The following is a 72,089-nucleotide window of genomic DNA, read 5'->3' as shown; positions in this document are numbered from 1 at the left end:
TTCTGGGTAAAGTGCAATTCATAAGACGGTTTATTTCTAAATTAACCTTGACTTGTGAACCACTTTTTGGTCTCCTGAAGAAAGGAAAGAAGTTCCAATGGGACGGCCGATGTCAAGCAGCTTTTGAGCAGATCAAAGAATATCTACAGAACCCACCCGTGTTGTCACCACCAGAGCCGGGGAGACCGTTGATATTGTACCTTTCGGTAACTGAGACTACCATGGGCTGCATGCTTGCGCAGGAGTCAGAAGACAAAGTGGAAAGAGCCATCTACTATCTGAGCAAAAAGATGCTGGATTACGAGACCCGCTATACACCGCTGGAGAAGGCTTGTTTGGCCTTGGTATGGGCAACCAGGAAGCTGCGGCACTACCTGTTAGCTCACTCTGTAATATTGGTTTCGCGTTTAGATCCCATCAAATATCTTTTCGAGAAACCAGCACTTACGGGTAGGCTAGCTCGTTGGCTGCTGTTGCTCTCCGAATTTGATTTGAAGTATGTAACGCGCAAGTCAGTAAAAGGGAGAGCGGTAGCGGAGTTCCTTGCCGACCACCCGGTTGAGGGGGATGAAGCGGTTGAGTATCTATTCCCAGATGAAGCCATTCTGCACGTCGAAGATGAAACTTGGACGATGTACTTTGACGGAGCGTCAAACCAGTATGGGTATGGGATAGGGGTGTTGCTGATAGCGCCTGACGATTCCCGTATCCCTCTAGCATTCAAGCTCCGGTTCAAAGTTTCCAACAATGAAGCAGAGTATGAGGCATGTATTGCTAGCCTGGAAGCAGCCCTGGAACTAGGGGCAAGACGGTTGGACGTCATTGGGGACTCGAACCTTGTTGTGTCTCAAGCAAAAGGAGATTGGAAGGTCAAGGAGGAAAGGATGATAATCTACCACCAAACCTTGGATTTGTTAATTCCTTGGTTTGAGAAGCTAAATTTCACCCACCTCGTAAGAGAGAACAACAGGTTTGCAGATTCATTAGCAACTCTATCTTCTATGATAGACATCCCGTCCGGGGTCCGGATGCGTCCAGTCATTATTGATCAGAAGTTCGTGCCAGCATACGAGTCAATTTCCGCCATAGATGAGGTTCAAGACGGCAACCCCTGGTACTACGACATCTGGAACTTCTTGGAAAAGGAGACATATCCACTAGGGGCAAATGCCAAGGATAAGAGGGCCGTCAGAAGAATGGCTGCTCAGTTCATTATCTGCAGGGGAAAGTTGTACAAAAGGGGTCATCTGGGAATGCATAAGCTCTGTGTAGAAGTTGAAGAGTCAAAACGCCTGATGGAGGCCATCCATGGGGGGGAGTGCGGTGCACACATGAATGGAGTAATGCTGGCCAGAAAGATCCTCAGACAGGACTACTACTGGTCAACCATGGAGGAGGATTGTATTAGTTTTGTTCGGCGATGCCACAAGTGTCAAATTCATGCAAACCGCATGAACATCCCGCCGTCAAAACTGTACAACATGACTTCGCCATGGCCTTTTTCAGTCTGGGGAATTGATGTAATCGGAGCTGTTACCCCGAAGGGGTCAAACGGGCATGAGTTTATCCTAGTAGCGATAGATTATTTCACAAAGTGGGTCGAGGCCCAATCATACGCGGTGTTGAAGGCGTCGCATGTCGCAAAGTTCATCAGAAACAACATCATCTGTCGCTACGGGGTGCCAAACGAGATAATTTCAGATAATGGTTCCCACTTCAAGAAAGAAGTGATAGACTTGTTGGAAAAATACAATGTGGCTTTCCATAAGTCATCTACATACCGGCCGCAGACCAACGGAGCGGTTGAGGCCGCCAACAAGAATATCAAGCATATAATACAGAAGATGGTGGGAACCTATCGGGATTGGCCAGACAAGCTGCCATTTGCTCTGTGGGGCTACAGGACTTTAATCAGAACTTCTACTGGAGCAACTCCATATTCATTGGTCTATGGAATGGAGGCTGTTCTACCCATTGAGATTGAGGTTCCGTCGTTACGAGTATTGGCTGAATGCCAGATAGCCGAAGCAGATTGGCAGCAAAGCAGATTCGAAGAACTCATGCTATTTGATGAAAGAAGACTGAAAGCACTGTACCACATCCAAGGCTATCAACGCAGAATTGCCCGGGCTTTCAACAAGAAGGTTAAGTCTAGGAATCTGAAAGAAGGAGATTTGGTGCTCAAAGACAACCGAGCTCCCATCCACGACCCAAGGGGCAAGTTCAAACCTAATTGGACTGGTCCTTACATCATCAAAGCTATCTGGTCAGGTGGGGCTGTGGTTCTGATGGATCTAGATGGCTTGGAGTTCTCACAACCGATCAATATGGACAAGTTGAAGAAATACTATCCTTGAGAGGCTCGCTAGGCCGAAAACCCGAAAGGGCGACCTAGGCAAAAGTCAGAGCACAAAAAATTAGAAAATATAAAAACTGAGCTCGCAAGGTTGAAAACCCGCAAAGGGTGGCCTTGGCAAAAGTTAGAGCGCAAAAGGAGAGTGAAAATACTCGAGTGAACCTCAGCCTGAACTACGTAAGGCTTGATTCCCATCTTTGGGATACGTAGGCAACTTCACCTTGAAGTTCAGCCATAACTTTTCCCTGATCAACTCTGTCCATCTTGATCATCTCAGTCATCTTTATCCATCAGCATTTATCGTGATCTCCGGTACAGTGCTGTTCAAACTAGGGGCAACTTTCCATTGCCGCGACGGTGCAACGTTACTCAGACAAGGGGCAACTTTCCGTTGCTTTGCAGTGCCGCATTGTTCTTCAGACTAGGGGCAACTTTCCAGTTGCAGGGATCTGGGGTTGTGCATCTCAGTGACAGATCTCCGGCGTGTCCAGTTCTGATCCACATCGAAAATAGTTTTGAAAAGTTTTAATAAAAGTTGACTTTGTTCAAATCAATCTTTTTACGACTAAGACCATTTTTGGACCCTAAGCGGAAAATTTTCAGTACCATAACCTTCAATTTCATTGATTTCAAAACTGAGTTCTCCTGCTCTTGCATTATAATCGAGTTTGCTTCTTTAGTACATTCTTAAAGAAAACTTGAAAATGCTAATAAAGCAATAAATTTGGGGCATAGTTGAATCAAGTATCTCTGCGTCCCCTCCCAGAGCTGGACGGAGCATCTGATGCCAAGCTAGGCCCAACCTGTGCCTCCTCATTGAGCCAATCCAAGGACTCATCAGACAAAGTGCAACTGAAAGTGGAAGCAGGGGCCAGGAGCTCTCTAGTCCTCTATGCTGTGGCATATCGGGCAAGCTGTGCACCCCGGACCGGGAAAGCGGCTGGGTACTCAATCCCCTCCGGTGGGCAGGTCTGATCATGACCAAACTGACGCAGGAACCGGAACAGAAAATAAAATACGCAGTGGGTTAGACCAATCAATTGGATCCCAATCAGCCGGGACATACTATAGCTCATTGCCGGGAGGTTGAGCCAAGGGCAACGCCAAGCAATGCCGTCTGCGGACAAATTGCACATCCAATCGAACCACCACCTTTCGTCAAGAGCATTGACTAGGCGCTGCCGAAAGAAGTAGCCTCGAGCTGAATAGGCCGGGCAAGAGTCCACAACCTGCAACTTGTCCATTAACCATACCTAGGGGAGGGATGGAAAATGAGAGAATAAAGAACAGAGAGGTGTAAGTTGAGAGAAAAGTGAGGAAAAGGGTTTTGTAAGAAAAATCGAGCCTGAGGGTCGAGTGATGTGAGCAAATATATATGTAAGGTTGGGTGGGGAACATTACCTGCAGCAGCAGTGGACTCCCAGCAAACCTAGTCGCCTCCCGGCAATAGACAGAATCTAAGCCCATCAGTGTCTCGGCCAAGGTCATGGCAATACAACTCTTCCCTTCTCTCAAGCCTTGGGCGACTTCAATCAGGCGAATGCTAGCCCCGCCGAAGCCCGAGGAAAGCAGAAAGTGAGACAACAAACATAAGCAGAGGGCGTGTTGCCGGAAACCCTGCCAATAATGGTTGCTACTGTCACCGGCGTCGGAAAAACGATGGATCAAGCCGAGGATGTCCAGTTCCCCACTGCAGATCAGAGATCGAGCGTCATGCGCCGTGAGCCCATGCATCCGCCCTAAAGCCTGGGCGTGGCCAAAACGGAGCTGAGGCAAGATCACTTCAGAGCATTCAGACTCCATCAAAACCTGAAAATCTTCGAAAGTGGGGCACATCTCTTGGCCGCCAAAGCTAAAAACATGCGTCACTGGATTCCAGAACCTTGCCGCGGCATGGAGAAAAGGAAGCTGTAGCGGAGTACGGCTCAGCGTGAATAGTGCATTCAAGCCGAAACCCCGAAAATTCAGCTTTTCCGAGCCATCTAGAGAAGAGATCCAAGATGTGACATTTTCTGCGAGAAACGCCTCCATCTTTGTCTAAACCTAAGATGAAATGAATGTTCCCGAAGTTGAGGCTTTTATAGAAGGAAAAACACTATTCACGGGGACACGTGTCAAAAACCAGGAGGCTGCAGGAATAGCTGGCCGGCCGGCCACCTTTTCTGGCTGGCCAGCCATTTACTTTTTCAGAAATGGCCGGCCAGCTGTCTCTCTCCACAAAAATGGCCGGCCGGCCCCCAAAGGTGGCCGGCAATGCTGCAGTGTATCCCTTTGGCCCTGATTTACCCTTCGAGGGAAAGTTCCAAGCATTTCCATGCAACGGGAGAGTCAAAGGCCTTCATCTCCCTCCGTTTCGGATGCGTTCCGGTGCCCAGATCGTCCGAAGTACACTCTGTTGTCGTTTTGTTTATCGAGTTGTTGTTTTGCTTATCAAGTTGTTTGTCGAGCGGACGTGTTTCATGTTTTTGAGTCATTGCGCTCTGTTTAAGCAATCTTTGTTAAAGTCTTGTTTATTTGCGTTGTCAACGTTGTTGCATTATGCTTATCGAGTTGTAAACTTCCTAAGGTCCTGTTATATCTTAGTAAGTTGAGTTGTTTAGTTTGTTGCGTCGGTTCACTACCTGACTTGGTGATTACACAATGCACATTTCCATTCAATTTCATTTTTGTGCAAAATAAAATGACGCGATACGATGCTAAAGTTTAAAATACAAACACCTTTTCAAAAGCTATTTCATTCCATCATGCTTTACAACAAACAAAGGTACAAGTTTTACAAAAAACAAAACTGCCTAACAATGTGCAAAGTGCTACAAACTACTAGCAAAAAGAAAAATAAAGCAGGAAATAGCAACATCAATGTCCTCAGGAGCGGGAACGAGAAGCACTCCTCATCCTCTTCTGCGGGACAATCTCCGCACCATCATCATCATCTGAGTCGGAGCTGTCATCCTCAGGATCCCCCTCAGCCTCGCCTCTATTCCCCGAGCCAAAACCGGAGCCCCCCTCCTCAGCAGATGTCTCTGACTGACGATCGGTAGCCTCCTCCTCCTCCTCAGCATCCTCCTCCTCCTCATCAGGCTCCACCTCCAGAACGTGAGCCCTGCGTCTGCGGACAGGCCCTCCTCGAGCTCCTCGAAAAGGTCTAGATGGCCCGGCTCCTCGAGAAGGCCGAGATGGCCCCGCCCCCTGAAAAGGCCCGGGTGACCCAACTCCCTGAAAAGGCCCAGATGGCCCAGCTCCCCAAGGAGGCCCAGGTGGCCTGGCCTGCGGCTGACCGGACCATGAAGGCATCTGAAAACAAAGAGTTCAATTCAAATACATCAGTCCAAATATATACATCAGATGCAGATACAAGTAAAGGCTACGTGAAGTGGGTGCATGTAAATACAGTGTACAAGTGGGGTGTGTGTCAGATGTGCTCTACACAAATAGTCTATCGATGCAGTAGAAATCAGCATGTCATCAGAAGTATGATAAACGCCAGAAAACTGAAGGGTACCTGAATGCCTGCGACAGACAACTGTGCCTCCCTACGTAGGACCATGCCCTCGAGTGTGGCCACCAGTCCGACCACCTCCTCCATGTACCCTCGCGGTGGCTGCAAATATGAGCTCATAATCATCAGTAAACGAAAGAATGTCTAAACATCTGAATGACGAATGAAAAACAGTGGAGCATACCAGCGGTGAGTCAGGATCAATGGCATATCGATCACTGGGCATTGGAGGCTCTAGCGGGATCGGGGTCGGAAAGATAGCCCCATACTGCCACGCCATCAACTCAGTCGGCATATCTGGCCATCCAGGATGAGGATAAGTCGACGGAACCGGAGGAACCGGTCTACTCCCACCTCTAGATGTACCAGCCCTGCTAGTAGAAGGGGCGCCTGCAGCCCGAGCCCGAGCCTGGCCCGAGGATGACATACCGGCAGGCCTCATCATCGGGATACGAGCTCCCGTCAATGGAGGCATCAAATATATGTGACGGTAAGTGGCGTAGTCCCCCTCCTCAATATGTAGTAAAGCATCACTACCCAGCATGGCGCCGACTACCTCCGAGTAAGAGAGTCTGTCAGCAGTCCGCATACTGGCTGGGGGTACTGCGGGAGGATCCTGAGAAAGATACCCCCATACCTGGCGCAGAAAGCGCTCCCCCAGGAACCATACCCTGCCAACCGGCCCTTCGAGCAGGACCCTATACTGGGAGATGTCCGACCCTCCGGTATACTGAAGTCGGAGACCATCACCCAGGGGCGCCCAAGGCTGCCATGTGATCTGCGGATGATAAATGCATAAACCAATCAGAAATCGAGAATATACAGAGCAAATCAAAGATGAAAATGAAAGGAACTGAAAGCTTAGAGGTACCTCTGAATGTCGCACAGTGTCAAAGTACTGTCGCAGGTAAAGGAGGGTCTCTCGAGGTCTCGGCCGGTGCGGGCCCTCGAACACCAGTGAGTATGGGGTCATGGGAATCCCTGCCACCTCCAGCTCTGGGGCTAATGATGGGAAGTATACATAGACCCATAGCTGAGAAAAGCAGTGCAGAATGTAAGTACGAAATGCTGAGAGCAAAATACAGACTGTAAAAGTGCGCTGTGAGTGCAATGTACAAGTAATGAAGAGCAGAAATGTAAATAAAGAGGACAGAAAAGTACTTCCCAGGCTCTCCAGTAGCCGCCAAGTAAATCGCCCCGCCCGCGGGAGGTCGCGCTCATATAAAAGTAAAGGGTAGCCAGGCCGGCGCCACCCCAGTCATATCGATGGACCTGTGATAGGTCAACCAGAGCGCTCAGCAGGTATAGCCCGATTGTGTTCCCTCTGTCGGCGAACAGGGTAGTCCCGAAGAGGAACATAAGGAAACCACGGGCGTACTGCTCCGTCTCCTCGGGAGTCTCAGGCACCATCTCCGCCCGCCGGAAGTGGGAAGAGAACCAAGTGTATCGGACTCTCCCAGAAACCCTGTCAACAGGCGGGCGAGCCCCCAATAGATACATCCAAGCGGCCTCCCACTCGCCCATATCCTCATCCTGGGGATGGACCAACCTCCGATGTCCAGGCCGGTCAGCACAGCAAAGTCTAGAGGCGTCATGGTCATATCCCCAGTGGCAGAGAAATGAAAGGAGTTGGTGGTGTCCCACCATCTCTCTACCAAGGCTGCCATCAATGTCCTCCTGGCAGGACAACGTGACAACCCGACGCAGAAGGGCCCGAACCCTTCCAAGTCTACTAAGTCTCGGACACCCTCCAGGAGCTCAGCGTACCAGTCCCGCGCGATGGTAGAACCATACCCCCGCACACTGCGGGAACCAACCTGCATTCAGAATGAATACATGTGTCAATAATGAAATGAATGGGCTGTGTGCCAATGAAAGGAATGGGCTGTGTGCCAATAAAATGACTGGGTTGTGTGCCAATGAAATGAAATGGGCTGTGTGCTAATGAGATGAAATGGGCTGTGTGCCAATGAAATGAAATGGGCTGTGTGCCAATGAGATGAATGGGCTGTGTGCCAATGGAATGAAATGGGCTGTGTGCCAATGAGACGAATGGGCTGTGTGCCAATGAGATGAAATGGACTGTATGCCGATGAAGTGAAATAAGCTACATGCAAATTCTAATCTGGGCTGCGTGTTCAGAAAATTTGAAGTTTGGGCTGCGTGTTCAACTTTCTATCAGTGTGGGCTGCGTGTTCACTATTTAACTGGGCTGCGTGTTCAGGAAATTTAAAGTTTGGGCTGTGTGTTCAACTTTTTATCAGTGTGGCTGCGTGTTCACTATTTAACTGGGCTGCGTGTTCAGAAAATTTAAAGTTTGGGCTGCGTGTTCAACTTTCTATCAGTGTGGGCTGCGTGTTCACTATCTAATCTGGGCTGCGTGTTCAGAAAATTTGAAGTTTGGGCTGCGTGTTCAACTTTCTATCAGTGTGGGCTGCGTGTTCACTATTTAACTGGGCTGCGTGTTCAGGAAATTTAAAGTTTAGGCTGCGTGTTCAACTTTCAATCAGTGTGGGCTACGTGTTCACTATTTAACTGGGCTGTGTGTTCAGAAAATTTGAAGTTTGGGCTGCGTGTTCAACTTTCTATCAGTGTGGGCTGCGTGTTCACTATTTAACTGGGCTGCGTGTTCAGAAAATTTGAAGTTTGGGCTGCGTGTTCAACTTTCTATCAGTGTGGGCTGCGTGTTCACTATTTAACTGGGCTGCGTGTTCAGAAAATTTAAAGTTTGGGCTGCGTGTTCAACTTTCTATCAGTGTGGGCTGCGTGTTCACTATTTAATCTGGGCTGCGTGTTCAGAAAATTTAAAGTTTGGGCTGCGTGTTCAACTTTCTATCAGTGTGGGCTGCGTGTTCACTATTTAATCTGGGCTGCGTGTTCAGAAAATTTGAAGTTTGGGCTGCGTGTTCAAATTTCAACTAGTGTGGGCTGCGTGTTCACTATTTAATCTGGGCTGCGTGTTCAGAAAATTTAAAGTTTGGGCTGCGTGTTCAACTTTCTATCAGTGTGGGCTGCGTGTTCACTATTTAATCTGGGCTGCGTGTTCAGAAAATTTGAAGTTTGGGCTGCGTGTTCAAATTTCAACTAGCGTGGGCTGCGTGTTCACTACTCTAATCTGGGCTGCGTGTTCAGAAAATTTAAAGTTTGGGCTGCGTGTTCAACTTTCTATCAGTGTGGGCTGCGTGTTCACTATTTAACTGGGCTGCGTGTTCAGAAAATTTAAAGTGTGGGCTGTGTGTTCACTTTCGAATTCGGGCTGTGTGTTCGACAAATCAGTGTTTGAGCCGTGTGTTCGCCTCTTAACTAATGTGTACTGTGCGTTCGCAATTAATTAATGAGCCGAGTGTTCAGAAATTCGAGTGTTGAAACTACATGCTCAGGATGCAAGCAAAGTACTATGTCATAAGCTAAACTGCGTGTTCAAGCATGGCAAAGGTGCGAAATCTACAAAAAATACAGAAAATGAGGTAAATACCTCTCGGGCCTCATGAGAGAGGTGATGCTCCGGCTCTCGGAGAAGCAGATCCCCGGGTGCTCGCTCGTCAAAGCTAGTAAAGTGACGGAAGACAGCACGAGGGAGGACATGTGCTGGCGGACGGTACCTCCCGGGAATAAAAGGTCGAGTCCTCGGGGGTAGAGTCATGGGATCGAAATCATCTCCGGCACCTGGAAAACCTCCGCCGTGGGGAGAATTACCCGCCATTTTCAGAAGATCTGCAAAGGGAGCAAAAATGAGCGAAAATGAGCCGAAATTGGAAAAAGTCAACAAAAGTCAACTCTCGGGAAATAAAAAAGTCAACAAAAGTCAACTCCCGAGAAAATCTTTCAAATATTGAGACAAACTTACCTCAAGTGGCGAAAATGCGAAAAGAAGCTCCGAAACCGAAATTTACTCGCTTCAAAGTGCTTGAAACTGAATATTTTTGCGAAAACAATTTGCGCGGGGCGTTGGAAAACGCGTATGAAACTCAGATCTGGAGAAGAAAGTGTTGTAGGAGGCAAGAAAGGAAGGGATCTCGGCTGCCTTATATAGGCTCAAGGTCTTGGTTGAAGAAGCATAAAGAAAAGGAGGTGAAAAGACCAAAAAGCCCCCGGATTTGGACATGTGGCCGGCCGGCCCTCTTTTCTAGCCGGCCAGTTATCTGCTTTTTGGAAAACTGGCCGGCCAGCTATCTACTTTATGGAAAACCGGTTGGCCACCTCCCCTCTCCCATATAACCGGCCGGCCATGTCCCCCACATGCTCACCTAGCTCCCTGCAAATTTTGAGGAAGATCGGAGTTCCCGGGACCTGAAAAAGTTCAAGAAAAGTACACTTCCGGTCGCGAAATAGCTCCGCCGGACTTCAGCTTCAAGTTCTGACATATGTCTCATCATCATTCATCGAAATCGAAGTATATCCCTTTTGAATGAGTTGTAGCCTTTCCGGGAAGCGGATCGGAGGCCGTGATCGAGTTACCATCGCCGAAACACGCGTTTCCGTACTCGTTATTTCATGACAAACGGGCACCCTGATTCATGCTCATTTTGTACTATCGTGCACATAACTTGCATTCTCATGAGCATACTCACATTTTTATGCACATTTCTTGATATTGGCATGCCTCTATGTTTGAGCATACGTTGTCACGCATGTTCCACCCTTGCATTGCGATGCATTCGCTCACCGGCACTGCGTGTGTCAAACTTTCGGAATCACATTAAATATATATTGGTAGCATATTGTACTTGTTGCAATTTCTCTCTTTTGCAGGCACGATATTGTATGTACGGTTCAATTGAGGCTGGTGTGACCAGACGAATCGCGCAGGTATCGTATCTTCTCCGTGTGAGACGTGGCGGGGATTGAATAATCCTCCGCATTCTTAACTGCATGAAATGTAGTAGTTGCTTTGCATTCTTGCTTAAAACTGTTGCATCTATTTGCGAATACTTGCTTCATTACATCTTGCTGCGTTCACATGATCATGAGTGATAACCGGCTTCGCTTAGCGTATAAGTCCAATCTTCAAACCGGCTTCGCGTAGCGTATAAGTCCAACTTTCAAAACCGGCTTCGCGTAGCGTATAAGTCCAATCTTCAAAATCTTCTTGCATTATCATTTGCATTTTGCCCCCTGCCTGCGGGCACATTTCTGTTTATCTTGTACGTTTGTCTAAGTCTTCGGCCTTGTCAAAAATGGGTCGTCTCTGGGCTTTGACATTCACTCCCGTCACTTGTGACTTCCGAGTTCTGTCAAAGAGGGGCAACTGTAGACACCCCATTTTTGACCGACCTTAAGACTCAGACGTCACTGATTGAGCGCTTGGTGATGTTGCATAATGTGCTTGTTCAGAAGTTTCAGAGTTGTGGCCGCGAGCCCTGCCTCCGGACTTCCGAACCCTCTTTTGTACTTTGCCTCGGTTTGCGAACCAGGCTCGGTTTTCTTTGTTTCTTTTCCTGAGGGAAGGGAGAGGTCCCGTAGACCATCTCTCAATGTCCGTAAGCTACATTTGGTGGCCGTAGGCCATTTTGCCCATTTCGGAGTCCGTTTCTCGGTTTTCGGGATCGTTGGCCATGTGCCTCGGTTCGGGACCGCTTAACCGTCTCCTATTGCTCCGGTTTTTGGCATACTTCCTATTTTCTCCCTTTTGAGGGACACTGGGGTCTGAGAAACCCACTTCGTGGTCGAACACCACTTTCGGTGCTTAACAACCCATTTTCGGGACCCCGAACGGCGTGTTTTGGTCCCCGAGCATTCGTTTTGCAACGGTTTTCGTTCATTTTTGGCAGGTACCTCTGTTTTATCACCGGGGAGGTCACTGAAGGGTGGGAGGCCAGCAATTGTTGCAGCAACCAGTTATACATCCTCCGATGCCCTCCGGCGCCCGTTTTTCGCACTTTCGGGCTAATGTTGAACACCTTGGGCCCATTTTCTTAAACTTTGAACCACAGGGTTGTGTTGTACACACATAGGAGGACACCATCAATTGGTGGCCAGCCAGAAAGTCTGATTGACCCTTTTGACCCCTAGCCGGCCGGCTAGGGGGTGTGGCCGGCCGGCCACCTGGAGCAAAAGTAACAGGCCGGCCGAGCTCTTTGCACTGTGCACTTTACAGCTGTGGAGCTTTATCCCCCAGAAAATATCAATATCCGGGGGATATTTTGTGGGGGAAAGTTTGTCTCCTTTTCCCCCACCTTTACACCCCCTTTTTGGTCCTTATAACAAGCAAGATATATCATTTGTTGGGGTTAGAAAAATTGGTCTTCAAGCATCCATACACAACTCCATCTCTATCCCTCTCATTTCCTTGAAAATTTCTAAGTCCCTAAGAACCATTTCTTCTACACCACCAAGCTCTACCATCACCACTTCATTTCCAGCAATAAGGAAGGCTTCTCAAAGGCCAAAGAAGCTGCAAATTGGTCCAAGAAGCAACAAAAGCCTTAGTCTTCAAGGGTGAATAACATTTCTCCTCTTTGACCCTTTTTCTTGATCCATTTGTAAGCCCCACTTGATTTTTGTTTCAAGCTCCGGCCCTAACTGAAAAGGGCCCTCTTTTGAGCTCATTTTCACTTTTCATTAAGGGCTCAACCCTGTTTGAGCCCTCCATGATGCACTTGCTTCATTGATCCTCTTATATGTCATAATCTTGCATGCTATTTTTGGCCCATGATTAATCTGTTTTTGAGCATGTTGTAAACTGATATTAGGCTTATTTTGAGCCCCTCTTCAACATTGAAGAAGGGCTCAACACCATTTGGGACTTCCATGTTGTACTTACCTTTATACTCCTCTTTTATTCCCCATTCTTGCACGCAATGGCAGCCTACCATGCTTTTGTTTTTGGCCATTTTACAGTTTTGGAAATAGTCCTATTTTGGCCCATTCTACATGTTTTGTTAAGGGTCTCTGGCTTTTTGGTGATTATTTTGTATACCTCATGTTATAGCCACTTTTGAGCCTTATTTTGCATCACATTTTTATCATGTTTGTATACTGATTTTGAGGCTTCCATAAACTGTAAATATTCATATTTTTGGTCCCTCTTCAATGTTGTAGAAGGGAATTTTTCAGTTTGGATTTTGCTTATATCACTTGCTTCATTACCCCTCTTTTGGCCCCTATTCTTGCATGCCATTTTTGCCATACCTATGCTTGCTGTTTGGCCATGTTTATAACTGTGAAAATGCCTTTTTTGGGACTTTCTAGCTTCGGTCTTTGCATTGCATGTCCATATTGTGCATGTTTGGCATAGCTATAGGCCATTTCGGGTGCCTAAATTCGCATTTCGGGACAATTCCTTGCATTTGGTGTCATTTCGCCTCATTTCGGGACTGTTTTCCCCCATATTTTAGTGCTGAAATTCCATTAGAATGATTGCATTCCATTTTTATGTCATTACATCGCATTTTGCCATCGCCTCAGTTTGCGTGCCCGTGTGCACGCATTTCGAGGCATTTCATTTTTCATTCACCGGCATCCTATGTGAGTGTGGCTGAGGCTCACTCATGTTGGTATAAGCCCATATCACATTTCCATGTCATTACATCGCATTCTGCCATCGCCTCGGTTTGCGTGCCCGTGTGCACGCATTTCGAGGCACTTCATTTTTCATTCACCGGCATCCTATGTGAGTGTGGCTGAGGCTCACTCATGTTGGTATAAGCCCATATCACATTTCCATGTCATTACATCGCATTCCGCCATCGCCTCGGTTTGCGTGCCCGTGTGCACGCATTTCGAGGCACTTCATTTTTCATTCACCGGCATCCTATGTGAGTATGGCTGAGGCTCACTCATGTTGGTATAAGCCCATACCACATTTTCATGTCATTACATCGCATTCCGCCATCGCCTCGGTTTGCGTGCCCGTGTGCACGCATTTCGAGTCACTTCATTTTTATCCGCCGGCATCCTATGTGAGTGTGGCTGAGGCTCTCTCATGTTGGTATAAGCCCATATCACATTTCCATGTCATTACATCGCATTCCGCCATCACCTCGGTTTGCGTGCCCGTGTGCACGCATTTCGAGTCACTTCATTTTTATCCGCCGGCATCCTATGTGAGTGTGGCTGAGGCTCTCTCATGTTGGTATAAGCCCATATCACATTTCCATGTCATTTACATTGCGTATACCATTGCCTCGATTTGCGTGCCCGTGTGCACGCACTTCGAGGCATCTCATTTCCATAGCATTGTGTATGTTAGGATTGTATCTTAGTTGCATTTCATACATATCATGCATATTGCATCGTGTCCGGAATAGGAGTTAGCCCGGGCACGGGAAACGAGGTACATTTCGTACTCCGAGTGACGGAATGTGTCTCAATTCCCCAGTCACCGACACTCCGGATTATCCATGATGGAGTTAGGTTTTAGCTGTAGTTTCATGTGCATTCATCCTATATTGAGTTGTGCATTTCGGCTCCTCGGCCATCATGCCTCGGTATGCGTGATTGGTGGCACGAGGTTCGAGACATGCATATATCTGTGCAAATACATTGCTATGCCCCTTTCCTGCTCTCTGTTGCAGCAAAACGAAGAATCAGCAACTTTTTGGGGCTTGGCACGCATTTCAAGAACAGGTGTAAACAGAGGCTAATTGGGGCATTCCGGTGGATTTCCGCGCAAGACAACTCGAACATGCATCATCCATCAGAAGCAAGGCAGTCCCTGGCTTGCACGCTAGTTTTATTTGCTTTCTTAGTTAATTCATTAATTAATTAGGATTTTGTAATATTTTGGATTGTAATATTCTTTTATTCGGGACTGTAATATTTGGACTGTATTATTTATTTGGACCCTCTGCGCGAGGGCACAACTGTAATAAGTGTGCATGAGTGTGATGTATGTCTTCCAACCCCACGTCTTTCTCCATTTTATTTATCCGCTTATGATGGTTAGATTAGGGCATGTTTCAATTAGCATAGAGTACGACAGCATGTTTGCATTCATTCATCTGTATTGCATGCACCGGGCTCGGCGCATCATACTAACTGCATTGTACTTTCAATTCCAAATTGAATACATGATAGTTGTAGCATTTCATATGCCATCTTAGAATAGCCGAGCCTGCTATAATTGCACTTTTGCATGTGTTGCATTAGGCATTTCTGTATAGTTAGGATCATGCATGATTTCTAATGAAGTTTCTAGTTTGGCTTGGAGTACCCGGTAAGCTTTATGCTTTAGCATCCTTGCATGCGTGTGAGTGACTGCCATGAATAGCATGCTTACCATGAGGCTATGTGCTTATGTGATATATCTGCCTGAATGCCTGTGGGTGGAGGCTGGGTTATCTGAATTGGAGTAAATCATCAAATGTTTCAAGCCTACCTGCGGGTAGCAAACCATTTTCAAAAAGCGAACATGAAATGTTTTGTTCCAATTCAGGCGATCCAGTCTATACTTGTATGCTGTGCGCATCACATAGTAACCTAGGCTAATAACCGAAATAAGAACTCACAATGTTTTCAAAAATTGATATCATGGTTAGTAGAGGCCGATCTATGACCGGGCGAGCGGGGGTGCTCACGAAGTGACCTTCTCCAATCGTACCCAAGTTCCCGAGCCGAGGCAACTTTGGTGATGACGGACACGTGGCCTTTTGGCACCGAGTCAGGGTTTCCTAAATTTCCCAAAATAAAATATTTAGGTGGCGACTCTGTATCTGGCAAAGCAGTCCATGTTTGGCACTTCTTTCAAAAAATCTGTTTTTTTCTCAAAACGATTTGCCGGATTTGGACTCTTTGGTTCAGATTTAGAACCGTGACTGCGAAAGTCGAGTCCGAGCTGTGGCGAGGTCCCCCGCGGGCTTGCTACATGCCCCTTCATCGTATTAAACATGGTCGATGGACGGTTGCGCTTCTCGGTGCAGCCCCTTATGTGTGAATTCTTGAGATGTATCGGGCTAGCTCCCACTCAAGTATCCACCAACACCTTCAGAATCATAAACAATGTGGCCAAGTTGAATCACCGGCTCAGTTTAAATCTGGGCCTAGCCGAGATCTTGCGTCAATACACACTCGATCGAACAAAAGATGGCTTCAACTATTACCTAAAAATAAGGCCGGGCAGGGAACGATTAGTGACCGTCACGCCGAACAAGGACGTGAACAATGATGACTTTTTTTGGGTGTCCGGTAACTATGAAACAGCTGATGTGTCCAGTTGGTACATCAACAAGAACTTTGGTTCATCTTGTAAGCCCATCTTCCCAACTGATTTCTTTTACTAATATTGTTCGTACCGAGCTAATTACTTCTTTTTTGTGTTTTGTAGCTATCAAAGAATTGCAAGCCAACTACTAGTATCCCAAAGAGAAGGCAATCAGGGCCGCGCTGAGATACTGGCACTGAAATTGCCACAATCTCCTTGGTTATGTCCCCAACTATCGTTACTCGGCTCCCCGTAGGAGCAAGGTGATAGACTTCCTCCAGGCTCCTTCTCCTCCACCTGACCCAACCTTACCAGACGTCCCCCTAATACGGTTGACTAAAGAATAAGAGATGGCAAAGAGGAGGCGAATCAAGAACTTGATCACCGCTACATCGACCGAGCTGCCGAGCATTCCTCCAGCACCATCCGTTGGTCAAAGTTCGAGGACCGTGATTATACTTGCTTTCACAATTGTGCTTCATGTTGAGTCTCGGCGAGCTAACAAACGAGCTCGGTCAACAGATCCATCTGCTAAGCTTGTGTCCGAGTTAAGCACCGAGCAAATGGTGTAGGAAGCCGAGCCGAATCCACCATGGACACCGAAGTTCAAACACCTGGGCAAGGAGATCCCGACAACTGCGTCTGTCAAGGGGGACAAAGAGCACCTATTGGCCTTCGACTTGTCAAAGGCTTTGCTGCTGCCGAGCGATGTGTCCAGGAGCGATCATGTTCCTGACACCCGGCTCATGAAATCAGCCGTCAAATCCATAACGAGGGTACGTTTCGAAATGTTACCAAGTCCCTACTTAGTTAATCTTCTTGTTTCGGCTAACACCCTTCTTACTTCTTGCAGCCCATCCAAAAACAACACATGGTCATGGACCGCATTGTCAATCTGCACCACAAGGTTACCGAGCTAAACAACACCGGTAAAAACATCTTGGCGGAGCTTGGCCCGGCTAAGGCCTCTTTTGAAATTGCTAACGTTGGCAATGTCAGACTACTTGGCTAGGTCGATAGGACCGAGCAAGAGAGGAACGCTCTGAAGGCCCAGCTAGAAGTTGAAAAACAAGCAAGGCAGAACGCCGTGTATGAGGCCAACAATCTCAGTTTCAAGGAGGCTGAAGACAACTATATCAAACAAGTTGAAGCTACTAAGGACATCTACTTCAAGTCTGGTTGGAAGGCTGTTTGTGAAAAACTGGGCCAAGGATCTGAGACCGAGGTGTTCACCTCTCCTCCTCCCGCCTTCCTGCTGGCCTATCTGATACCTTATGCCAATGAAGTCTTCAACTATTTGCAAAAGGAGGCGGAAGAAGAGGCCGAGGATGAGGCCGTCCAGAAGGAGCCCGGCGACAAAAAAAATGCTGTGGTGGTCGACCTAGAAGCCGCAACGGAGGGGCCCAGGGACGAGTTTGTCGACCTCTCCCCATTAGCGTAGCCGCTAGCGCCCCACCTTTTTGATATGAACTTTTGTAATCTGGCTCAAAGCCCTACTTTATGTACTTAAATTTTCAATTAATGAAAGTTTTTTTTAGCAACTTATCTCGTATATCTTTGCAATGTATGTTGTCTTCCTCGAAACCATGCAATGCGTGCCGGACAAAGTACCCACTGATGAACCAGGGAAATCATATCGGTTAAAAGAACATAGTTGAGCACTTCATCAACTCTGTTGCTGAGCTAAATCATCTCGGCTTCAATTCTAGAGTTGAACAGATCACCAACTCAGTTGACCGAGCAGGATCACCTCGGTTAAAAGAACAGAGTTGAGCACTTCATCAACTCTGTTGCCGAGCTAAATACTCTCGGCTTCAATTCTAGAGTTGAACAGATCACTAACTCAGTTGACCGGGTAGGATCACCTCGGTTAAAAGAACAGAGTTGAGCACTTCATCAACTCAATTGCTGAGCTAAATCATCTCGGCTTCAATTCTAGAGCTGAACAGATCACCAACTCAGTTGACCGGGCAGGATCACCTCGGTTAAAAGAACAGAGTTGAGCACTTCTTCAACTCTGTTGCCGAGCTAAATCATCTCGGTTTCAATTCTAGAGTTGAACAGATCACCAACTCAGTTGACCGGGCAGGATCACCTTGGTTAAAAGAACAGAGTTGAGCACTTCATCAACTTTGTTGTCGAGCTAAATCATCTCGGTTGGGGAACGTTGCTCCTTGTTCATTGCACCATCCATTAATCAAACAAATTTATCACGTGCAATAACTCTTCACTATTACGTTCATGAATTTTATAAGGTGACAAGAAAAATTACATGGTAAATCAAGGGGAATGCTTGCCTTTCACAAAAAATTACACTAAAAGATGGAAACTAAAAATAAAACAACTTTAAATTGGCTGCGTTCCACGGCCGTGGTATAGCTTTGCCATCCAAGTCTTCTAGATGGTACGCCCCTTTGCCTGCCAGACCGGTAATCTTGTAAGGCCCTTCCCAGTTTGCCCTCAGCTTTCCTTCGCCCGACACCAAGGTGTTGCCCATTACTTTCCTCAAGACCCTGTCTCTAATTTTGAATGGTCTGGGGTGAACCGTCTTGTTATACTTCCGAGATAGTTCTTGTTGATATGCTGCGACATAGATCAAAGCCTTTTCCCTACTCTCTTCTGTGAGGTCCAATTCTAAGGCGATGGCTTCGACGTTCAAGTCGGGCTCGAAATTTTCGCTATAGACGATGGGCATACCGATCTCTAACGGGATGACTGCCTCCATACCATATACCAAAGCGAATGGTGTCTCCCCGGTCGAGCGTCTTGGTGTTGTTCGGTAAACCCAGAGAACATTTGGCAGTTCTTCGACCTACTTTCCTTTGACTTTCTCCAATCTCTTCTTCAGCCCATCCAAAATGGTCTTGTTTGATGCTTCAGCTTGGCCATTGGACTGAGAGTAGGCCGTGGTGGAATTATAGAATTCTATCTTTAGCTCTTCACAAAATCCTCTGAACAACCATCCATCAAATTGAGTGCCGTTGTCGGAGATCAAAGCATTGGGGACGCCGAACCGTGTTACCACATTCTGCCAAACAAATTTCTTCACATCCTTTTCCTTAATTGTTGCCAAGGGCTTGACTTCAACCCACTTGGTGAAGTAGTCCGTCACCGCTATAAAGAACTTGCGATTGCTCGGCGCGGTAGGGAGTGGTCCCACTGTGTCAAACCCCCACATTGCGAAAGACCAAGGACTTGTGAGGGGAAGGAGTTCTCTAGCCGACTGATGAATTTGGTAGGTGAACTGTTGTAACTTCTCACATTTTCTGACATGTTTCTGCGCATCTGTCTGCATGCACAGCCACCAATACCCCTACAAAATAGCGCGGTAAGCTAAAGATCTCCCCCTGATGTGACTTCCGCACATGCCTTCGTGGATATCGTAAAGGAAAGCATCAATGCTGTTTGGATGAACACACTTAAGGAATGGACCGATGAATGACTTCTTATACAAAACGCTAGATGGAGAGAGCCAAAATCACTCAGACTTCACCCGGACTTTGTGTGCTTCCTTTTTGTCGGTTGGCAGGATCCGTTCTTTAAGGAAAATGATGATGGGGTCCATCCAAGAAGGATCATGCTCGGTGTAGAATACTTCCGTCTGCTCCGAGTCTTCAATGCTGGCTCTTGGGAGAAACTCAATCAAGAGAGTGCTGGGAGTTGATTTGTTGACCATAGAGGCTAGGCCGGCTAACTCATCTGCTTGGCAGTTATCTTCACAGCCAATTTGTTGGACTCTTATTGCTTGAAATTTCTTGATATGTTCTCTCACTAAAGCTTGGTATTTGGTCATTCTGTTATTTTTGGCTTCATACTCTCCAGACATTTGGCTTACAACGAGTTAGGAGTCGCTATAGACCATCAACTCGGATGCGTGCAATTGGAGCGCGCTTTTCAGTCCGGCTAGCAGTGCTTCATACTTAGCCTCATTATTTGATGCTGGAAACCTGAGCACGATGGAATGTTCAATTGTTAATCCATCCGGAGAGATCAATACTATTCCCAGCCCGGCTCCATGCCTGTTTGAGGCGCCAGCTATAAATATTTTCCACATTTCACCAATGAAAAGCTTCCAACATTCTGTGGGGTTTTGTGACGTTTCGAGATTCAAGTGGTTAGAATTGCTCGGCTGCTCGGCTACTTCCGCGACAAGCATGCCTTCATCCCCCCTTGGCAATGGAGAGTTGGATTCCATAGGTTGCCTGGTTATTCCCAAATTCAATGGCGCATTGCTAGGCTGGAGTGGGTCTTCAAGTGATAGGTCTGTAGACGGGCGCGCTACTTCCGTGTGGCCTTCGATGTTTAGTTGGATAAGAGGATGTGCGATTTTCGCTGTGCCTACCTCCTTTAGCCCGGTAAAATCGGTAAGATCCACCAGGCAGACTGGGTGAATTCCATGAGAGAATTCCGGTACGAAGTCGACCAATGCTTGGGCTTTGATGGCGGTTCGGGGTTGAAACTTGACGTCAAATTGCCCCAACTCGACTGCCCATTTTAGAATTCGGCCGGAGAAGTCTGCCTACTCAAATAAGGCTTTCAAAGGGAACTTAGTCAGCACCACGATTATATGAGCATGGAAGTAATGTGCTAATTTCTGAGAGGCCATCATTAATGCCAAGGCGAGTTTTTCCAAAGGCAAGTATCTCGTTTCCACCAAGATCAAGGTTTTGCATACGTAGAAGATCGGTAAATGTTGGGTGCCTTCTGCCTGGACAAGCGCCGCGCTAACAACATGTTGAGAAACAGCCAAGTAAAGGTAGAGTTCTTCGCCATGCTTCGGTGTGACCAAGAGTGAGGCGGAAAACGGATATGTCTTCAGCTTGGCCAAGGCTTTGTCACATTCTTCGTCCCATGAAAACTTGGACTTTAAAGCATGGAAGAAAGGATGACAATAATCTGATGACCGGCTTATGAATCGATTAAGCGCAGCTGCTATACCGGCAAGATGTTGTACGTCCTTTGCCAAGTTGGGCTGCTTTAATTCTTGTATGGCTCTGATTTTTGAGGGGCCTGCCTCGATGCCTCGGTTGGTGACTAGGAAACCCAGGAATTTCCCTAACCCCACGCCGAAGACACACTTCGACGCATTCAGGCGTAGCTTGTGTTATTTAAAAATGGCAAACGTCTCTGCTAGGTCGGTTAAGTGGTCGGCCTGATGTTTGCTTTTGACCACCATGTCATTGATGTAAGCCTCCATCGTGCAGCCGAGTAGAGGGACGAACATTTTGGTCACCATTCTCTGGAAGGTTGCCCTGGCATTTTTCAAGCCAAAAGACATGACTCTATAGCAGAACAATCCCTTCAGTGTTGTGAAAGAGGTAATCTCCCGATCAGGCTCATACATGGTGATCTGGTGATAACCACCATATACATCTAAGAAACTGAGTCGGTTGCATCCGGCTGTAAGGTCCACCAGCTAATCGATTCTAGGCAAAGGAAAACTGTTTTTAGGGCAAGCTCGGTTGACCGTCTTGTAGTCAACGCATACTCGCCATTTCCCATTCTTCTTGGGTACCACAACCGTGTTAGAAACCCACTGAGGGTAGTGCACTTTCTGGATTGTCCTAGCTTTGAGCAAGTTTTTGACCTCTACCTCGACGTGATGAAGGACTAATCCCCTCGTTCTATGAATGACAGGCCGAGCATTCGGGAAGACATTGAGTTGGTGGCAAATAAAGCTTGGATCGATGCCAGGCATGTCGTAAGGCGTCCATGCAAACACTTCAATATTTGCCACCAAGAACTCCACCATCTCCAGTCGTTCTTGTGCGGTCAAGTTGGATCCCAACATGATGGACTTGTCTGGATTGTCTTCGCTGATCCGTACCTCCACCAAATCTTCAATGGCTTTTTCTTTAGCCCTAGTGCCCATATCATCCAGGACACTTTGACCTTCCGGGCCTTTAATCATTTGCACGAAGCCTTTGGCTGCTCGACTCCCATTCACGGCCACGAAACGCTGCTTTTCCATGACCTGATTGCCCCAAATCTCTTCAATCACCCTCACAGCAGAGGAGAACCTCATAACTTGGTGGTAGGTTGACGCCACCGCCTGCATGGCGTGAAGCTATCCTCTACCTAGGATCAGATTGTATGTAGAGGGCATTTTCAATACCCAGAACTCCACCTGCTTGACCATAGATCCGGCTTTGATCGGTAGGATTATCTTTCCCAAGGGCCACTCCAGTTGTGAGTTGAAACCAACCAGTGGCGAAGTTGTCGGAGCCAAATCTGTATCTCTAAGTTTGAGCTGCTTGAAGGCGTCGTAGTATATGATCTCGACCGAGCTACCTTGGTCGATCAAAATGCGCTTAACATCAAAGTCCCTGACACGAAGGGTGACCACAAGAGCATCATTGTGTAGCGTTTGAATGCGCTCAAGATCCCTGCTTGAGAAGCTGAGCACATTTTTCTCCTCGGTCTTGCCTCTTTTGACCGCGGGCTGGATGACAAGATTTCTCTCATATGTTCCGCTTTTTTTATCATCCCTCAAAGCTCGCAAACTCGCACTGGCTTAACGATACCATGGATCACATTGACCACTCCTTGGAGGGGTGCTTCTAGGGCGGCCAAACCACTTGGCTCAGCCGGAGCATGGTGCGCAGCCTTGACGTCCCCGTCGATGTAACGATCCAAGTGACCAGCAGCAACCAACTCCGCAAAGTGTTGTTTCAGGGGCAAACAGTCCTTCCTTCGGTGCCCTCGCTCACTATGAAAAGTGTAGCGATACTGCGGATTGAAGCCCTTCTGCGCATTGCCCAACTTGGCTGGAAACTGGACGTACACCTCGTTACGGATTTCGCTAAGTATGCAGTAAATTGGGATCTTAAAAATCGTGGTGATGCCTGTTCAGGTGTTCAACTTTCTATTCGCAACAGTAGCGGCATTGCAGGGATAATCAGCTCGGTCGTTGCGGCGACCTTTACCCCGGTTTCTATGATCTGGACCACGGTCTGACTCTCTTACGTAGTCACTTGGACGGTTTGCCTCCTATCCGACCATGTGGACTTTTCCAGCCACCCTTTGATCCATTGCCACCGGATTCGTCTTCGCGGTGGCCACGGTCGCATCATCTTCTACTCGGATGTGCTCGTTGATGTGCTGCATCAACAGCCCCATGGAAGTTGGTTGGTTCATCGTAAGCGAGTCCCTCAGTCTATGTCTGACCGGGAGACCGTGCATGTATTGGGTGATTGCCAGGTTGGTCGGGCAATCAAAGATCTCGTTTAAAGTTTCCCAGTATTTGGCATTGTATGCTTTGAGGGAGTCGCCCGACTCCATCTTGACACTCAGAAGGTAGTCAACCTCCTTTGGCGTTTTGGTGTTGGTTTTGAATCGGGTCACGAATGCTTCCGCCAACTGCTGCCACCTTTTGATGCTTTCCTCCGGAAGCCTCTCAAACCACTTCAAGCCCAACTCACCCAAACTTGATGGGAAAATAAGGCACATGAGAGTGTCATTACGCTTGTATCCAGCCATAACCTGCCAGAAGTGGCTTACGTGCATGTACGGATCAGTTTTTTCGTCATAAAGCGTAAACTTGGACTGGTGAAAGCCCGCAGGGAATGGCGTGGTCTATATCTCAAGGGAGAAGGGGGTGGCGCTCAGCCTTGCCAAATCTTTGTCCAAAGGGATAGGTACAACTGGACGGGGTGGCGACATTATGACTTCTTCACTGGCGCGACCTCCGTAGGATAACCGCTGCAGCGCCGGCACCCTTTGCGCCTCTCGTTGAAGCGCTCACTTTTCCAAGGCCTCCCTCAAGTCCTCTGAACGAGCGGAATAGGAATACATCGACGTCGTCGGCGGACGTGAGGGACGATAACTGCTGTCTTGCGCGCAAGACTTCTCTATTGGCGGGTTAGAGTCTCCAACCCCATAACTTCTGGTGATGGGGAGAAAGGGTGTGTGCCGCTGATTCTGGCTACCTAAGCGTCGGGTTGGGTGCGCTCACTGTGGTTACCCACTCCATCAACACCCTTCCCTTTGACCTGCCACTTTAGTGTCTCTATCTCTGCCATCATCCTTTGAACGATGGCGTCTTGATCCCTTAGCTTACGCTCCAAGCGCTGAGCGTGTGACTCTCTTTGCTGCCGGTGCCCATTAGGGTTTCGCGAGTGGTCAGTGCTCCTTGCGCTCTTGTCTCGCGCATCTCTGGGGTGCTCTCCAGGAGAGGTCTCCAGACCAGCCATGGTAGGGATGGTGGGAAGACCATCTCTTCTCCGAACAGATTCCGGGGTGATGCTGTCGATGACGGATAGCGAAATGTCATCGTTGTTCGCCATGAAGGATGATCAGACAAGCTTAGAGGACAAGGTTGTCTGTCAAAGTCTTCCCACAAACGGCGCCAATTGTACGGGGTGCAAATATCCGTCGATGTCCGTACTCCTTGTATCCAAACTGCGCTTCGCTTCGATCGACCTGAGAACACAATGACGATGAGCTATCCAGAGGTGTATTGCCGGAAAACCCTCCGACGGTCAAGTTAGCACTCAAGGAGAGAGAGAGAGAAAAGAGAGAAGATCAAATGATAAGTGAGTTGTGATCATAAGATCTTCCAGACTTGAGTATGGGGGTGCGGCACCGTTTATATACCTTGTGTGCACGCCTCTGCACCCATTCACCTTTGGACGTGTGGACCTACTCTCCTCCTATTCTCCCACATGTCAGCGCAAATACAACTAAACACCACCTAACAAAACCGCCTAACGGTTCTGGCACAAACGGATAGCACGGTTCCTTGCCATGACACCGAGACCACGTCACGGCCGTGATATTCTCTCGATTTAACTGGAGGATCCCGCTGCGGCTTAGCCGACCTTCTTAGTTCTGACCTAGATACTGCTCGGTCGGACTAACTTGTGGAAGACTACTCCAGTCTAACTCGGTGGAGCAAATATGATTATCCGGGATAACAACCTAAGGCTGTTTCGACTGGACCGGATCGAAGCCCTGACCAAGCGCGCCCAGTAGCCGTATGAACCTAGCTCGGTCCAACTGCGGTTAGCCCAGCTTTGCTCGATCCAGACTAGCTCGGCCTAGTGTCAATTCATGAAATCTCCCTCTTATCACATCTAAACTATAATCATTTCATTTTTCTTTCACAAAAGTCAAAAATGCCAAAAAGTTCATCCCAAACGAGACTTTTTAACCCAAGCTAAATTAACCAAAAACTCAAAAAACCAACCCACAAAGCCCATCCCTTGTGTGATGGTAGGTCCTAAACTTTACATGCAAATGGTTACACTTTTTGGGATGGCTATGCTTGCTTGCTCCTAAATATGACATTAATGGCCATTATTTAACTATGAAGACCTTTTAACTAAAGCCATAACTTTCCTTTCTCAATCAAAATGTGGGTTGTGTTTGATAGAGTTTTCTAACTATGATTTGAGAATATAAGTTGTATTTTGTGTTAATGAGTTTTGGAATTATGGTTTGAGTGTAGAAAATTTGTTTGGTTATGGTTTTTGAATAGAGTGTTGAATTAAGTTTTGAATTGGATGTGGAATTGAGTTTTGAAAGTTTGATGTGACATGTGAAATAAGAAACTTTGTTTGGTGATGAGTTTTCAAAATAGTTTTCAAAACTTAATTCGGCCTATAATTGATAATCAAAGACACAACTTGTGACGACCGGGTCATGTTTTCTTTCATTTTCTTTCGCTTTCACCCCATTCTCTTCTCGCTCTCATTGAGTTTGAAACATCCGGAAATAATTCTTAAAATTAAGTTCTTATTCTTGTCTTGTTCGGTGTGGAATTTCACCTGTTCCGGAGGGTGCACAGTTGGGGTCGGAGTGCTCGGGAGTTGAATCAGGAATTTTTGGGCTGCTAGGTGAGGGCCACACGTACGGGATGGGGGCCGTACTTGCGGAAGGCCAAGCCGCATGTGCGAATTTCAGGGAAGAGTTGGGGCTGCACACTGCAATATATGCAGGTGCAGAGTAGGTGCATGAGGGGAGGGCCGCACGTACGGAAGTGAGGCTCCGCACGTGCGGGGCATGTGCGTGTGCGAGACGGCTGGTAATCCGAAAACCCTATTTTTATTTCTCATCTTGGCCGAATTGTATCATTTTTCTAACCCTTTTCTCTTACTATAAAAGTCATTTTTGCTCCTCCTTCTGTCTGGAAACTTCTTGGGCTCAGGGTTATCATCATCCTCTACCCTTGAAGATCAAAGCTAGGGTTTACCTTGGTGTAAGAGAGGTTAAAGACTCCTTCATCTTGAAGCTAGGGTTTCTTTTTCTTTTTCATCAACCTTGAGGTAGGGAAATTTCCTTGAGTTATATATATATTTATGTTAGATTTGGTTGATTTAAAGGTCTCATTAATGATATTGAAAGTTTAGTCTTGTCTCATAAATGCTAGGGTTTCAAAAATGGGTTTTGATTATCTCTCTCTCCTCCTAAAACTATCTTCTTGAGGATTTTTAATTCACATCATAGGAGGTGTGATATTTTGTGAGAAAACCCCTTTCAAAAGAGGGGAAGATGTTTGTTTTGGTTTTGACATAAAACCCTAGAAAAGTTTTTGGGGATTTTGATAAATGTGAACATGTTTATGGGTATCTTGTGTTTTGTGTTAAGAGAGTGAACTTTCATCATATGTTTAGCAAGAATGACAAATTACTTGATACATAAGAAATGAGATGTTATTTTAACATTGTTGCTAAACCTTTGAAAGTGTTTTGTTGAGAAATAACAAATGGTTGTGCATCTTGGATGGTGAAAATTGCAAACATGGTAGTTAATGTGTGAAAAACATCGCATGTAGTCTTGAAGAGGCCAACTTGTTAGAAATTGTGCATAATGAGAAAGTGTTGTCACTATGAGTTGATGACATATAAGCTATCTTGTGAAAGAACATTGAAGAGAAGAAATGAGAAATGTGGATGTTGACATTGTTGTAGAAATATTTGACAAGTAGAGAGATGTTGTGAGGCATGGAGAAATCATAATATTGCATACTCATTTAATTTAATTTAATATTATGCATTGTAAACTTGGGTTGAAGATATTTATTCCATGAATGAAAAAAGTTTGTAATAAGAAACAACAGTAATGTGTATGGAGTAAATACGTGATAAGTCCGGATAGGGGGTGTAGTTGAACTTGATAAGTTGGCCTGAGAGTCCATGGTGAAAGACCAGAAAACCGCGCGAACAGGTGTCGAGCCTTCTGGTTAATACCCGTGAAAATGGCAACTTGGTAGTACTCGTAGAGTTTACTTGCAGAGACCAGCCTAGGGATTACCGGTGTCGTATTTACCACCCCTTTTGATTAAAATTGGAAGTTTTGAAATGTGTTGAGATTGCAAGTTTTTATTGAGAAATGGGAATCTGTAAGAAGAGCATGAAATGAACTTTCTTTAAAAGAGTGTGGCATGGCATCGACATTTGCATTTTTATTAAGAGTTTGCATAAATGTATATACTTTATTAGGGATTTCTCTACTGGGCTTATTGCTCACCCCTATGGGATTTTGATGCAGACAAAGATGTGGTGATCCCACCGAATTGATGGCGTGGATAGTTTTGTGAAGAGTAGATTGCTCTTTTATTTTTGTTGTAAATTTTTGTAAGCCAAGGGCTAGACGTGTATGGGTCTGAGAGACCATTTTTGTGTAACCGGGCTATTGCCTTGGAAGATGTAAGTCCTTTAGAGCATTTTATTGTTTTGAGACTAGATGCTTCACATGCTATAGATTCATGTGTTCTTTTATCATTGAATGTATATCCGCATGTGAAACTTTTGTACGAACTCATCTTTTAACTATGTAAAGATGGATGGATTGTTGTCATTGTTTAGTGAATGTTAATTAATGTGGGTAGTTCATGTTGAATTATTTCAGGGCGTTACAACTCATAACTCGATATCCGTGTTTTTGATTAACAGTCATAACTAAATTATTTTTAAAATACTCAAATAAAAAAATGAATTTTTTATTTTCAATTAATTGTTTTTAAATAATTTTTTTGAATAATTTGGAATAAAATTGGGATGTTTAAGAAAATCAGTGAGTTGTAAAAAAAAAATTTGGAAGAAATTTGTGATTTATTTTACCTCGGTATCGTCGTTGTTTGGTTGCCCGGAGAATGAATCTTCCACAACGCACAAATTGTAACTCACTTGATTTGTGAGAGATGGTATGGATAGGAAGGGGGTTCACAAACATAGTTTATAAAATGGTCTCAGTTCACAGGAACGAACGCGACCCGTGACGAATCATCAGCTGTGATCTTTCAAACAGAGGAAGACGAGTAGATCAGTTCAACTTTAAATTTCTTTTTGCACGTGAACCTTTTTCAGAAATGAAGAACATGAAAGGCTTTTCAGAAATGAACGTTGGAAGCTTTTGACAGTGAAAAAATGAAGAAGAAAGCTGTCAAACGAAAAGTCTAAATGTATTTTAAATGATATGGTGAAATTATATTTTTAAAATCATATCTAAACGTAAAGCGCAAAAGATATAATAAAAATATAATTTAAAAATACAACCAAACAGAGCCATGGTCTTTTTTGCTCAAAGAACACAAATGACTTGCTGAATTGAAGAATCCCTAAAAAGGTTTCTTTATTTATTTTTATTGTGTCAAAGCTTTTGTCAATCACATTGTGTGTCAACGTGTTATTGGTTGGAAGTAATCATTTTTGGAGTTTTGGGGTCAATCCAACGTGTAGAATTTCACTTCCAAAACCCAAGGCATCTAATGCAGGTTAGTATTTTTTTAAGTTTCATTCTGATTAATCTTTGGGTCTATTCGATTCCATGATAACAGCATATGATTGGATGGTTTATTTTATCAAATTTATATTTTTACATTTGAATCACATAAATGACGTCAGACTTAGTAATGCGTAAGAGTTTTTAATCTTACAAAATTATATATAGTATATTTAAAATCAAAACAGGATAGGTATTAAACAATCAGAGAATTATTTTATAAAATTAGTAATCGCATAAGATTGTTAATCCCATATAATGTTCTAACTAATCGAATAGAGCCTTTGAGTATGTGAGAATATTATTCCACATGGTATAATAATCTGGACTAAACCATGGGGAAGTGGCCTCAAGAAGAAGAGACAAACGAAACTTTTAATTATCGGTTCACTGTACTAGGTTTGAACATATATTTTTATAGGATTTGGAGTGTCTAATGTGTCATCAAAATAATTCAAATTGTTTATTTTTAAAAATATGTCAAATAAATTATTCATGCAAAAAAAAATATGCATCAAGATAATTCAAATTGTTTATTTTTTAAAAATATGTCAAATAGATTATTCATACAAAAAATTACGTTAATCGAACAACGACAGTCAATTGATTAGATCATATTTTTCTTAAGTAAAAATTAGATGACTATGCGATTTTTTTAAAAACATATCTGATCACATAATTATCAATATTTAATAAATCTTATTTTTTATATTAACAACCAACTCGACGGGTCTTATAAAATAAATGTTTAGGATCACCACTAGAATGAATAAGCAATACTAAAAGTATATTGGTTATCAATAAAAAAAATAAATTAATAAGTCTTTTCTTCTTTTTCATTTTTTTTTTTTCCATTTTCCTCGTCAAATCCTAGATCAATTATAGAAAATTGAGGATTATAGGTTTGGCTTTCTTCTTGTTCATGTGCTCTGAATTTTTTTTGCACAAACCAATTAAATTGTTTTGGGCTTTTCTTGAATAATATTTTTTTTTTGGGCGCAATTCAAAACACTAACTCAAATGGTAAGTTTTCACATAGACAATCAGGAGATCGTAAATTTTTTGAGATCGTAGGTTCTTGTGTCTATTTGGTCCAATATATGAGATTAGTGAGTGGATGCATATATCTAAAATTTTATCTCAGATCTCACCAAATGTGAGGTCAGTGTTTCTCATAATAATAATAATAATAATAATAATAATAAATTTTTAAAAAAATCTTTGTTAGGAGTCTCTTATACTTCAAATTTTAACTAATAAACAATGGAGTTGCATGGAAACCCTAAATTTCTAGTCCTGAGTTGATCTATTGTGGATTCATCAGTTGCCTGACATGTGATCATTGTGGATTCATCAGTTGCTCAAAAATCAGTTGCCTGACATGTACAATTTTGCTCATTTTAATTGGGTAGTCATATGATGGGCCTTACCCAATTTGCACAGATGGCACTGGGTTGTTTTGTTTGACATCTGATCAGCCCATATCCTATAAGGGCCCAATAGTGAAATCATATATATGCAGTACCACCGAATATATAACTATATTCAAAGGGTAATAGATCCTTGACAATACAAATGTATGAATTTAAGAGATGGTTCGTAGAGATGGCTCTCACAATAATGTAGTACATAACTCTACACAAGTAGCATTTTGCTCCATATCAAAAGGTCACAAAAGTAATAAACAAAGGATCACCACAGTGACAAATAGAGGGCTAATGATTATTAAAGTCTCCTAAGACATTACACACATATTTACCTAGATAATCATTGTCAAATTGTTATCAAATGCATATCTATATATTATAGAAGTAAAATGGGGTTTTAGTGAGAAAGCTTCTAAAACCTCCACTTGTCTAACCTCAATTTCTTATTTTTCTAATTTTAAAAAAATAATAAACTATTCATATCTCACATAATTTTCAAATAAAAAATCTTCAAACCCATCTTCTTAGATCATTGCCTAAGAGATAATCATTTCCTAAAATCAAATATAAAAACACATTTGTTGACCTTCCAATTTATTTATCCATCTTTTAAAATCTTTCATTCCTTAAAATAAATTAATCAAAAATTAATTCGGATCTGTTTAAATTGTTTTGTTTGATTGATTTTTTTGGAAAATTGATTTGATTGTTTCCCTATAATTAAATTGTTTCCCTATAAATAAATTAAAGATATTGATTTGATTGTTTTCCACACTAAATTTGTGAATTTTAAAGTTTTATAATAATTTTAAAATAAAAAAATTCATGATTTATGATTTAGAAAAGGAAAGATAAAGGAGATCATTTTTGTTCACACTTTCTCTAACCAATTCTTTCTCCTACCCAACAACCCTAGCCGTCATACATTATACCTTCTCCAAGTCATTCACGTCCTACTCATTCTATAAATATTACATTCATGTAATGTTACAACTCATTAATTTTTTCTCAATCTTTATGAGACAATTGGAGATTAGTTAATATTTAGTCTTTTGTATCTTTTAGACAAACTCTTTCATCTTTTAACTAACAAAATGGCCTTGGATAGATTCATGTAGCCGACCCCATTAGATGAGACACTATCTACTTAAGCCTCATTAAATGGAGTCGGCAGCATAAATCCTTTTTTTCCGCTCGACTCTTCTAAAGCCATTTCGTTAATCAAATTAAGGAGATTCATATCTTTATTCACTATATTAGTCCACATCAATCTAAATCTACCCATTCCTCTAACACTACCATCTACCTTCACAGTATCGCATCTCTTCACTACTGTCTCTGTTGGTCTCCGTTATATATGCCCAAACTATTTTAATCTATTCTCTCTTAACTTATATTCTATCGATACTATTCCTTAAAAATAAAGAGAGATAGAAGATGAGTGGGAAAGAGAAACTGACATAAAAAAAGATAAGATTGTTATATCACTTGACAAACTGTGGTACGATGAATTATAATTATGAATTTTGTTGACAATGTAATTATACTTGATCGAAAGTATAATTTTTGTAATTTTAGAAAATTTCATTTGTTTTAATTTTATCAATTGAATTATTATATATCTATTTGTTATATAATACTTAGGACAAAATATTAATAGCAACAAAAAATAAAATAAAATAAAAATTGTAAAACTCATGTCATGTTTGGAATGCTATCTTTTTTATTAAAGCGTTCTAAAATGTATTTGGAACGTACCAAAAAAAAAAAAAAAGTTCAAAAATCTTTGTACGAGTTTGAAAAAATCAAACAATTCTTGTGAGGTTCGCATAAGTGTTTACACCTTTGGAAGGATAAAACAGAAAATTTAAGTAACAAATAAAAATATTTGCATTTTCTCATAAAATTAAAAAACTCATTCCTAAATACATTAACTTTCTTTTATCTCTTAAAAAATTCAAAAAACCACTTAAAAAGCTAATTTCAAACACTCTTTTTGTTAAAAAAAAAAAAAACTTAAAACTTACTTAATATTATTTATTTTTTGTTTTTTTAAATTATTTTTAATTAATTTAAAAATAAATTTATCAATTATTGTTTAATTCCGTATATAGCACATGTGATATGCTAGTTTAATAAATAATTATATCCATGGGTTCCTTACATAAATAAAGTTCATAAAACACATAATACCTTTGAAATAGTAACATAGTTTAACACAAAATAGTTCAAAATACCTCAAGATCTAATACAACTCACTTATATATTAGATTATAAAAACTGATTGACTATCCAACTGTCCTCGCAAATCTCCAATCAATCATCTATCTTTTACCATTTGTGCCCTCAAAAACCAATTTATTGACTTTATTAATTGATTGTATAAAATTGCTTGGCATTTTATTTTGCATTTTGTATATTATTATGGGTAATATTATATTTAATGTTATATATGATGTGAACATAAGGTCCATTGGGTAACATTGTAGAAAAACATGCTAATGGTTAATGAACCAAAAGCTGAGAGTTATAATTTTTCGGTGCCTTGTAGACTCAATTAATATTCTAGGCTAGGGGTGTTGATTGGGTGTCGCACTACTATGACCTACACTTGTTTTGCTGCTATATGATAGAATGATTAACTCCATTATTGTGGTAATGACCTTAAGCAAATAGGTGGGTGTTATGCAATAGGTACATGCACTGAACAGGATCAGTTTTGAGAATACCTATGGAATGATCACTGTCAGTTTAAAAGGTAGTTCTATTACAATACAGTTATTTTCTTTTGACCTAAGAGGCTTGTATAAATTAATTAACTATTCATTTAACTTTGATATTGTCAATCGGTGATGCCAAACCAAAGGCTATACACGGACATGTTGGGTTATGTGAGTGGTAATTGATTTATATAGGTGCTTAACATGGAATCCACCATTCTCAAAGTGAGAAAGTATATTCAAGCAATTTTTCCTATTAACGTTGGACCAAAAGAAAACTGGCCGGTTACTTTTTCATAAAAATATTCCTATACATATATAATTACAAAAGTACTATTTTTGAAAAATGCTTTTGGGGTCCAATTAGAAAAAGAAAAAATTTAGAACTCGGTTACATGAGTTAAAGTTTTTGATAGTGATAAATTTTTCCATACCTAATAGCTCATGTGGAATATAGTTTGGTGGAAGGAAGTTTGTGACTAATTGTAAAAAAAGGCCTCACTTGTAATTCTCTACTTTTAGGGGTTTAATTGTAATGTATTGATGGATATTATTACAATTAGTGGAAATTCTATATTATCTATTTAAAAGATAATTAATGAAAAATTAGATAAGTTGTATCCTTCATAGTTAAGATAAAAGATACATCTTTTATTTTATCCCCATAACAAAAAGATAAAGATCCCTAAGGATCCCACCTATATGCAAACTCTATCATGTGTTGTATATATATATTAGATGTATTTGATACAAAAATTGGCCATCAAAATTTTTAAGGTCTGTAAAAAAAATATACACAAAAATAAATGCAATAGGGTGCAAGGTGAATCACTTTGGAGGCGACACACTTGGATCGCTTGGTGAGATATTATCAAACGCTTGGATTGAGGTATTATAGATTGTGTAATCAGGTGGTATTTCTTTGAAAAAATATTTTACAAAATAAATTATTTTTCCCAAACTTCCACTATCCGACTCTCGCTCCCCCACCAATGTTTTAAAAACTGAACCGGTGAGCGAATTGAAAAAGAGATTAGGTGGACGAGTCACCAATTCAACCATCGGATTAAATCGAAATCGAATTGTGACGTTATAATTATATTAAAATAAAAATATAAGTAATAAAATTATATATTAAAAAAATTAAAAATATTAAATTATCTTAAATATTTCTCCTTATATTTTTTTTTACTAAAAAATATAATAATATATTTTAAATTAGAATTAATTACCTAAAAGTTCAATTTACAAATGTTATGGTAGCTTATGTCGTATTTAAGAATTTTTAAACCAATAAGTCCTATTTAGTAAACTGAGAATATTATCAGTTTTTCCTAATTTTTAAAATTAAGAACATTATCAATTTGCATAGTAATATTTCATATAATTGTTTCACTAACTGATGGGGAAAAAAATAGAGTATGAGATTAAACGTTTTGCCCTTCTACTTATTGGTTTAATTCAAATATCTAATAAAATCAAGAAGATTAATTACTTTGCTTGGTTAGAGTTTTACAAAAATATTTTTCAGAAAATTCTACTTTCTTATTTTTCATTTTTTTTTACTAATTTTTTTTAATATTTTAAGTAATTTTTTTAATTTTTAAACATACATAACATAAATATACTTAAAAAGTAAAAAATTTGTGAAAAAAACCTTTTAAAAATTCACTAAGTACCAAAAATACAAAAAAAAAAAACGAGAATTCAGTACATTATTTGTATTTTTATGTATTTATTAATTTTTTAAAATATTTTTTCATGAATTTTTTACTTTTTAGATACATCTAAGTAAGGTGCATCTAAAAAAGTAAAAAAAAAATGTTTAAAATTTAAAAAATATTCACTAAAAAAAAAAAAACACTAAAATCAAAAAACTCAGTTTTTAAAAAATTTAATCCAAAAAACTCAAACCAAACACACTGAATAGTTTTTTTCAGTTTTAAAACTGAGAATATAATCAGTTTTTTCATTTTTGAAGTTTTTTTTTCTTCAATTTTGCGCATCAATGTTCCATCATCATGCTCCATTATAGACACAAAAATTTTAATTATGTACAAAAAATATTTCAATTTTTTCAAAAAAAAAAGTAATTTTCTTTTTCTTTTTTTTTTTATGTAATTTTTTTTTTGCAATTTGAAAGTTGATATTTAAAATTTTAAAAATCAAAATAAATGTCAAATCATTATATTCTTTTATAGATAATCATAAATGATAAACAATTATTGTTTGAAGGGCTATTCAGACTATTAAAAATTTAATGGGACTTAAAGGTTTAAAAAATCTTAGTTAGGATTTAATAGAGTATAAGTTCATAAATTAGGACTGTGTGTAATTGTCCCTTTAAACTATTATTAATTTTAATTTTGGAATAGGAAACCAAATATTCAATATTTCCTCCATGTGATTTTAATTCAAATAATTTGATTGAAAGAAAAGTAAAAATTTTGGAGGGAAGTCAAAGTTTCAAGTCTCCCTCTAATAAATTTGATTGAATCTCACATGGAGCTTTTAAGGTAGCGTTTGGTAGAGTTTTCTAAATATGATTTGAGAATAGAGTTGTATTTTGAGTTTGTGAGTTTTGAAATTATGATTTGAGTGTGAAAAATTTGTTTGATTATGAGTTTTGAAAAGAGTTTTGAATAAATGATGTGACATATGATATTTAATTCAAAAACCTACAATTCATAACTAAACACATAACCCAAAATTCTATTCAAAGCTCATAAATTTTTTTTAAAAAGTTCTAGAAATAGTTTTTATTTAAAATATAAAAAAAACAGGTGTCAAAAAAAAAAAAAACACTGTTCTGATCAATCGGTCGGACGTTCGGGTTAGTCAAATTTTCCCACATGGAAAGGAGTTTTCAAAAGTGGATGTGAAATTATAATTTAAAAATTCAAAACAAATACCACACTGAAATCAATGGATGAAAATGTGTTTGGAGAGCTTCTCCAAACAGAGCCTAAGTTTTTTTGAAAGAATTTTTTTTTTTTTTTTTTCATAAATAGGCAAAGACTTTCACAATAATTTCAAGTTCTCAATGAGATTCCTGATAAGAGGAGATTTTTGAAAGAGAGTTTCTATTTAAAATTTTCTTATATTATCTATATATATATATATATATAATGAGAAAGAAAGAAAGAAAGAAAGAAAGAAAGAAAGAAATAATTTAAAAAATAGTTAGAAAATATTAAAAAAAAAGTTCAAAACTTTTAATTTTATTAACTCGGCCGATTCACCTGACTCGTCCTCGAGCTGACCGGTTCGACAATCCAACCGTCGATTTTTCCGGTTCTCTTTAAATATGTCAGTTTTTGAGTTGAAATGGTTTAAAGGGTACATTCAAATCAGAATCCCGACCGATCAACGGTTTAAACGGTCGAACCGACCAGTTTAGTCCGATTTTTAAAACCTTGCCCCCTACTCTAAACTTCTCTATTTTTCCTTTCTTCTTTGCTTTTAATTTAGCCATAAGAAAACGGTGCATATCCTTTTTAATTCCATATGTCACCTTCTAGCCCTCGTTTGGAATGTTAACTATTTTAATTGGTTTTTTTTATTATTTGTAAGATGAAAAACAATTGTGTTTAGAATGATTTGTGAATCTTTTTGTAGTTGAATAAATGATTATGAGAGAAAACATGATTGATTGATTGATGTATAGAATGTAACATTTTTTGTCTTATTAGTTATCTTAGGGTTCGTTTAAGTTGTAGGTTGACTTTTAAACTGTTTTAGTGTGAGATTAAAAAGCCTCGCTTTGAAATGTGTTTTTTTAAACTTTTGTAAAAGAAAAAAATGAAACTATTATGGTTTAGATGTGACATTTTGTCTTATTGACTTTTTAACCTATTTTATCTTTTTGTAACTATTTTAACCTTTTAGCTCTAAAAATCTTCATACCAAACAAGGGTTAGTCTTTTTTTTTTTTTTTTAAATCTTTATTGTCTAATTTAGCCAAAATCCTACATCCCAAACAACCCTTGGCAAATATTCTTTTTATGTAATTACACTTCAGCCCCAAATTTCATAATAATTAAATACAAAGTTGTAAAATAAATTCTATTTTCTCAATTTATAATTAAATAATACTGATATAAATTAAGAGATAATTTAATTTTTGAGTTGTTACAAAACAAAAATAGTTTAAATAAATTAAAAAAAAACTAATTATTTAGGAGTTAGAAGATAAATGTTTTTTTTTTTTACTTTGGAATTATTAATTTTCCAACTTGAACAAAATAAAAATAAAAACAAAGGAAAAATGTTAAGAACCCTAAATATTTTACTAATATTTCTGTTAAATATCTTACATGAATGTGAAACTGATACCATATAAATCATGTGAGCAAAGCATTTGAGTCTCTAGCCTTACCTAAAACAAAAACCTACTAAACAGACCCAATGTTCTCATGGTTGTTCCCCCCCCCCCCCCCCCCAAGTTAATGTATTTAGATATTGTTAAAAAACTACATTTTTTTGTGAGAAGAATAATTTCATCCACTAGCCCACTAGCATCCGAGCTCCACCACACCCCCCCCCCCCCCCCCCCCAAACCCAAAAGTTAATGTATTTAGATATTGTTAAAAAACTACATGTTTTTGTGAGAAGAATAATTTCATGTGACATTTAACTTTTTTTTAGTCTATGGGAAAATATTTTTTAATTTTTTAAATTATTTTACCTAAAAGCTGAGTTTTTAGGTTGTTTATGTCATCCATCAATTACTATATTATGTCCAATTCTGAATTATATATTATGTCCAATTCTAGATTATTTTAATTTAAAAGTTTATATCAAATTATTTAGTATAATTTTTGCTTACAATTGATTTAGTAAAAATAATTTAAATAAATTGAAAAAAAATTAATTATCTAAAAACGACACTAGGGGTGCTTTTGACATCTATGTTTTGATTATCAGGGTTGTTTAGGGAAGTGGCTTATAAGTTGACTAGTGTATGCCCGTGCCTAAAGGCACGGCGTAAATAATATTTTGTTTGAATAATTTTCATGTCATTCTCTCTTAAGCTAGGAACACTGAGAATCAAGCATACCTAATCTGTTTTACCATGACATACAAAAAATGAATAGATAACATACATTTGAGCAAGGGGATCCCCTTTATTATAAACACAACTTCAAATAAAAGGAACAACAAAATGGTGTTCTCCCTTTGGAGCACACCATGCCAATACAAAAATAGTATTCTTGATCAAAATCTAAATAACAAACACCTTCAAATGTTTACCTCTCAAACCAAACCAAATTTGTATAAGTTTCTACAACGTCAATCATTTTCAAAGTTTGTCAACGATAAAACCAAAAATAGCGTAAATTCTGCCCTCGAGATTGCCCCACTTTCAACACTCATCAATCAAAGAAGTGCACGTTTAGTTTATACAACAATAAATACAAAATCATTAGAGAGATAAGAAAAACTTAAACCTGAACAAATGTAGACTTGTAAAAAGGCAGTCAATATTACCATTCGCTTGTAGTATTCATCCACCTGTAAAATAGAAAAAAAGCCAATATAATAATTAAAAGAGACTATCCAATTCAAAACAAACGCACGCATTGTCACACTAATGAAATGTTTTTTTATAGACCACCCAATTCAAACCAAACACATACATTGTTGCAAAATAATAATTGGTTACCCAATGCAAACACTACGAACAAACACAACACATTATCAACACAAATACAAATTAATGATTGATAAAAATATTAATTTATAAAAATCAATCAATATTTTCTTTGGATTTTATTTTTTTTCAACTCTTTCTTTTTGGAACTTCCTTTAATTGATCACATAAGGTTAGAGGGAATTTAAGAAAGACGTGTTCTTAAGAAAAAATTTAATAAAATAAAATTCAAAAAGCAAACTCTTCGCTTGGTAATTCAACAACAAACTCTAATTAACTTAATTCTCCCATCATTTACAAATAAATACAACTTAAAAAACCCCATTTATTTTCTTCCAAAAACCCAAAGCCATTTATTATATCAGTTTAGTCCCATCAATTTTGTGTATGTAACCCTCCATCATCTTCTTCAATCTTCACCTACACCCATTAAGATTCATTTTGCTTCCAATCTTAAATAAATTTTGAATATTTGTTAAGCAATACATGACCATAAGCAAAATATGAAACCAGCCCCTTTGGATCTATTTGGTTAGCTCATGGGCAGCAGCCAACAAAATTTAGATTGAAATTAAATAAACTATAAGACTAAACTGATATAATAAAATTCAATGGATAAAACAACAAATCAACAACATACAGTAAGGGGACAATTGTTTATAGGGTCTTAAAAAAGTAATAGGCAATGCTGAAACTATATATATATATTTATCACAGCTTACCAATCCCTACTCCCAAATAAAGGGGGGGAAAAAATAGAAAAACACAAAAAGGCCAATAAATATAGGAAAATCCATATCAGCATTTAAAGAGTATTTAGCAAGCTCAGAAGTATTTATAGATCCGTATATATTTATGAGTATTTAGCAAACAATAGAAAAACTCATAATATAGAAAAACCCATTTTATGAATAAAAAAATTAACACCCATTTCTCATTAAAGAATCAAACATTTCATTAACTCTGTGTGTGTGTTGAGTCAGTACCTTTGAGACCAAAAATAGCAGGAAGTGCCTGGTTCATCCTCCTCAGTCACAACATTTAAAAAAGGAAAAAGAAAAAAAAAATGTGTCAATAAGATTACTTGCCTGCAATTCTTAATTAATGTCCAATTCTTTGTCTTTTCATGAACTCTCTCAATAAGTCATCATCTCTCTCCGATGCCAAAACTATTATTCTCTCATTAAACCAGTTTCTGCTCATCATCTCCCAAAACAGCCTGGCATACAAAACTGGAATTAGAGGTCAACGATATTTAGATGATTGTTTAAACACCTATTGACATGATGTTGTTTTAAATTGGGGTTCTGTTCCTAACAGAAAATTGACTATATGGTCAGGAATTATGTGATATAAAATTGAATTTGGTTTATAAACATGTATATCCTAAGCAAAAGGAGCTTATTCTAGCTTGAATGAAACAGAACTTTGATATTTGTTCATACTATGCGATCTCAAAAGTAATGTACACATACCTTATTTGTTTGTCAGAAATCAAAATTATATTATGGGAATGGCTGTGAAATGATAAGTTTATTTATTTTTTAGTTGAACAGAAAGGTCTAGAACCATTATTCTGATATTGCTTTCATGGTTGGAGAATAATGTGGCCAAAATTGGCCCCATTGATGTTGCAGGGGTTTGGGTTATTATTAGACCAAAATGGGGGCAATCCCTTTGGATGTCTTTTTATTCTTTATTTTTTATTGCAACACTATTGGCTTTTCTGGATTCTGATTTCATTCTTGTTTTGAGAGGGAATTAGAGTTTATTATTCTAGGTATCAATACTTTTCTGGCTCTCAAGGCATTTGTGTCCCTCTCAAATGTAACAAATCCCATGCTACCAAGTATTTGTAAGTGCATTCCTATTATAGAAAGTGGTTTTTATTTGCTGGCAAAAAAAAAAAAAAAACAGACAAACTGACTGAATCTGTACAATTTAGTGCTTAAAAGGAATGCATACGTTTCACTTCCATGTATTATTTTTTATTTATGGAACAGATATTGCAAGGAGAACTGAAAACAATTGGTGTGAACACAGTTTATATTCAACAATAAAGCAAAAAGTTTTGCGAGCAGGTAAAGAACAATTTTTTCCAACTCCTTCAAGATGCTCATGTCTCGTAATTTCCTAAAATTTCAAACCAATACGAAGGACTCACAGACATTCTGTCAAAACCAATTGTAAAGAGGATGCAAGCCTATGTTTTCTAAGGCTTAATTTAGTTGGTAGTTTAGCAGAAAAACTTGGTAAAATTTCAGAGTCATGAAATTAGTTTGTCTTTTTTATAAAAAGACAAAAAAAAAAAAACTTATTCCAATTAATTGTGAGCGGAAAGACTCAAGTAATAAACTATTATCAATTCAATGGAAAAAGGGTTTGCCCAGTTTCTATATTAAAAAAAAACACCATTTATATCAAATTAGATCTAATTTGTCTCAGAACCTTGAACCCATTGAAACAAAAAAACTAATGCCCATTAAAAAAGTTCAGAGAAAATGCAAAGAAACTAAAATTGAATCAAATAATTCAAAGAAAATGTAAAGAACTCGTCAAATGTCCACAATCAACACAGTTCGAAGTGGTGGGAAAATGGAATGAATACCTTGGAAGAAGGCGCAAAGATAGATCCAAAAAATTCAAAAGATGATGAACGTCACCTTGCGAGCAAAATTCGAGATGCAAAAATCGAGGACTGGAGAACTGGAGAGCAGCACCGAACAAAAACAGACCAATTATCAGAACCTTGAAGCCACTGAAACAAAAAGAAAATTCACAAAACCCAATAACAGAAAAACTAAAATTGAATCAAATAATTCTAATTTTAATTTTAGAATTCTAATTCTAATTCTAATCAAAGAAAATTCTAATTTTAATCAAAACCCAATAACCCAATTCTAATTTTAACAGGAGGATCACCACAGGTTTGCGGCTGCTATGATAACAACAGGAGGATCACCCGTGTACAACAAACTAAAAAACTAACCAGTGGTATTAAAAAAACAGTCAATGGTGTTCTACAGAAAATTAGAAAAACTAACCAGTGTACAACAAAATAAAAAACTAACTAGTGTACACTAAATGGTGTTCTACACTCAATGGTCACCACAACCAGTTCAAAAACTAATGTAGTTCTTGGTGCTTGGATAAAATGTATTAGATTGAGATGAGTTGAGTTTAATTAATAAAATTGTGGGTTAGGGAGAATGGAATTCTAATAATAACAGTATGGAGCCCAATGTAAATGACCCATAAACAATGTAAAATAACATTGAAGCCTCTGGATTGTAACAATAAAATGGCAGCAAAAGGAACATTGAGAATGAGAATCTAACCCTAACAATTGAAACCCAACTCAATGATAAATAAAAGAGAAAACCCAGATCACCTAATCTATCAAATTCAAATACCAAGATGATAGATCTCATCAAAGATTGAGAAATAATTAGAACTTAATCATTACACATGTTTTGCACTTCTATAGTTTCATATCTACCAAACAAAAACGGTACAAATACATACATAAGGATATTATATATGTCAGGAATCATACCTGCTGGAGGAGATTGGAGAGGAGGCCGAAAAGCTGGGCATCTGCTGCTGCTGCTGCTTTTCCTTCAGCGCAGTAGAAAAACAAAAACCCATCTCACAATTAGTTTAAGGTTTAAGGTTTAGAAACACCAATCCAAATAAATTATAGGTGATCCAAAGAAAAACAAAACCCATTGCTAACTGATATATATTTGAGAATCAAACCCATTGCTAACAAAACTCATTTAAGGAAAAGCAAACCCATTGCTAAATAAATTATATGAGGCCGAAGAAAAACAAATACATATTAGTTTAAGGTTTAGAAACACCAATCCAAATAAATTGAAAGCTACATAAATGAAAAATGAAAAAGAAACATAACAAAGAGAAGATTGTGAAGATCATCAAACCTGCAAGAGCTTCGAAGCAAAATTCAAAAACTCAGAACTAAACCCATTGCTAACTGAAAGAAGTCAATAATTCCCTCAATTACTCTCTAGAATGTTTAACCAAATATAAAAACCCATCTCACAATTTGAGCACACACGTACTCTATACTAACTATTAATAATAATAAAAAATTAGCTTATACAAAATATGTTATTAATCAATCAGTAAAAACAAATAATCAAAAAGAAAAACAACCTCGCGAGAAGCTCAAAATGGTAATTTCCAAGAAGGTAGGTAAAAATGGTGTTATTAATAAATCACTACTAAACAATTCTCAAAATGGTGTTATTAAAATAAATCAGTACTAAACAATTCTCAAAATGGTGATTTCCAAGAATGGTGATTTCCATCTGTATCATCTACTCATGCTAGGTAAAAATGGTGATTTCCAAGAAGTTACGTGTAATAAACTAAAGAAACAGAAATTCTAACATCTATACGTATACATAATCTATGATTATATACATGCACAATTCTCAAACTCTTAGATCTGGATATGTTCCCTCCATTGGAAGAATTGCTCTCAATCCTTAGCTTTGAATCAAAATCCTTCTCCATATTAGCTACCGCTCCAGACCCAACATTTCTCTCTCTAAAATTCCCTATTTAATATATAAAAATAGATACATATATACGTATAGTTTTTTCTGTTTATAAATATCAATCTCTCTCTCTCTCTCTCTCTCTCCTCTAATAATAGCACACACTCTATAAATCTTGGAAGAAGAGTAGGGTCATCGTCGTCGTTACGGCCTCCAATGAAAAGGGAAATTAGGACCGATGAACAGGATAGAGCAGAAGAAGAGCAAAGCAATGGTACATTCAAGTTTTACACACGTCAACACTATTTAGAGCCTCATGGCTGTCTTTAGCATTTTATAAGATTTTTTTCTTCTGTTTTTTGGACTTATTTTGCGTCGTTACTGAATTTAAAGAAAAATGTAAATAAGCTTTAGGATTTTGAATTTTATTGGATTAAATGGATTGAAAAAATAATTTTTTTTTAAAAAAAAAAAGCTTGAAAAGAAGTCTAGAAAGGCCCCCAAAAAAAAAATTCAAAGCAATTGAATTTCTTAATAGTTTATTTTTTGGAATTTTTAAATTTGTGTCTGCAAGACCGACTAAAAATTATGAATTTTACCATGGTTCCAAGCACCCTACAATTCAAAATGAGGAAATATTTCTTTGTGTAATACATTTATATGTAATTTTATATAAAATTACGTAAATTTTTATAAATTTATATAAGTAAGAATGTATAAATTCATAAAAATTTATGTAAGTATATGAATTTATATTAAAATTACATATTTTTATAAAAATATTTACTATGTAAATTCGTAAAAATTTAATTTTCTTTCAAAAATGATAAACGAAAGAAATTATAATTATCTACATACATCCACAAAATGCAGAGCATTGTTTGATGAAAAGTTGATTCCAATTCCAATCTAATTTTCAGGAACAGTAATCACAATTCATGTTGTTGTTCAAACAGTAGTTGTTATGGCAAATCAAAAATCAATTTCACAATTAACCTTAAATGTGTTCACTCCTAACAATCTCAACATTGTCATCAGTTTTGTGCGTTTTACTATGGAGCCCAATGTAAATGACCCATAAACAATTGAAGCCTCTGGATCTAAACCCTTGATTATATTTATTTAATTTTTACCTCCTCATGAATGCATAATAATCAAAGTATACCCAGAAAAAAATATTCCAAGAAAACTCAAATTCCCACATACCCAATTGAAGTAATAGAAGAAATATGAAGAACTGATAAAAGCAACCATCCAAAGAATTGGGTTTTTTTCTAGCAACTACTACTTTCTGTCGGAACAAACAGAGGGTGTAAGGAGCAATAGGACTGAGTCAATCAGCAACAGGACTGAGTTCAACTAATAATCAACAACATGAAATAAAACATTTAAAAGAAATATAAAAAGGAGCAATAGGACTGAGTCTGAACCTCCGTTTGGTAGCTCAAATGAGCCAAGAAAACTATAAACTCAATCAGCAAAAAATGGGTTGTCTTTGTTTTTTCTCTTTAAATTCTTTTCCTTTTTGGGTTTTGTACAGAGGACGAAAACACAGAGCGACCAACTGAAACAGAAGTTGAGTATACAAATTCTAGAAATTCAAAACCTAGCATTTACATACAACTTTAAACCAATTTTATGTATACAAAAGAAATTCATAATACTCAATTCTAGAACAACATATTGGGTTCTCTAGATTTCATTAGGGTTAATCACTACAACTTCCATCCCTATTTTCAAAACCCAAATAGAAGGGGGAGAAACCCTAGATTCTTCCACCCCTATTGAGGCAGATGGAGCAATATTCTAGAAATAGAAGAGGGGGAAAACCCTAGATTCTTACACCACCTAAAAAAAAACAACAAAAAACAACATGGAGGATAGCTTTCTACCTTGGAGTTGTGTAGGAAGAGAGGAGACAGAGATTGAGGCAGATGGAGCTATATTCCGGATATCACCACCGGGGCTATATTCCGTTGGAGCTAATCACCACCGGAGAGAGAAAGCTTGGTGGAAAGAGGAAGATATGTGATGGGAAGAGGAAGAGGAAGAGGAAGAGATGTGAGAGAGCAGAGCTTCAAACGGTTTTGAAATCAAAATGAGAGAGAGAGAGAGAGAGAGAGAGAGAGAGAGAGAGAAGATGTCTATGTAAATATGTGAAAATCTAAAAGCTAAAAGGAAAACTGATCTCAACCATTTGATATTCACCCAAAAAAAATCAGAACCATTGAAATGTCCAAGTGAGGGAAACATTTTCAACCATGGGATTGAACCAATCTAACGGTTCACACTTTGACAAATAAACAAAAGTCCCATCAAATATTCAAAAACCTTCTTCCTTTGTTATATAGACTAGTGTATGCCCGTGCCTAAAGGCACGGTGTAAATAATATTTTGTTTGAATAATTTTCATATGTCATTCTCTCTTAAGCTAGGAATACTGAGAATCAAGCATACCTAATCTGTTTTACCATGACATACAAAAAAATGAATAGATAACATACATTTGAGCAAGGGGATCCCCTTTATTATAAACACAACTTCAAATAAAAGGAACACAAAATGGTGTTCTCCCTTTGGAGCACACCATGCCAATACGAAAATAGTATTCTTGATCAAAATCTAAATAACAAACACCTTCAAATGTTTACCTCTCAAACCAAACCAAACCAAATCTATATAAGTTTCTACAACGTCAATCTGCCATAATCTTTAACTTTATACAACGTCAATCATTTTCAAAATTTGTCAACGATAAAACCAAAAATAGTGTAAATTCTGCCCTCGAGATTGTTGCTCACTCGAGATTGTCCCCTTTTCAACACTCACCAATCAAAGAAGTGCACATTTAGTTTATACAACAATAAATGCAAAATCATTAGAGAGATAAGAAAAACTTAAGCCTGAAGAAATGTAGACTTGTAAAAAGGTAGTCAATATTACAATTCGCTTGTAGTCTTCATCCACCTGTAAAATAGAAAAAGAACCAATATGATAATTAAAAGAGACTACCCAATTCAAAACAAACACACGCATTGTCACACTAATGAAATGTTTTTTTATAGACCACCCAATTCAAACCAAACACATACATTGTTGAAAAATAATAATTGGTTACCCAATGCAAACACTACGAACAAACACAACACATTATCAACACAAATACAAATTAATGATTGATAAAAATATTAATTTATAAAAATCAATCAATATTTTCTTTGGATTTTATTTTTTTCAACTCTTTCTTTTTGGAACTTCCTTTAATTGATCACATAAGGTTAGAAGGAAAATTTAAGAAAGACGTGTTCTTAAGAAAGAATTTAATAAAATAAAATTCAAAAAGCAAACTCTTCGCTTGGTAATTCAACAACAAACTCTAACTAACTTAATTCTCTCATCATTTACAAATCAATACAACTTAAAAAACCCCATTTATTTTCTTCCAAAAACCCAAAGCCATATATTATATCAGTTTAGTCCTATCAATTTTGTGTATGTAACCCTCCATCATCTTTTTCAATCTTCACCTACACCCATTCAGATTCATTTTGAATATTTGTTAAGCAATACATGACCATAAGCAAAATATCAAACCAGCCCCTTTAGATCTATTTGGTTAGCTCATGGGCAGCAGCCAACAAAATTTAGATTGAAATTAAATAAACTATAAGACTAAACTGATATAATAAAATTCAATGGATAAAACAACAAATCAATAGCATACAGTAAGGGGACAATTGTTTATAGGGTCTTAAAAAAGTAATAGGCAATGCTAAAACTATATATATATATATTTAACATAGCTTACCAATCCCCACTCCCAAATAAAGGGGAAAAAAAATAGAAAAACACAAAAAGCCCAATAAATATAGGAAAATCCATATCAGCATTTAAAGAGTATTTAGCAAACTCAGAATTATTTATAGATCCGTATATATTTATGAGTATTTAGCAAACAATAGAAAAACTCATAATATAGAAAAATCCATTTTATAAATAAAAAAATTAACACCCATTTCTCATTAAAGAATCAAACATTTCATTAACTGTGTGTGTGTTGAGTCAGTACCTTTGAGACCAAAAATAGCAGGAAGTGTCTGGTTCATCCTCCTTAGTCACAACATTTAAAAAAGGAAAAAAAAAAAAAGTGTCAATAAGATTACTTGCCTACAATTCTTAACTAATGTCCAATTCTTTGCCTTTTCATGAACTCTCTCAATAAGTCATCCTCTCTCTCCGATGCCAAAACTATTATTCTCTCATTAAACCAGTTTCTGCTCATCATCTCCCAAAACAGCTTGGCATACAGAACTGGAATTAGAAGTCAGCGATATTTAGATGATTGTTTAAACACCTATTGGCATAATGTTGTTTTAAATTGGGGTTCTGTTCCTAACAGAAAATTGACTATATGGTCAGGAATTATGTGATATAATATTGAATTTGGTTTGTAAACATGTACATCCTAAGCAAAAGGAGCTTATCCTAGCTTGAGTGAAACGGAACTTTGATATTTGTTCATACTATGTGATCTCAAAAGTACTGTACACATACCTTATTTGTTTGTCAGAAATCAAAATTATATTATGGGAATGGCTGTGAAATGATAAGTTTATTTTTTTTTTGAGTTGAATAGAAAGGTCTAGAACCATTATTCTGATATTGCTTTCACGGTTGGAGAATAATGTGGCCAAAATTGTCCCCATTGATGTTACAGGGGTTTGGGTTATTATTAGACCAAAATGGGGGCAATCCCTTTGGATGTCTTTTTATTCTTTATTTTTTATTGCAACATTATGGGCTTTTCTGGATTCTGATTTCATTCTTATTTTGAGAGGGAATTAGAGTTTATTATTCTAGGTATCAATACTTTTCTAGCTCTCAAGGCATTTGTGTCTCTCTCAAATGTAACAAATCCCATGCTACCAAATATTTGTAAGTGCATTTCTATTATAGAAAGTGGTTGTTATTTGCTGGCGAAAAAAAAAAACAAACAAACAAACTGACTGAATCTGTACAATTTAGTGCTTAAAAGGAATGCATACCTTTCACTTCCACGTATTATTTTTTATTTATGGAACAGATATTGCAAGGAGAACTGAAAACAATTGGTGTGAACACAGTTTATAGTCAACAATAAAGCAAAAAGTTTTGCGAGCAGGTAAAGAACAAATTTTTCCAACTCCTTCAAGATGCTCATGTCTCGTAATTTCCTAAATTTCCAAACCTATATGGACTCACAAACATTCTGTCAAAACCAATGGTAAAGAGGGTGAGAGCCTACATTTTCTAAGGCTTAATTTAGTTGGTAGTTTAGCAAAAAAATTTGGTAAAATTTCTGAGTCATGAAATTATTTTGTCTTTTTTATAAAAAGACACAAAAAAAATAAAAAAAACTTATTCCAATTAATTGTGAGCTGAAAGACTCAAGTAATAAACTATTATTAATCCAATGGAAAAAGGGTTTGCCCAGTTTCTATATTAAAAAAAAACACAATTTATATCAAATTAGATCTAATTTGTCTCAGAACTTTGAAGCCATTGAAACAAAAAACTTAATGCCTATTAACAAAATTCAGAGAAAATGCAAAGAAACTGAAATTGAAGCAAATAATTCAAAGAAAATGCAAAGAACTCGTCAAATGTCCACTATCAACACAATTCGAAGTGGTGGGAAAAGGGAATGAATACCTTGGAAGAAGGCGCAAAGATAGACCCAAAAAATTCAGAAGATGATGAAGGTTACCTTGCAAGCAAAGTTCGAGATGCAAAAATTGAGGACTGGAGAACTGGAGAGCAGCATCGGACAAAAACAGATCAATTATCAGAACCTTGAAGCCACTGAAACAAAAAGAAAATTCACAAAACCTAATAACAGAAAAACTGAAATTGAATCAAATAATTCTAATTTTAATTTTAGAATTCTAATCAAATAATTCTAATTCTAATCAAAGAAAATTCTAATTTTAATCAAAACCCAATAACCCAATTCTAATTTTAACAGGAGGATCACCCCAGGTTTGTGGCTGCTATGATAATAATAGGAGGATCACCCGTGTACAACAAAATAAAAACTAACCAGTGTACACTAAATGGTGTTCTACACTCAATGGTCACCACAACCAATTCAAAAACTAATGTAGTTCTTGGTGCTTAGATAAACGTATTAGATTGAGATGAGTTGAGTTTAATTAATAAAATTGTGGGTTTGGGAGAATGGAATTCTAATAATAACAGTATGGAGCCCAATGTAAATGACCCATAAACAATGTAAAATAACATCGAAGCCTCTGGATTGTAACAATAAAATGGCAGCAAAAGGAACACTGAGAATGAGAATCTAACCCTAACAATTGAAACCCAACTCAATGATAAATAAAAGAGAAAACCCAGATCACCTAATCTATCAAATTCAAATACCAAGATGACAGATCTCATCAAAGATTCAGAAATAATTAGAACTTAATCATTACACATGTTTTGCCACTTCTATAATTTCATATCTACCAAACAAAAATGGTACAAATACATAGATAAGGATATTATATATGTCAGGAATCATACCTGCTGGAGGAGATTGAAGAGGAGGCCGAAGAGCTGGGCATCTGCTGCTGCTGCTTTTCCTTCAGCTCAGAAGAAAAACAAAAATCCATCTTACAATTAGTTTAAGGTTTAAGGTTTAGAAACACCATTCCAAATAAATTATAGGTGATCCTAAGGAAAACAAAACCCATTGCTAACTAATATATATTTGAGAATCAAACACATTGCTAACAAAACCCATTTAAGGAAAAGCAAACCCATTGCTAAATAAATTATAGGAGGCTGAAGAAAAACAAATACATATTAGTTTAAGGTTTAGAAACACCAATCCAAATAAATTGAAAGCTACATAAATAAAAAATGAAAAAGAAACATAACAAAGAGAAGATTGTGAAGATCATCAAACCTGTAAGAGCTTCGAAGCAAAATTCAAAAACTCATAACTAAACCCATTGGTAACTGAAAGAAGTCAGTAATTCCCTCAATTACTCAATTACTCTCAATTTGAACGCACACGTACTCTATACTAACTATTAATAAATAAATAAAATTAGCTTATAAAAAATATGTTATTAATCAATCAATGAAAACAAATAATAAAAAAGAAAAACAACCTCGCGAGAAGCTCAAAATGGTAATTTCCAAGAAGGTAGGTAAAAATGGTGTTATTAATAAATCACTACTAAACAATTCTCAAAATGGTGATTTCCAAGAATGGTGATTTCCATCTGTATCATCTACTTATGTTAGGTAAAAATGGTGATTTCCAAGAAGTTACGTGCAATAAAATAAAGAAACAGAAATTCTAACATCTATACGTATACATAATCTATGATTACATACATGCACAATTCTCAAACTTTTCAACATCAATTGATTAGAAAAACCCAGCTAATTGTACTATCAATCACGCGTAGAAATCAGCAATCTAAGGCTGCAAAACCCAGAAAATCTATTGGACCCATCAATCTCCAGCAGATCAATAAATTTCTAAATTACCATGAAATGAATTTGCACCCAAAAACAAACTGAAGGCACGGTGTAAATAAGCGTTTCTCCCATTCTCCTCCTCATTATTACATGCCAGGAGGAACTCACCACCCATCCCACCATCGACCACCTACATCAAACTATCTGAAACTCTTCTATTCTCCCTACCAATAATTACAACAAAGCTATAAAAAATTCAATTCAAGATTGCAATTAGAGAAAGGCAGTCAACATCATTAAGCATATCACAAAATCATAATAATTGCATTCCATTGAGGCAATATAATCAAGTATTAACATAATTGCCATACATGTAAAACAACTACATTTTTCACTACCCAACTAATCAATCAGCAAAAATTAACAAAGAAAACACAACTAAACAACACCAAATCAACACAACCGACCGAACAAATCTCGAATTTACCTAGCTAAAGCCAATCACTTTTGCTCCGGTTGGTCATTGTCACCACCCTCCAAATTCCGCTTCCCTCTACTCATAGTGTTTGTCCTCTCCATGTACCTGGTCTACATTACCCTCAATTTGCAGAACCCCTCAAAATTCACGGATCTGCAACACAAATTTCCCCCAAAAAAACCTCAAAAACCCTAACAATCAAACACACAAGTTTCCTGTTCACGAATCTACAAATTCAGCTAGAAAATGAAGGAAAGTGAGAGAAAGTAATAGTAATTGAGGGATTGGTGATCCAAACACATATATGTATATGTGTGATTGAGAGTTTATGGGGCGTCTTCAAAAAAAAATTTGAAACCAAAATGAAATTAAAAAAATAAAATAAAATTATTTAACAACAATGAATAAAGCATCATTAGGTAAAAATACAAATATAATACAGATTGTGAACTGCCTTATCCACTCCTTTCAACTGCACTGAAATGAGACCCTCAATACCAAGCCAAACCTTTTTTTCCCGCTTACTGATGGCATGTCCAAAACAACATTGATTTGCTTCTAGGCTTGACAGATGCAACAATCTGATTCGTCAAGGTTCCACAAAAGATTCCATAGATTGGGATGGTGATTTCGTGCCATCGTTCCAGGGGTCTTCAGTAAATTTAACAATATTAGAAATGAGTAAATTTATTTCAGTAACTTACAAATAACAGTATTAAATTTAAAAAAAAAAATTCGTAAACTAAAAACAAATTGAACAATTTAATTCCCAATGGAAGCCAAGCATCCTATAAAAGAATTAGGATACCTTTAATGGGATAACATGGTGCACTGAAATGCTAAGAACAACAGTTGCAAAATAAATAAATAAATAAATAAATAAATAAATAAATAAATAAATAAATAAAACAATCAAATAGCTCAAACTATTGAAATCCACCTATAAGCAAAATATGAAACGAAACTTTTAACTTTCTGTAATTTAACTTTTAACAAATTCCACTTTTAACTTTTAACTTTTCAAATAGTTAAACTTTCTGTAATTTAACTTTTAACAAATTGCAAAGTTAAACTACAAATTCAAATTCAACAAATTCAACTTGTTAAAAATAAACTTATTAACTTCCTCCCTACTAACTGCTTCCTTGTAGACACCCCATTTTTGACCGTCCTCAAGACTTGGACGTCACCGTTTGAACACTCGGTGATCATCCATGTTTGTATTTGTTTGGAGTTCCCGAAGGCCTCGGCTTGCGTGCCTTGCCTCAGGATCTCCGAACTCGACCGTTTAGTGTCTGGTTTTGCACCAAACACTTGTGTTTTGCCTTGGAAGGGCAGGGTAGGGCTTGTGGACCATCCCCACCCATCACCGGCAGTGGCTAGAGGTCACCGGCTGGTTTTTGCTGCCACCGGCAATGTATATTGCCGGCCGGCACTATTTGTTGCCGGTCAGCACTTTTTAGTGCCGGCCGGCACTCTTTTTGGCCAAGATGGCATTTTTGGCCGGCCGATTACTGTGCATCTGCTTTTGCAGATATTTTAAGACAGCTGTCTTGCTTTTTCTCCCCTCCATACACGTGTATGGAGGGATCTCCCTCTTATGAAGCTTGTCTTGTAAGCTTTACAAGACAAGGAGTGCCATATAGAGAGAGAGAGGTCTCTTGGCTGAAGAGGTTAGACATTTTGAGATATTTTGAGAGCTTAGACAGCCATTGTTAGGGTTTGAGATCTAGGGTTAGGGTTTGTTACACCTTATCTCTCTCTTTTTTCCTCTTGTGTGTGTTTTAGTGTGTTTAGTCCATACTATTGCACACAAACACATAGTGTTTCACCTTCCTTTGGCTCTTGAGGTTCTAAGGGACTGGTTTTGAAGTTTTGGTGTTGGATTCAAGCTAAGGAAGGCCATTGGAGCACCATTTGTGAAGGGATCATCAAGGGTAAGAAACTTACACCTTTATTCCCTATTTTTGCATTGATTTTCTACCTGTCTTAGAGATGTTTTTGTGCTTATTGTGTAACATAAAAAAGTTCTGTTTTAGGACCCTCTTTATTGTTTATTAAGAGTGTTTTGTTGTTTGAGGGTGGTTGACCTCCCTTAGGCCTTGAAAGGCCTCATTTTGAGCCATTTTGTGCTAGCTCCGGGATTTTGGTGTTGGGGTCTCTTCACCACTGAAATCTTGAGGGATTTCAGTGGTGAAGATGATGCCTTGAAGTCCCAAGAAGGAGAGGGCCACCCCCTCTCCTTGTTGTCCTTGAAAAGGGCATGTTTTGGCCTCTTGAGAGAGCATTATGCTTGAGTGTGTGTTGAGCATGTTTAGGCTGTTTTTCATGCTTATATATCCATAATATAACATGATTTTAAGTTGGTTTTGGTACTCCATGCATGCTTAGCATAGTTGCCTTGTAATGCCTTGTTATGCCTTAGCATGTCTTAGGTTGTTAGCCTTTGTTGGAGCATGTTTTAGGCTTGGTCTTGTGAAGATTTTGTGCATGTTTTGCCGTGTTCTAGGTCTGTCCTAGGTTGTTTGGGTCGAACTTTGCATGCATCATGTAGCCCCTTTGCATTCGGGCTTGTTGGCCTCAAGTATGTGGATGTGTAGCATGCGTTGCTTGTATTGTTTTGGTGATTTGGGGCCACCCTATAAGCTATTTCAGTCCCATTTTCATGCTTGCTTGATTGCCTTGCATGCCCCTTTGATGCTTTGGAAGCATGTGTTGCATGCTCCTTGTTTTGACCATTTGTGCATGCCTTTGTTTTTGAGCCATTTAGATGCCATCTAAGTGGTCTTTTGGGCCTTATGTTATGTGCTAAAACTCTGTTTTTAGTCATTTAGTCCATGCCATGTTTGGTCTTACTAAGTGTAGTTCAATGCCCCATTGGTTTGCTTTGAACACTTGGACTATTTGTTGCATGTTTGGCTTGATTTATTGCTTGGTTTGGCACCATGTTTTAGCATGATTTCAATGCTTATGTCACATGCTAATTAGTCCATGATTCCCCCTTTCAAATGTGTTTGAGGGTTGTTCAATTTGTGCCTAAGGTTTGGACCATAACATGCTGATATCAGATTGATGAATTCGTCTTTTTTTTTTACTCAAATTTGATGAAATTTCTAGTGAACCATTGGAGATGCCCTTACACTAATACTCTCTTTATTTATTTTTTTTTAAATATAACTGTCATCCTACTTTAATACTTGAAATTAGGGCAAATTACATATACCCCTTTGAGGTTTGGCTAAATTACAAATACCTCCCTGAGGTTTGAGAAATTACAAATTTTTCCCTGAATGCTATATTTGCATAACAAATTAGGGAGTAATTTGTTATGAAATTTAAACCTCAATGGGTAAATTTTTATGAAAATACAAACCTTAGGGGGTAGGATGTAATTTTCGAATTTTCAGGAGAGTATCTGTAATTTAGCCAAACCTCAAGGAGGTATATGTAATTTTCCCTTGATATTACATTAACACCGTTCGTTAGTTAACTCTATGGGAAAAAAATATATTATATCTGTTAAATATAATGATTAAATGATTATAATACCTTTTTAAATTAGTCAAATTCAATTTATCAGCAACTACAATTCTTGGAAAGTGATTTTTTAATTTTTTAGCTAAATATGAAGTGAGAAAAAACTAAAGTATTTGGGAGTGATTTTACGTCTTCTAATGAAAAAATATGTAAAAGGTAAAGAGAATAAAAATAAATATTTGACATTTTAGTATCTTTTTTACTTTTTAACCGTATTAAGGTTTGGGAACATATCCTCTTTGGCATTCTAGCTTTTTAACTATCAAAACACCCAATCATATCACTCTAATACATCTTTTCATCAAAAGTTAATTAAAATAGTCACTTCTCAAATGAATATGGTGTCATTACTGTGCATCAAGCACAACGGGAACTGTTGTGCAGACCATGTGACTCATTTCGGGTCTTATTTTGATGATCTGAACCATTCAAATTTTAGAAAATATCGAGAAGAATATACATATAAAAAATCAAGTTAATCAAATATCGATAACTCCTTTATCAAAGCACATCTGTATATACAAAAAATAAATGTGTATGTATCAAATTGAATTCAAATGTGATTTGATGAAGGGGTTACTGATATGCAATACTTGATTTTTATAGGTATATTATTTTCAATATTATCTAAAATTTGAGTAGTTCAGATTATTAAAATAAAATTTGAAATGAGTCCTACGGACTGCACAACAGTTACCGCTGTACATCAAGCACAACAGTGACCCCAAATCCTTCCCAAACACCTTAAAATAGCCAAAAAAAAATCACTATAAAAAGTCAACTCTTCTCTTTATTTTCTACATATCTTTTTATAAAAAATCAACTAAAATAGTTCCCAAAACAACTCTTAGGGGTTGTTTAAGATGATCCAAATAAGTACAATTTTCGTACAAAGTTAACTAAAATAATTATTTCCCGAAACAACTCTTAGGGGTTGTTTAAGATGATCTAAATAAATATAGTTTCTGATTTTTTATAAAAATATGTGCAAAAAAGTAGAAAGTTGATATGATCCAAATAAATTCATGTATCTAAATAAATACATTTATTTAAGAGATACCAAACAAACTCTTGAGTCTCGTTTGAGAACATACTATTTTAATATTTTTTGACTTTTTACAAAAAGATGTGCATAAAAATAAAAAGAATGATATGACAACATATAATGACTTTTTAAATTTTTAACTAAAATATATAATTGACAAACAAGTCCTTAGTCTAATCCCAAATAACCCTGTAATCTCTTTCATCTTATGATGGTTATGATTTGTGTCTAAGTTATTACCCACAGAGGAGAAAGAAATGGGGCAGACATTGAATAGGGTGATCTAAGTATAATATAGTATGAAATATTTTGTTTAAATTAATTTTAAAAATTAATTTTTTTAAATAAAAAAATTTAAATTTAAATTTAATGAAAAAATAATATATCAAAAATATTATTATTTGTAGGATAAATTATACTGACACCAATTGAGATTTGGATTTAATATAAATTTTCTTTCTACCTTTTGAAAATTACACTACATCCCTTGTCAGTGTTTACCTTTTAACTAAATTAATAAAAAATATAAAAATATCTTATTACCCTTACCTAATATTTGACTCTTCTTCGAGCACTGCTGGAGACCCCAGTAGGGGTGATCCCCAGCACCCCCACCTCCACGTGGGAGGTTGTGAGAGCAAGGTAAAAAAAATAAATAAATAATTTTCAGCCAATCAAAAGTCAATAGAAGTAATGGGTCCAAGGTATTTTCCTCTTCCCAAAGCTACAACGCGCCATCAGCTATTTCTCTCGTCACTCAAATAATCAATCATAAGCCACCAAAAGTCTACCACTTTTGCCTCACTGCCACCAAACACATCAACCCCCAAATCTCTACCACTAACTCCATGTCCACCTCTATCACAACTACTAAACCCATCACCACCAAATCAGTACCCAATCTCCATCCCACAGCCATGCTATTTTCCACAACCACCACCAAACTCATCAACACCTATGATCATCAGTTTTCATATCCACAACAATTTCAATTCCACAATTGATGACAAATAGGGAAAGAGGAGGAGACGATGGCCATTATTAACGGCAAGACGATGAGAGAGAATTGTCGATGATGATTCAGAGGCCATGGTGACTCACGGTGCCCAACGATTGATTTGATTAAGGAGGGAACATGAGAGATTTAAGGACTGGGTGTGGAACTCTCCCGACTTCCAGAGACAATTTTATAGAGGGGTGTAATCATGGTCGCATCAATTCACATATTGACTTTTTGATTTTTTTTACTTTTTTAGTCTAAGACTTTTTTATTCGTTTAGTTTTTTTGTTTGTCTTTTTTGACCTTTTTGCATTGGAATGACAAAATTGCCCTCCATTTGAAAATGATACTTTTTTGACTTCTTGTTTGTATATGGGTCAATTTGACAATTTTGTATCAAAAATTAAGTGTTTTATCATTTTATGATTTTGTAATTTTTTTTTTCTTTATATACTTATGTAGTCCTAATATATTTACCAGACGAAGGCTAATTTATATACCTGATTAATTGTTTCAAACATGTAATTTTTCTTGAACACTAGAAAGAAGAAAATAATTGGAAAAGGTTCTGCTTTCGAAATGTATGTGGGCCATCAGTTGCTTGGTCAAACTTTGGGTGGTAAAACATTTCAAGATTAAGTTGCTATGTCCAAATTGCCTCTGGTTAGCTAGCAAGTTGTGAATTGTGTCTCTGTTTTCTTTCAAGCACATAGGGTGTGTTTGGCTTGATTTTGGAGATAAATTTTCAAAAAAAAAAAATTAGAGAAAGAGTTTAGAAATTTTTTTAGTTTATTTAGTTTTGGAGTATGAGAGTTTGGGATGATTTGATATTTTGTTATAGTTGAGTAGATGTGTTTGAGAGAAAAAGTAATTGAAAAGGAGAAAGGAGAGAGAAAAGTGACTGATTAATGTGTAAGAGTGAGAAAGCAATTTTAAAATTTAAAAAAAAAAAAAAATCATCCAAACAAAATTTTAAAATTTTTTTAAAAAATTGTGTTTTGAGAGTTGAATCAAACAAGGGCATATATTTGCTTGGAACGATGAAACTTTTATATCAATATCCCCTTTTGAGCTTCAGAATTTCAACTAGTAAGGTGGTGGTCTTGAAGTTCAATTTTGTTTTGTTTTGTTTAGTTCTTTGGTGTATATAAATTTTTACACACAGACATATATATTAAATTATTAATTAATCGTCTAAGATTAAGATAATGTTAGAGATATTAAATTTTTTATTAAATAAATTATCAAATATCTTATATGAATATGAGTCTTATATGAATATGAGTCTGTAATTTTGTGGACTCACGTCCATGAGGTGATCTTGAAGTTCTCTTTTGAGCTTCAGAATTTCAACTAGTAAGGTGGTGGTCTTGAAGTTCAATTTTGTTTTGTTCAGTTCATTGGTGTATACAAATTTTTACACACATACACATATATTAAATTATTAATTAATTGCCTAAGATTAGGATAATGTTAGAAATATCAATATTTTTATTAAATGAATTATCAAATGTCTCATATGATTATGGGGTCTGTAATTTTGTAGACTCACACCCATATAAAATATTTGATCATTTATTTGATAAAAATTTAAAACTTATGACAGATATGTTTTTTGGGTTCGAAAAATATGTCGATGACTATGAAAGAAAGACCTATCTTACTTTTCTTATATTATTTAACTGTCTTATTTCTCTTTCTTTTATTTTTGTTGAAAATGGTAGGTTTATTATAGAGTTTTTTGAAAATGAAATATAAATAAAAGAAATTTTTTTTATATGTCTTTGGTTATAATCTATATTATGCGTTAATTATAATTTATTATGATTATCATTTTGATTATAACTGAAAAGATCATATATGGTATTTAATTATGACCCATTATTTTGTTTTTAATTATAATTAAAAATATTTAATTATAACATTTGTAGTAACTAACACTACAAATATCATAACTCGCCTATAGTATTGTGCAGTAATCCTTAGTTTTAGGCCTATTTTAAAAAATGAGTTAAAAGTCACTTTTCTCTCTCATAAAAAAAAGTTAAAAAAAGTGCAAAAGTAGTTTTTAACTCTTCATTTTTAGTTGTTCTGTGGGTTGCGTTTAAATAGTTTTTTTGTTTTTTTGTTTGTTTTTTTTTTTTTTTTTTGAGAAAATGATATTTGTATTAGATGGTTCATAAAATGGTTGATATTTGTCATGTGCTTGCAAGAAGAGGAGAAGAAAATACAACAATAGAGGAGGATAAATGAGGGTAATATTGGTAGTTGAAAAGGATTAATGGCTGACATAAGCAAAAACTGGTAATTTATTTAACGGTCAACCAACGGGAAAGTCTATTTGTAATATGACTTCAAATTAGGGGGGCCGTGGTTTGGTTTTGGATGATTTGTGGATCGGTTTGAATTTGTCCGTATATATACAGTTTGAGAAAAATTCAACTTGTAACTGCTTACTGTGCAGGTTACAGTTTGTGCGGATAAGGTTCATGGATGTGCGGGTAATTTGCGGATTAGATTTTTTTTCTTTAAAAAATTATTTGAAGCCTTTTTTTTTTTTCTCATTTTGTAAATATTTATTTTTGGTCATTTTCCCTCAATTTTCTAAAATGCTCAAACATTAATGAATTAAAACTTATAAAATTAAAAACACAACAAAATTAATTCCTAATACAAACAAACATTCAAAACCCTAAATTTTTAAATCAAATCATAAACTAACACAAGCACATTTTCAAAATCTTAAACTAGATCATCAATCTCATTCACTCTCTACTACACAACAATACAATTAAAGTAAAATCATTCAAAATCCTAAACTTATCTAAAAGTAATTTTTCATTAACTTTTACATTCATCCAAAGTGCAATAATGAAATAACAACGGTCCAGGTTTTAAAAAAAAAAAAAAAAAAGTCTAAGTAGGGGTGGGTTCTTGTGGGTGCGGATTAAACTCGCAATTCGCTATCATGTCATACTCCAGACCGCATCCTTCCACATTGTGTCTGCGAAACTGTCCATTTGTATGCGAATCGGTTCGAGTTTGGAAGTTCAAATAACCCTATGCGCAGCGCTTTGTAATATTCAAAAGGTAAAGGGAGAATTTGTATTAAATCTAAACCTCAAGATGTCAATGTAATTTATCTTTATATTTTATGTAATTTTATATTTTAAAGATTATTTTGAAAAGATTGTTAAAAGTCATTTTTCAGCTTTTAATCTATTTTAAATTACATCATCTCTCATCTCTCGTATTTTTTATACATATTTTAAAAAAACTAAAAAAATTTCAAAAGTCAATTTTTAACTATCTTTCTAAAATAATACTAAATTTATGAAATTACTACTAATGTAAATTCTTATTATTTTATAAGAACATTTGTAGTAGAACTGCTAGGAGGAATGTTAGGCTAAATTTAGCATCTTTAAAAAAAGTTAAAAACTCAAAAAGTTATTATTTTATTTAAGTTACATTATCTTATTTAAGTCGCATCACCTCTTTATCACATCACTTCAAATTTAACTCATATTTCATAAAAAATTAAAAAGTACACTTATTAGAATATCTCAAACAACCTCAAGTGTTAGATGTTATTTTTTTGGACTTTTCTCATGTGTGCCTTGCATATGGTATGCAAGGCACTTACACACTTCTATTTTGCATTTACACATTTATATGTATTGGGTTATATCAAAATATTTGGAAACGTACACATTGGTGACCTGCTAAGCAGGTCACTTTCCAGGTAAATTAATAAAATAATATATTATATGACTAAAGGTGTAAATGGTCACAAGAAAAGTATAAGTTTTCAAGAAAGGCGTAAGGAATTTCAGAAAAAGGCGTAACTGATTACTGAAAAGTATAAATCATTTACACCTTTTATGAACACTTACACCTTTTGTATAAGAATTTTTGGCATAAGATTTATACCTTTTGCTTCGAACATACACCTTTTGTGGAAGCCCAACTTAAAGCTTTTCGGAAGTCACTTATACCTTTTGTGAAAAAATAAATTCATCAAATTTACACATTTTGCTTAGCTTATACCTTTTCGTGGAACTGCTTATATTTTTTTTGAAAAGTTACTCCTTTTATGAAATAATTTTTCTCATAAGATTTATACTTTCTTTTTCTTCAAACTTACTCCTGTTGTGAAAGAGTATATAACCACAAAAGTATAAATGTTATGCCAAAAATTCTTACACAAAAGGAGTAACTTTTAAAAAAATATATAAGCACTTCCACGAAAAGGTATAAGCTTAAGAAAAAGGTGTAAATTTGATGAATTTTTTTTTTCACAAAAGGTATAAGTGACTTCCGAAATAGGTTTAAGTTGGCCTTTCACAAAAGGTGTAAGTTCGAAGAAAAAATATAAATCTCATGCCAACAATTCTTACACAAAAGCAGTAACTTTTCAAAAATGGTGTAAACATTTTCACGAAAAGTATGAAGGAGTAACATTTCAAATCGTTGATAACCAGAAAAGGAGTAACAAAGGGTTCATTTCAAAATGTTCGTAAACACAGGAGTAACATATGTTCATCTGAAAGTAGTAAACACAGAAGGAGTAACATTTCGAAGTGTTCATAAACCCAATTGACACAACCACTGAACAAATCAAAGGGTCGTGACCCCCGCTGACCACCCAAGCGTCGGTGGGCTCCGGTGCTCACAGCTATCTGAGATAGGCACCTCCACTGGCACCGCCGCCGCAAATCAAAGGTTTTTTGAAAGATTGGCTATCGATCTTGGTCTCTCTGTGTCGATGTCGGTCTCTCTCTGTCGATCCCTGTTTATCTCGGTCTGTCTCCAGCGATCTTGGTCTGTCAGTGTCCATGTGGGTCTCTTCTCGGTCGATCTCTGTCAATTTCGGTCCCTCTGTCGATTAGTGTCCATCCAGGTCTCTATGTCTGTTGAGCTCAGTCTATCTCTCTCTCTCTCTCTCTCTCTCTATCTCTCTGTCCGTTGCTCTATATTAAAAACGGTCTCTATGTCTGTCGATCTCAGTCTGTCGATCAGTTATACCTTTTGTGGAAAAATAAATTCATCAAATTTACACCTTTTTCCTAAGCTTATACCTTTTTGTGGAAGTGCTTATATTTTTTTTGAAAAGTTACTCCTTTTGTGTAAGAATTTTTGGCATAAGATTATACATTTTCTTCGAACTTACACCGTTTGTGGAAGACCAACTTAAACCTTTTTCGGAAGTCACTTATACCTTTTGTGAAAAGATAAATTCATCAAATTTACACCTTTTGCTTAGGCTTATACCTTTTCGTGGAAGTGCTTATATTTTTTTTGAAAAGTTACTCCTTTTGTGTAACAATTTTTGGCATAAGATTTATACCTTTTCTCGAACTTACACCGTTTGTGGAAGGCCAACTTAAACCTTTTTCGGAAGTCACTTATACCTTTTGTGAAAAGATAAATTCATCAAATTTATACCTTTTTCTTAAGCTTATACCTTTTCATGGAAGTGGTTATATTTTTTTTGAAAAGTTACTCCTTTTCTGTAAAAATTTTTGGCATAACTTTTATAGCTTTTCTTCGAACTTATACCGTTTGTGGATGCCCAACTTAAAGCTTTTTCGCAAGTTAGTTATACCTTTTGTGAAAAAATAAATTCATCAAATTTACACCTTTTGCTTCGGCTTATACCTTTTCGTGAAACTGCTTATATTTTTCTTGAAAAGTTACTCCTTTTGTGAAATAATTTTCCTCATAAGATTTATACTTTTTCTTCAAACTTACACCTTTTGTGAAAGTGTATATAAGCACAAAAGTATAAATGTTATGCCAAAAATTCTTACACAAAATGAGTAACTTTTCAAAAATGGTGTAAGTATTTTCAGGAAAAAGTGTAAGCATAAGCAAAAGGTGTAAAATTAATGAATTTTTTTTTTCACAAAATGTATAAGTGACTTCCGAAATAGGTTTAAGTTGGGCTTTCACAAAAACTGTCAGTTCGAAGAAAAAGTATAAATCTTATGCCAACAATTCTTACACAAAAGGAGTAACTTTTCCAAAATGGTGTAAATATATTAACGAAGGAGTAACATTTCAAAGTGTTGATAACCAGAAAAGGAGTAACAAAGGGTTCATTTCAAAATGTTCGTAAACACAGAAGGAGTAACATCAAGTGTTCATTTCAAAGTATTCGTAGTAAACACAAAAGGAGTAACATTTCGAAGTGTTCATAAACCAATTGACACAACCACTGAACAAATCAAAGGGTTCGTGACCCCCGCTGACCACCCAAGCGTCGGTGGGCTCCGGTGCTCACAGCCTTTTGAGATCAGCAACTCCACTTGCACCGCCGCCGCAAAGCAAAGATTTTTTGAAAGATTGGCTATCGATCTTGGACTCTCTATGTCGATGTCGGTCTGTCTCTATCGATCCCTGTTTATCTCGGTCTGTCTCCAGCGTGGGTCTCTTCTCTGTCGATCTCTGTCGATTTCGGTCCCTCTGTCGATAAGTGTCCATCTAGGTCTCTATGTCTGTTGACCTCAGTCTATCTCTCTCTCTCTCTCTCTCTCTCTCTCTCTCTCTCTCTCTCTGTCCGTTGCTCTATATTAAAAACGGTTCTCTTTTACATTAACATACTTGGTTGGATTTGGACTCGGAGTCGCTATTGGAAGCCCTCCCAGACTCGTCTTGTATGAAACGGAGTTCTACTGGGAGAAAGGCCAAGCCCTCCGAAACGCCCTTCTTTCTCACATTGCCATTATCTGAACAAGACAAATACAGTGTGATTGGATTTTAGGAACTTACAGGTTTTCGGGGGGAAAAACCGAACTTAGACGTTCTGCGAAGTTACTGACATCTCTTTGTGGCATAAGATTTATACTTTTTCTTCGAACTTACACCGTTTGTGAAAGCCCAACTTAAACCTTTTGTGTAACGATTTTTTTCAGAAGATTTATACTTTTTCTCCGAAGTTACACCTTTTGTGGAAAAAAAAAATACATCAAATTTACACATTTTCCTTAAGCTTACACCTTTTCGTGGAAGTGCTTACACCATTTTTCAAAAGTTACTCCTTTGGTGTAAGAACTTTTGGCATACCATTTATACTTTGTCTTCGAACTTACACCATATGTGAAAGCCCAACTTAAAGCTTTGTCAGAAGTCACTTATACCATTTGTGAAAAAAAAATTCATAAAATTTAGACATTTTGCTTAAGCTTACACCTTTTTGGGAACATATTTACACCATTTTTGAAAAGGTACTCCTTTTGTGTAACAATTTTTGGCATAACACTTATACTTTTTCTTCCAACTTACACCTTTTGTGAAAGACCAAGTTAAAGCATCTTCGGAAGTCACTTATACCTTTTGTGAAAAACAAAATTAATGAAATTTACACCTTTTGCTTAAGCTTACACCTTTTTGGGAACATATTTACACCATTTTTGAAAATGTACTCCTTTTGTGTAAGAATTTTGGTCATAACATTTACTCCTTTTGTGCTTATACACTCTTTCACAAAAGGTGTAAGTTGGAAGAAAAAGTATAAATGTTATGCCAAAAATTCTTACACAAAAGGAGTACCTTTTCAAAAATGGTGTAAGTATTTTAACGAAAAGGTGTAATCTTAAGAAAAAGGTGTAAATTTGATGATTTTTTTTTTCCCAAAAGGTGTAAGTGACTTCCGAATAAAGCTTTAAGTTGGGGTTTCACAAAAGGTGTAAGTTGGAAGTTAAAGTATAAATGTTATGCCAAAAATTCTTACACAAAAGAAGTAACTTTTCAAAAATGGTGTAAGCCCTGCCACGAAAAGGTGTAAGCTTAAGCAAAATGTGTAAATTTTATGTTTTTTTTATCACAAATGCTATAAGTGACTTCCGACGAAGCTTTAAGTTGCCGCTCACAAACGGTACAATTTCTTGAACAAAATGAGTAACTTCTCAAAAATGGTGTAAGTATTTTCACGAAAAGTATGAAGGAGTAACATTTCAAAGTATTCATAACCACAAATGGAGTAACAAAGCGTTCATTTCAAAATGTTCGTAAACACAGAAGGAGTAACATCAAGTGTTCATTTCAAAGTATTCGTAGTAAACACAAAAGGAGTAACATCAAGTGTTCATTTCGAAGTGTTCATAAACAAATTGGGACAACCACTGAACAAATCAAAGGGTTCGTGACCCCCGCTGACCACCCAAGCGTCGGTGGCCTCCGGTGCTCACAGCCTTCTGAGATCGGCACCTCCACTGGGACCGCCACCGCAAATCAAAGGTTTTTTTCTCTCTGGCTATCGATCTTGGTCTCTTTGTGTCGATGTCGGCCTATTCTCCGTCGATGTCGGTCTCTCTCTGTCGATCCCTGTTTATCTCGGTCTGTCTCCAGCGATCTTGGTCTGTCTGTGTCCATGTGGGTCTCTTCTCCGTCGATCTCTGTCGATTTCGGTCCCTCTGTCGATCTCGGAGTGGCTGCTCTGTCGATCAGTGTCCATCTAGGTCTCTATGTCTGTTGATCTCAGTCTCTCTCTCTCTCTCTCTCTCTCTCTCTCTCTCTCTCTCTGTCTGTCCGTTGCTCTATATTAAAAACGGTTCTCTTTTACATTGACATACTTGGTTGGATTTGGACTTGGAGTCGCTATTCGAAGCCCTCCCAGACTCGTCGTCTCTGAAACGGAGTTCTACTCAGAGAAAGGCCAAGCCCTCCGAAACGCCCTTCTCTCTCACATTGCCATTATTTGAACAAGACAAATACAGTGTGATTGGATTTTAGGAACTTCCAGGTATTGGGGGGGGGGGGGGGAAACGGAACTTACACGTTTTGTGAAGTTACTCACATCCCTTGTGAAAAAACTTACAGTATTTGTGAAAAGGTTACACATTTGTGAAATAATTTATTTTACAAAATTTAGACCTTTTCGTTGAAATACTTAAACCTTTTGTGAGATGTTACTAATTTATTAAAAATCATGTCTATTAAAAAATTTACACGTTTTATTGGAACTTACACTTTTTATGAGAACAGAACTTACACCTTTTTTGAAATAAGTTACATCTTTTCTGAACATGCTTACACCTTTTATGGAAATCTGAATTATATTTTCCTAAATTTTAAACCTTCAATGGGAAGTTACACCATTGTGACATATCTTTCATGTTTTGTGAAAACTACATACATGTTTTTGAAAATATACACCTTGCATGGAAGGAGTATTTGAATAAAATTTATACCTTTTGTTAAAAACATAAACCTTTTCTGAATAATTACACCTTTTTGTGGGAATGCTTACACCGTTTCTGAATGGTTACTGCTTTTGTGAATAACTGTTTTCATAAAATTTAGACTTTTTATGGGATATTACAACTTTTCTGCCAACAAAACTTACACCTTTTTAAAAAATTTACACCTTCTATGGAAAATATGTTTTCAGCAAGTTTACACCTTATTTTAAAAGCTTACACCTTTTCTAAAAAGGTACTCCTTTTGTGAAGCAAACATGTTTAAAAAATTGTACACCTTTTAAATAGGAGTTACATCTTTGGTGAAGACAGTTAGACCTTTTTTGAAAATTTACACGTTTTATGGAAAATAAGCTTTTGATAAAGTTTGAGGCCGTTTGGTAACACTTACGTTTTCAGTTTTCTGTTTATATTTACAAAAACTTAAAAAACTCAAATAAAAACTTGTTTGGCAAAATTTTTGATTTATAAATCAGTGGTCTCAGTTTATAAATTTGGCCAAAAAATAAAAACACAAAAAATGTGTTTCCATTTTGAGCTTTCAGTTTTTTTTTTTTTTACCACCCAACACTAGCCACCACCCGCCACCATTTTCCACCACCGTCTTCCGCCTCCGCCACCACCACCCACCCCCACCCCCACCACCACCACTACTGCCCACCACCCATCACCTACTTGCCATCTAACCGCCACCACCCACCACTTGCCATTACCATCCACCGCTCGCCACCACCACCTACTTGCCACCACCACTCACCACCCACCTGCCACTACCACCTGCCACCACTAGCCACCCACCACCACCTGCCACTCACCTGCCACCACCACCACCCACCACCACCATCACCTATCACCCACCTGGCACCCACCTGCCACCACCACCCGCCACCCGCCACCACCACCACCCACTCGTTACCACCTATCACCCGCCACCGTCACCCACCCACCCATCCACCCACCACCACCACCACCATCTGTCACCTACCCGCCACCACCCACCACCACCCGCCATCCGCCATCCGCCACCCACCTGCCACCACCACCCGCCGCCGCCACCACCACCACCACCACCCGCCACCGTCACCCACCCACCCACCATCACCACCCGCCACCACTCGCTATCCGCCACCCACCTGCCACCACCACCCACCACCCGCCACCATCACCACCACCACCTACTCGTTACCACCCACCAACCGCCGCTGTCACCCACCCACCATCACCACTCGCCACCACCTACCACCACCCGCCATCCGCCACCCACCTGCCACCACCACCCACTTGTTACCACCCACCACCCGCCACCGTTACCCATCCACTCACCACCACCACCCACCACCCGCCACCCACTCGCTACCACCTGCCACCATCACCCACCCACCACCACCACCACCACCCACCACTCACCGTCACCACTTTCCACCACCGTCTTCCGCTGCCACTTGCCACCACTCGCCATTTCTCACTCTTTTTCATATTTTAAATTTTTTTTAAACATTTTGTCAATTACCAAACGCGTTTGTAGTTTATGTTTTTCAAAAAATAAACAAAAACTAGTTTATAAAATTTTTGTAAATATAAACTGAAAACGTAAACGTTACCAAACACACCAAGAAATTATTTGACAAAAGGTATAACCTTTTCAAATATGGTGTATGTTTGTCCGAAGAAGGTGTAAATGACCATAGAAAAGATGTAAGTTTTGTTTTTCACTAAAGGTGTAACTTGAAATAATAAGTGTAAATTTTACGAAAAAGGTTTTTCCACAAAATGTGTCATTTTTCAAAAAGTTGTAAATATTTCCGAGAGGAGGTGTAAATTTTTAGGAAAGGTGTAAACTTTAGGAATAGTTGTAAACTTTGTGAGTTTTTACAAAAGGTACAAGTTCCCAAGACCAATCATCGAAGCTGAATGTTTCGTTTTTACAAAAGATATAAGTCCCAAAGAAGACCAATCCCAATGAAAGCTGAATGTTTCATTTTTAGAAAAGATCCAAGGTGTAACTTTTACTAAGAAAATTAATGTAATGTAAAGATATAAAGTTCCAAGGTGTAACTTTTATGAAGAAAATGAATTTATAAATGATGTCAGTTTTCATTAAAAGGTGTCGGTTGTCAGAACAAGTATAAAACTTTAAAAAATCCCGAAGTGTTCAGAAGAGGTGTAAGTTCCGTCGGCCCGTCCGTCTCTCTTCCATCTCGGACCTCTCTCTTTGTTTGTCTTTCTGTCTGCCCGTCTCTCCGTTGTTCCATTTCCCCGTAGCTGTAGGGTTTTACAGAGAACAATATTTGAGTGCTGAGCTTGAGTTCTTGGGAAGGCTAGCCATGGAAGTGGATGCGTAAATACTTTTTTTGAGTTGATTTTTGTCGGTGGAGCACAACCGCAAGGGTTAATCGAGCACCACCGTCGGTTCGTCTGATCCGGTTAGTATTTCCTTTATTTTGTGCTGGTACATTATTTGTCTCCTTGTTTGTCTTCTATCATTCGCACCCAACCCGAAATCGACCCAATAGGAACTGTTCTGTACTCCATTTTGGTATTTTGTGCTATTCGAATAGGAACTCTTCCCTCTGCTAACCGAAATGGACCCAATAGGAACTGTTCTGTACTCGATTTTTGTATTTTCTCCCTTCCGAATAGGAAGTCTTCCCTCTGCTATCAGTGCTACAAGTTGAACATAGGTATGATAGTAGTTAGCAACAAGCATAAAAGGTGTTCTGCATTTACATGGCGAACTTGTTAGGTTGGGTTATATATAACGAAAGAAGACTTTAAAAGAAATTTGTGTAATGTTGGCACGGGAAAAACAAATTTTTTTTTTTTCGAGTAGCCAAAAAAGCAAAAATAAGAAACTCGATAAACAAACAATGACTAATCTTGTTTCCGCAACAGGTAGCACACTCGGTTGAATTGTGCTTTAAATTTTATAGTACTCGGTGATTTTATATTGCCAGAACTTATGTTTAGAAACAATCTGTGGTACACGGACTCTTCAAAATAGATCAAATACCTGTGTCGGACACCTGAGAGTCGGACAAGGGTATGGGATATGTGTCGGATACTTTTCAACGGACACTTCTTATATAATTGTATAAAACACAATTATTATATGTGAAAATTATTGTGAAATTACTATAAATGTGATTTTGACACCGTGAGTTACATATAGTACCATTTTATGGCACATATTAGATTAAAAATATGATATTTTTTCCCCACACCGTGTACCATTGAATGTAGGGTTAAGATTTAATGAGTCAGACCTGTACATACATACCGCACCTGGGACCCGTACCCGAGTCCGTGTAACACAGTAAACAACTCTTTCTTTCAGTGCTGAAGTTCATGCATAGTTGACGGTATTCAACTTAAAACATAGGAAATCCAATTGAAAGAGTTGAAATGAGGATAACGATTTCCAAATTTTGTAGAGAGCTATTTGTTCCCACACCCAATTCTGAATCAAGAGTTGAAGCATTCACTTTCATGGCTAGCCTTTCCAACAACTTAAGTGGCCGGAGACGATGGCTGAAAACCAATACCTTCTCCCCACCTGAGTCGGACAACCCTAACAGATTAAGGAAGAAGTTTGGCTTCAGTCCTTGTCTAATATCCAACTTTTCTAAGATGTGGTCCATCCGGGCATCGTCAATGCCCTCTGTTTCTGTGGTTGACGTGTCTGTAGGTGAAATCTTTAGGAGGGATCTCAACTGTGCGTGCACATATAGTGTGCTCCCATCCCAGGTGATGTTCAACTACTTAACGAAGTTGTTCAGTTCTTCAACTTCACGAACTGTCGTAAGGGTGAGGTGAAGAAATTCAGAGAGGTCAACAAGCCCAGACAATTCACGAAGAAAATCTAATTTGTAGAAATGGACAACTTTGCCTGTCATTGCACGCAACTTTTGAATGGCGGTTACCTTTCTATTGAAGTTATCATCTTGCATATATATACAGCAGTTACATTTGAAGAGGAAGGTAGCTGTCATTCATGAGTTGCGGGCTGTCTGGACTTTATTGAGCGAGTTCATGAATGCGTACTCTCATTTGTCTTTTTTATGACCTTCGTGCAGAATGAGAATGGATGGGTACGTTAGTAATATTTTTTGGCAGGCAGTGGCAGTCTTGCTTGTTTCATTGTCACATACAATTGATGAAACTTGTTTGTACGCCCGAAAAAGTATTCTTCTCTGATCTGCCCACTGTCTGAGCACCCGAAGGTAATGGAGCATGGGCCAGGATTGACCCACCTCGATTCTCTGCAACCAAGTTGCTCAGTAGGAAATTGAAGCCCTCAACTTGATGGCTGGCCTTGCCAACAACTTAAGTGGCCGGAGACGATGGCTGAAAACCAATACCTTCTCCCCACCTGAGTCGGACAACCCTAACAGATTAAGGAAGAAGTTTGCCTTCAGTCCTTGTCTAATATCCAACTTTTCTAAGATGTGGTCCATCTGGGCATCGTCAATGCCCTCTGTTTCTGTGGTTGACGTGTCTGTAGGTGAACTCTGAACAACGTAGTTAAGAAGTTGAACATCACCTCGGATGGGAGCACACTGTATGTGCACGCACAGTTGAGATCCCTCCTAAAGAGTTCACCTACAGACACGTCAACCACAGAAACAGAGGGCATTGACGATGCCCGAATGGACCACATCTTAGAAAAGTTGGATATTAGACAAGGACTGAAGCCAAACTTCTTCCTTAATCTGTTAGGGTTGTCCGACTCAGGTGGGGAGAAGGTATTGGTTTTTAGCCAACGTCTCCGGCCGCTTAAGTTGTTGGAAAGGCCAGCCATCAAGTTGAGGGCTTCAATTTCCTTGCTTGTTTCATTGTGACATACAATTGATGAAACTTGTTTGTACGCCCGGAAAAGTATTCTTCTCTGATCTGACCACCCGAAGGTAATGGAGCATGGGCCACGATGCAGCCACCTCGATTCTCTGCAACCAAGTTGCTCAGTAGAAAATTGAAGCCCTCAACTTGATGGATGGGGTTTCATCTGGTTTTTGTGCCTGGGATTAGCACCAATTTCTGTCACAGAAGAATCGTGTCCTGATTGTTTAACCCCGTCATGAAATAGTTTGTCATTTGTAGTCGGGCCTTCATAAAAGTATGTGCGTGTAGTCCTTCAACCCTAAATGAAAAACACAATGTAGTCCTTCCTCTTGAAGATTTGGGAAATTATGCATTTATCGCTTGTACACATAATTGTTTTAATTGTAAGCTGTGTGAACGAAATGCAAAATTTCCATGTGTGCCCTTTCTTTTGTCTGTTTCAAAATCTGTATATGTGTTGGGAAATTCTGCGTGTTGTTGTCTGTGTTTACGCAAAATTTTAAGGTTAACAGCCACATGTTGCAGCCGTTTGTTTGTGTTCTTGTAAATATTGATTGCAATACTTTGCAGGAGTTGTCGTCATTGCATCTGATGGATATTGGTCACCTCGCACCAACAATGTTAGTTTTCTCCTTAAAGACTTGCTACCAGTTGGTTTCGTACATATGTTTGTAAACAAACGAAATCCATCACCAAGGAATACGCTGATTTTTTTCTGGATCAATTGTTACAGCAGCCCTTGTACTTTTGTGTTTGTGTTATTTGTTTTGCACAAATTTTGAATGGCCTCGCTTTGCACCATCAATTTTGAACTTTTGTTTCAATTACGTCCATTTGATTTCAACTCTTCACTGTTTTGTATCAGAAAATATGCATATACGTGGCAACTGTACTTTTTGTTGTAGTCAACTTATAACTTTACTGAACTTACATAATCTCAATCAATTGACATTACAATCTTTGTTTTAAAAATGACAAACGGCATTAGCAATTTGACCGAAAATGTTCACGAAATTTGAAATGGACTGTCACAATTTAGGTAGTTTAAAGTGCATCGATCGAAATTAGACAACGGACAAAATGTGTACACCACCCCTGTAATTCTCCCTTCAATCTAATTTATATGATTTGCTCTTTCATAAGGGGAAGGAAAAGATTGAAGACAATTGCCGAACAACATATCCAAATGTCTGACACTATCGCTGGCTCTTGTCGAAAGCGGCCAGTTGCACCATTCATTTGTTACAGGTACTAGTTGTTTATTTTGACAATCTGGAATTACATATTTCGTACTGAAATTACGCGCCTCGTCGAAGTTCAGTTTGTGATGTTTCAAATTGGTTTTGTTCCGCATGTCTGAAAATGTTTAACTTGGTGTCGATTCAGTCTCGAATGTACGAAAGCTGTCTTATGCCGATTTCGGGGCCAGCTTGACATAAAAACTTGCATATATATATATATGTATTCAT

At 38.0% G+C, this 72,089-nt stretch overlaps 2 protein-coding genes and 1 long non-coding RNA gene across 4 annotated transcripts; all 3 read right to left on the bottom strand.

Annotated features, from left to right (window-relative positions):
• Positions 1-5,075: 5,075 nt before the first annotated feature.
• LOC145801737 (uncharacterized) lies at positions 5,076-6,863 on the bottom strand. Its single transcript, XM_082893448.1, has 3 exons — positions 6,727-6,863; positions 5,859-6,633; positions 5,076-5,650 (listed from the first exon to the last, which is right to left on the bottom strand). Exons 2-3 carry the CDS (start codon positions 5,979-5,981, stop codon positions 5,222-5,224), a joined length of 552 nt encoding a protein of 183 aa, XP_082749574.1. The 5' UTR covers positions 5,982-6,633; positions 6,727-6,863; the 3' UTR covers positions 5,076-5,221.
• A 16,123-nt stretch (positions 6,864-22,986) lies between these two features.
• Positions 22,987-23,475, bottom strand: LOC145800727 (uncharacterized). Its single transcript, XM_082890458.1, has one exon. The coding sequence runs from the start codon at positions 23,473-23,475 to the stop codon at positions 22,987-22,989; it is 489 nt and encodes a 162-aa protein (XP_082746584.1).
• Positions 23,476-37,972: 14,497 nt separating this feature from the next.
• Positions 37,973-45,172, bottom strand: LOC145801336 (uncharacterized). 2 transcript variants are annotated; one of them, XR_014342678.1, is made up of 5 exons: positions 44,938-45,172; positions 42,076-42,137; positions 41,128-41,225; positions 39,506-39,738; positions 37,973-38,380 (listed from the first exon to the last, which is right to left on the bottom strand). It is a non-coding gene; the product is annotated as an uncharacterized LOC145801336 (long non-coding RNA). The 2 variants fall into 2 exon arrangements; XR_014342679.1 differs by having other exon boundaries at positions 39,608-39,738.
• Positions 45,173-72,089: the final 26,917 nt, after the last annotated feature.

The sequence above is a fragment of the Camellia sinensis genome, chromosome 10 (assembly GCF_055761805.1).
Source record: "Camellia sinensis isolate YWXY chromosome 10, ASM5576180v1, whole genome shotgun sequence".
NCBI classification, from domain to species: Eukaryota; Viridiplantae; Streptophyta; class Magnoliopsida; order Ericales; family Theaceae; genus Camellia; species Camellia sinensis.
This window is presented reverse-complemented; position numbering and strand designations above follow the sequence as displayed.

Excerpts from the sequence above, each read along its gene's own strand:
- LOC145800727 (XM_082890458.1), bottom strand. The coding sequence starts at position 23,475 with ATGGCTGGATACAAGCGTAATGACACTCTCATGTGCCTTATTTTCCCA.
- LOC145801737 (XM_082893448.1), bottom strand. The coding sequence starts at position 5,981 with ATGATTATGAGCTCATATTTGCAGCCACCGCGAGGGTACATGGAGGAG. Across the intron at positions 5,651-5,858 it reads TGTCTGTCGCAGGCATTCAG|ATGCCTTCATGGTCCGGTCA; the intron begins GTACCCTTCAGT and ends CTTTGTTTTCAG.